Source organism: Mustela lutreola, chromosome 9, assembly GCF_030435805.1.
Source record: "Mustela lutreola isolate mMusLut2 chromosome 9, mMusLut2.pri, whole genome shotgun sequence".
Lineage (NCBI taxonomy): Eukaryota > Metazoa > Chordata > Mammalia > Carnivora > Mustelidae > Mustela > Mustela lutreola.
The window spans coordinates 115,507,423-115,579,220 of record NC_081298.1 but is presented as its reverse complement, the minus strand read 5'-3'; the positions used below and the strand labels follow the sequence as shown (position 1 = coordinate 115,579,220).

General features: G+C 45.3%; 1 protein-coding gene across 4 annotated transcripts; it reads right to left on the bottom strand.

The window, feature by feature from the left end:
* Window positions 1-43,022: 43,022 nt before the first annotated feature.
* On the bottom strand, window positions 43,023-68,924 carry CDC42EP3 (CDC42 effector protein 3). Of its 4 annotated transcripts, none has more exons than XM_059188580.1 (2): window positions 68,668-68,924; window positions 43,023-46,835 (listed from the first exon to the last, which is right to left on the bottom strand). In XM_059188580.1, the coding sequence occupies exon 2, from the start codon at window positions 46,593-46,595 to the stop codon at window positions 45,831-45,833; it is 765 nt and encodes a 254-aa protein (XP_059044563.1). In that variant the 5' UTR covers window positions 46,596-46,835; window positions 68,668-68,924; the 3' UTR covers window positions 43,023-45,830. The 4 variants fall into 4 exon arrangements, with proteins under 4 accessions (XP_059044563.1, XP_059044561.1, XP_059044560.1 ...); XM_059188578.1 differs by lacking the exon at window positions 68,668-68,924 and adding an exon at window positions 67,962-68,344; XM_059188577.1 differs by lacking the exon at window positions 68,668-68,924 and adding an exon at window positions 68,001-68,344.
* Between the last annotated feature and the right edge of the window lie 2,874 nt (window positions 68,925-71,798).

The following is a 71,798-nucleotide window of genomic DNA, read 5'->3' as shown; positions in this document are numbered from 1 at the left end:
AGAGTTTGGTACATAGGTTTGGGCTTCATGGGCGGTTTCCCATGGGAAAGTGGCTTGATTAGATTAAAGATGAAAACTGTCCCGGTCAGCTGTTTGAGGCCATACCCAGAGGAAAGGAAGCAAGGGTGGCTGGGTGAGCACGTTTGTTTTAACACGGAGTCCCGATAATTTCATATGGATTTCCCGCCTTACTGCCGGTGCCGGGCAGGGAGGGGGGCGTGGAAAGAGATCAGAAATCTTAAAGCATCTGTTAGTGCTGATCGTGTAAATCCCAACAGATTACTGCACTGAGGGTGTCCTTACAGGCTTCGGAAGGCTGGCAGAAGAGAGGGACAGAGACAGAAGGGATGCATTCAGTGTTTCTGGTTACCTGAGAACGAAATCTCTGTGGGGCAGAGAAAGAGGATTTGACCGGGTGACTTGCCTTATGTTTCAAGCCAAAGTAGACCGAATCCATACTCTCACTGATTGGTTGCAAATAAATGGGATTTAAGGGAGTGTTGTAGTTTTTAAAAATTAATTTCCTGCCCTTAGAGTCCATTGTTGGAAGGAATCTTCAGAGAGACATTTAATCTTTAAGAGATTTATCTTAGAGAGAGTGGGGGGGCAGGGGAGAGAATCTCAAGCAGGCTCCCTGTTGAGCTCAGAGCCCCACACCAGGCTCCATCTCACGACCCCAAGATCATGACCTGAGCCAAAAATCAAGAGTCAGAGGTTTCACTGACTGAACCACCCCAGGCGCCCCAATCTTTCTTTTTACCTCCAGGTAGGTAACTCCGTCTCAACCACCTGTAGGAAGAAGTGATTTTTACTCTGATCTCCTACATCTTTTTCATTGTACTAATTAGAAGGAAGTTGGATAGATTACTTGAAAAAATTAAAATTCAGATTATAGTGATGGCTTGATTAAATATTGATTGAGGAGTTTGTGGCTCCTTTTACTCCTTTGTATTTATTTTTCCTCGCTTTCTCTTCACCCTGTCCACCCAGTTCAAGGAGTTATGAAAAGAAAGTTATGAAAAGTTACGAAAACATATGCAATAGAAAAGAAGTGAATCCATTCTACTACTTGCCAAGTGATCTGGTAGCTTTGGGAGGTTAAGCAAGGGAGTTGAAAAGGTGAAGGAACGCATCTATATTCATTTGTTTTCTCTTACTAAAATTAGAAGGAGAAAGTTCTGAGTTTGGGGTATTTACCGCCTTCTCCTTCTGCAAGTAAGAACCAACACACACATACATACACACACTCACATTTTCGGTTGGGGCAGACTTTGCCCTAACATCTCAGCATCTTAGCATCTCCTTGGCTTTTCACATTTTCCAGTCATTAGGGATAGTTTGCTGGTTCCAATCTGCTCAGGCTTGGTGTTTCTGTTGGGAAGTAAGTGGCAAAAGAGCACATGATTGTCACGGGCGAACATTGAGGGCCACGGCAGTTGCTTAGAGGGAAGGGCAAGGGCTGGCTGGAAAAACAAGGCGGCGTGTGGAGGAGAGGTTAGGGATGAGGAAAGGGAGAAAAAGCTCTGCTCTTTCTCCATTGCCTCCATTTAGGTCTTCCAGGAAGCAGATGCCAACACAGGACTAAAAATGTAATTCGTTTCTTGGGGGAAGATGCTGGCAAAGGAGAAAGGCCTGGAGGCGATGGGGAGAGCCTCAGATCATTATGCAAGTCTGACATCCATGAAGGGAGAGCAAGAAGGGGGGATGAATTGGGTAGAAAGGGCAGCTCTGGAAAAGTCTTGGCGAGGCTGGTGGGAAGACCCAAAGCAGCAATTCCCACTACAGAACTCCCTCCACGGGGCAGGAATGCCTGTCTACGATCACCCCCACCTCTGCCCCATCCCATGCTCGGTCACTGGCTACGAGCTGCTCTGGAAAAGCATGACTTTGGTGAGAAAGCTGTGGTAGATTCCTCCCAGAGCTTTGCAAGGGCGGGTGAGCACTTGTCACTGAAGGGTCTCTCTTCAAAGGCGACCTGAACAGCATCTTTCCGTGCCCACCACCGCATGGATCACATCAGTATCAGAGCTCAAAACAGGCAAGAATGGGTGAAATTCCATCTCAGATATCTGGTCACCCTACTATGGCGGGGGGAGGGGTGTTGGGGGTTTGCTCCTAACCATAGATGATTACAAGAACCATAAAATTGAGTTACAGGGCCAAGAATTTTCCTTTATCTGCTAAAATCCCAACACACCTTGCAAAAGTGAACTTGACCCAGTTCAGTTCCTTCCAGCTACCAGATGTGGTCCAAAAATCACTTCGAACAATTTGCAGCCTGCTGACTCAACTTGTCAGAGCCGGAAGCCCCTTGGCAGAAACGACAACTATCTCACCTCTCAGATCTGTACAGAAAGGGAAATCGATTCACAAATGTTTCCATTTTTTTTTCTCTTTGTGGTGTTGCTTCTAAGTGCTGGAGGGTGTCGGCTTTTCTGTGACTCAGAAGCCTACATGCTTTTCTAAGGTGAAGGATTGATTTTCAGAGTGGAAGAAAGCTGGCCTCATTTTGCTTTACACTTGGAGAATTGATTACACAGAAGGAATTGATCCAAAATATTACCGTGGAGGAAGAAGACAGGAACATAACCGAATGAGGAGCCAGAAGGCAGCTCCGAACACCAGTCTGTAGGTCAATTCAGCTTTGCAAGGAGCTTTTCGAAACCATGAGGCCACTGAAGTTCAATTGAACCCATCATGAAAATCTGCTTGTTCACTTTGACCAATGTGTTCACGCTCTGTATCCCAGAGTCGGGAATCAAACTCTCTTCATCTGAAAGATACACTGGAGGGGCATGAAATACCACCTTTGGATTAACAATTGGTCTCTCCAGAGTCTCGACTTTTCCAGATGCAAATTCCAGAGATACTCCGCAGTGGACCTCTCCGGCTGTAACCCATGGAGGCACCCAAGGAATGTTCACGATGCAAGGAAGGTGGCCAAGCTTAGGTGAAGAGAGGATGCACGTGGGTGTTGAAGGCTGGAAACCTCTGCGGAGAATGTATTCTAGATGTTAGGCCTCTTGGCACCCCTCTACACTGAGCTTCCTGGGGAAATCACATCGGCAGAAAAGGAGAGCCAGGATTTGCTTAATTTGTTTCAAACCCACTGCTTGATTTTTTCATAGGCTGTTCTACTTTAGGGTTGAGGTATATAGCTCTGTCCTTTGCTTGCTCCGGATTTCGATTTTAATGACAGTATGGTGGAACACAACAGTTTGCAGTGGTTTTCAAAGTTATTTTTTGTAGTAGTGCTCTTGCTTCAAAAGAAATAGAAAATAAAAATCAGGAACAAAGCTCAAGAGCTCTGAGACAGCCCAGCTTCTCCTTTAGGCACTTCCCCAAGCCCCAAAACTCTTTGGGAACATAGTTGGAAATGTCATTGTTAAAGTGGAAAGGGGTGCCTGGGTGGCGCAGTCAGTTAACGTCTGCCTTTGGCTCAGGTCATGATCCCAGGGTCCTGGGATCGAGTCCCATATCCGGCTCCTTCCTCATGTGGGGAGCCTGCTTCTCCCTCTGCCTGACACTACCTCAGCTTGTGCTCTCCCTTTCTTGTTCACTCACTCTCCCAAATGAATTAATAAAATATTAAAGTGGAAAGAGGTTTTTAAGTAAGAGTTTTAGGTCTAGAGTAGAGAAGATTCTAGTTTGGATCCGGTAACTGTTTCCCTTCTGTGACCTTGAGTAAATAACACCAAGCAGTAATGTAGGAAGGGAGCACTCTGTGAATCCCCATTATTACAATTAGAAAAGTTTGTTATTCTAATGATGAATAATAATTATAAAGATCATTTTTATAGGGCCTGTTCCATGTGCCAAGCACTGAGCTCATATTGCATTAGTTCCTTTCAATACAACAAACCCAAGGTTTAGGTAAAACTACTAGGAATAGAGAAGTTGTTTGCCCACAGCTAGATAGCAAGTGATGGGCAGAGAGGGACCACAAACCCAGGTACATTTAGCTTTGGAAGCAGGGCTCCAAGCCCCAGAAATGTTCAGCTTTGCAGACTCAGAGTCCTAATCTGTGAACTATAGAGATTAGATTAAGTGATCGGTAAAATCATTAACATTTCAAAAACAAACCAACAACCCCACAAAACCATTATCTCCATGACAGCTAGGAGCTGAGCTTTAAAAACAACAAAATTGTAACCTCTAGGTATTATAAAAATCTCCTGGGCACTACCTTAGTCTTTTTGCTTCATGGGATGATGGCATGCCTCACCCTCTGTTGCAAAGCCCCCTGCTGTGAAACCTACTATAATTCTCCCCAGTTCATAAATTTTAACCTGCATCCCCAGGAACTTGACTCTCTCATTGACACTCTTGCAGTGTTTCCTTCTCTGCTTTGGCATAGAATTTGGCATTTTCAGAACCCAAGTGAAAGTCATGAGGTCATTATTCACAGAATGTTAGCTCAATGCAAAGGGTGTGTGGCATTGTGGTTATTTCCCCAGCTTTGTGAGCTGGCAGTCTCTAGAACTCATGGCATCCCTCTAGCAATGAAGCCCAGAACTCGATTTAGGTTTCAAAAGACCATTCTCTGCCAAAATGAGTATTTATGACTTTGATATGTGCTGTCGGCTCCTGAGCATGTGGGAAAGGCATTGTGTGACTAGTGGACAGAGGGCACCAGACATGGAGTTTAGCAGTCTGATTTCCTGTCTCTCTAGCTCAGGGAACCTGAGCAAGTCAGATTATTTATGGGTGGGTAAGGGGGTGGAAGGATCGTTTTTGTTTGTTTGTTCGTTTTGTGAAATGAGAGAGTTGAACTTGCTTCTTGGAATCCATTCTCCACTCTGCGGCCAGAGGGATCCTCCTGGAAGATGAACCATATCGCTCTTTTGCTTACACCTGTTCATGGGTCCTCACTGTTGCCAGAATAAAGCCCACCCTCTAACGTGACATGAGATGATCCTGGTCCAGCTTTCTAGGGCCCCATCTCCTCTGCCCTTGTGCTGCTTCTCACAGCTGCTCCTTAATCTGTACCATTGCTCCCCCTTCTCTTTTGTCTGTCGGTCTCTTCCTCATCTGAGCTGGAGGTCACTTCCTCCAGATGCTTTCCTTGAGCCCGTAACTGGATTAAATGCTTCCTCTCTGTGCCTCTGCAGCCTGTGTTCTGCGGTGCAGTCACCTGGGCTGTCCTGGGCTGCCCACCCGGGCCCTAAGCAACTAGAAATTATGCCTTAGTCGTTGCCATATCCGTAGGGCCCAACGCAAGCCCAGCGCCTAGTAATAGACTCCTGTATTTGTTATCTTCTCTGAACCCCATGGGTCTTACAGACTGCCCCGGAGAGGGACGAGGAAATGCTCTGCTGACAGCAATCGCTGCCTTGTGTAGGATGTGATGGGAATTGTTGCCTTCTCTCTGGTAAATTGGAAATGGTTGGAAATGCAAATTTCAAGGGTCCATGCTCATTGGTTGTGTGCTGGGGCTGAGAAGCTGTGACAAAGGCCCTGTGGTCCACAAAGCCTAAAAGGTTTACCCTCCAGACTTGAATAGAAAATGTTTACTAACCTCGACTCTGAGCCTCAAACTTCTGCTGTCCTCTCATTGCCCTACCCCTGCTTTCTGCTTTGATGTCTTACCCTTAAAGATGTGATACTTCCTCATGTATGTAGAGAGAAATTTAATTATTCCCAAATAAATATTAGTATCTACACACAACATGGCAGGGTGTCCCCCCCCCCCAATATTTCATATTTGGGTGTGTATAATGTGGTGAATTTAGGAATAAAAATCATTGGGTTCCCCCCTCCCCAAACCCCACTGCAAACTATCTCATTCCTCAGGTTATTTGTTCTACTCAGATTAGGATCGGAGTTTGAAATTTGTTCAGATGTGTATGATTTTTTTTTCTCTGCATGGGGCTTCCTTTTTATTTTTAAAAAGCAATTAATGGACAGAAAATATAAGCCAGAAGCAGTTCCCACTTGAAAATTAGATTCAGTTACATGGTTGGAAGTAAAAGGAGAGACAGAGACCGAAAGCAGAGAAGAAGTGCACTGGTCATCTAATGGGAAGTCAGACAAGCTAGAAATCCTGTTTGGGAAGCAGGAGTCCAGGGAGACGAAAGGAGGATACCTCAGGAGTCAGCCCGGCTCTGTGAGGACATTTTTGTGGTAGTTAAATTGCTTCCTTGCAGAATCTCCGAAACCCTTTGGCATCCGAGTCTCTCCTGTTCTGTCTCCTGTCTGTGTGGTATAGCCGCGGTTGTACGTGAAAGGGAAAACCTAAAACAGCCTGTTACTCGGAGGAACATGGTGTACCCCCCTTCCAGAAAGGAATCCAGCAACTGCCTGGATTCCAAGCCGCATTCCTGAGCTCCTCCGAGGATGTAGTAAACAAGTTGCCGGGATCCAGAGATTCATAAAGAGAAGCTTCGACATTGTGAAAGATTTCTGACATCCTGGTCGCTCCGTTTAGCACCCCACCATGCTTTGTGAGGAAACAAGTATTTTGACAATGTTGTGGACTGGTTTAACCACTAAACCCACCATCTCCTCCCCGCTCTGTCTTCTAAAATTGCTCCAACAAAATAAAAAAACCCAACTAACACCAGATTCTTGGATGATGGAAAACCAACTCCTCGGGGTTAGAGAGGATGATATAAAAGTTCCTGCGTGAGCTTTCAGGGTGAGCAAGTTCATAACACATGTCATGGGTGTAAATGGACCATCTGAGCCTATAAACTGGACATAGGACATTCTGAGTTGGTTTTGGCAAATTGCAGAACTTACAAGAGCCAATGCCTAGCTACTACGTATTTTTTAACTCTTCAGTTTGGGGGTTTTTACTTAATTTGGGGGATTGGTTTAATTTGCCTGGATAATTCTATTATTATTCCTCTTTTTGGGTAATGCTTTTATTTCTTACGGTGCTATGTTAGTCACCATAAAATACATCGTTAGTTTTCGAGGCAGTGTTCCAAGATTCATTGTTTCTGTACAACACCCAGTGCTCCATGGGTAACGCTTTTGAAGGAATGAGAAACGTGTGCTTCAGTTTGATCTGGGATTGGTATTTCTCTTTATACAGACGTGACAACGTTTTGGTGCCTATAAACATTTTCCTTTTGGGGGAGGGACTGGATTTATGGTGCAGAATCCCATTAACCATGTGACAAAAATATCTCAGAGATGCTTATCATATAGCATACTTGTTCACTGGAAGAATTTCTTTATATTTATGGGCCTAATTACAATGTAGTTTAATAAAATGGCCTTTCTGACATCAACTTTCCAGAACCTACTTTTTTCTTTCTGTAAATATAAACAAAGCAGCATGTACTGGGCTGATTATTAATTGGCAATTTGTGGATATTATTTCTTTTTCCTCCTAAGTTAGGGGAGAGCCACAAGTATTTTGTTTTTTGTTTTTTAATGAAGAACCACAAAACCATGGAGGAAATATCAAATAAGACCTCAAAAATTTTAATGAAAAAAACTATAGTTTATCAATGTAATTTTTCTAATTTAAATATAAAAATGTACAAAAAATACCTGTTTCCTTCCCTGTGATATTTATCTTGTATATTTGAATGCTATTTAAAAAAAGACATTTTATAAAGAATTCGACATTTGAAAAAAGTATAAAAATGATGAAAAAGTCATCCCAGATCCTACCAGCACCCCCAAAATCATTAACATTGGAGATTGTTTTGGAGTATTTTTTTATGTGTATGTGGAGACAGACCAACTAGAAATGTTTATTATGATGAAATCTTATTATAGGAGACACTTTAATGAGAAAACTTAAATTTAGAAGAAAAACAAAGGCTGGCTGAATTTCAAATAAATGTTTCTTTAGACAAGACACATTCCCTAGAAGTTCTCTCTTGGATTAAAAAGAGAAATTTAATAAAACAATCAGAACAATGTTAAAGCATTGTATTATAATTCTAACATTCTCAAACTTTGTTTCCCAAATGTTGTTGGTATTTTCATGTAGTCTAGAAATAGAACATTTAAATTTTTTTCTGTAACTTTAGTTCTCTTAAATTAGTTCCATATTTAGCTCCATGTTTAGGTGGATTTTTCAGATTCTTAAAAATATGGACTATTTCTGTGCTCTTTGATTTGTATTTGAATATTCTTCCCCCTATGCCCTGGAAGGGCTTATGTTGTATTCCCTGAACTCTCATATTTGAAGAAGTAGGCCCACTGGTCTTCAGTTAAAAAGGGTCTGCACTGCGTACTATGTTTTTGGATCACAGCTTTTCTTCAAAACACTGAATATTGCTCCATTGTCTTTGGAATTTGCTGCTGTTACAAAGAAGTCTGATCCCCGCCCCCCACCGCCGCCACCCCAGTGTACATGATTTACTTTCCTGGCTGGTCACTGGAAGGATTATTTATCTTTTAAATTTAATGATATAATTAGGCAATGCTCAGTGTATTATGTATCAAACATTTCTGGAAAACAGAGGTCCCTCTCAGGCTACAGATTTAGGGTTTTTTTTCCCCCCTCTTGGTTTCAAGGAAGTTCTCTCACATTATATATTCAAATTCATTTTCTCTTTGTTGGTTTTGCTACACACCAAGGATAACCATTATCCTTATGTTGGTTCACATTTGTCTGTCTTCCATACATGTTAATTTCTCAATGTTTTGATCTCTATGAACTTTGTTCATCATGAGCAGCTCATCTTTCTTCTATGTCAGTAATTGATCTATAGCTTGAACTACTGTGTTTCTTCCTGTTTCTAAATTATTTGTTAATTCCTTAATGCTGGAAATCTAGTTATTTCCTTGGGTCAATGGTCCTTGTTTTCATCTTGGTAGGGTTATTGTTATTATGAAGTCTGTGAATCCCTCTTTTCTGGACCACATACTGATCAAGTTATTCTATAGTGTGAGACAATTTTCCTTCTGATCCTTGGTGTTTTCTTATTTGTCTTTCCTTTCCTTTTCTTCCTTACCATCAAATACTGAAATAACTGCCATGGCATTTCTTTTTTACCGTACTCATGTTTAGGTCATTCTGTCCAGACATTGTTCTAATGCACTGAAGTTTACATCTTGATCTTTTCCACATCATTTATAACTAATTTGTTTGCTCTTCCCAGCTATAGCTTGATGGCTGAATTTTGTGATCTACATTCTTTTATAACTCAAGGGAATGACAACAGGAGCGAATCCAACTGGGATATTTACAGTCTTTGTCAGATAAAGTAGGCCCTGCTCATTGTGTCAGGATTTTGTTAATGGTCAAGGTCTACTGATGGGTGTGCTCCTCTCCAGTGAGAGTGTAGCCTTGGCCCTTAGACTATACACCATGGAATTTTTTTTTTCCTGTACAGCCATACCCATTCCACTTCCTTTTCTGTCAGAGGCAGGCCCCTGGCCAGGGTGGCCTCCGCCATTAAAAGATGGCACCTGGCGAACTGCCAAGAAAAGTTGCCTCATAAGACTAAGCAGAACGCCCTAAGAAAAAGTGTATAGCATTGGTTGCTGGCGCAGTCATCTTGCTTAGGCTCCCCCTGTGATTCGCCCCCTTCTGTACCCTATGCGCTCATTGGCTGTGTGAGGATATATAAGCATGTCACTGGAAAAATAAAGAGAGGAAAGAGCACAAGACAACAAGGCTGATTGTTGTCTTTGTGGGTCGAGGGCGATACGTTTCCTCTAGTAGCCTCTCCATGCCCAGTACTCAGATTGAAAAGGGTAAAGATAATGATCAAGTTGGTTTCTTTCCCTATTTGACTTGATCAGTTGACTCAGCCATACACAACTTGGAGGAAGAACGGGCCAGGGTAAAGGTATGTTTACCTGTGTGCTACTTCTGTTTCCACTTCATGATCATCTGTATCTTTCCTTATTTACCAGTATTAAAGTCAATAGCATCAGCTTAACCCCCTTTTCTTGCTTTGTGGCAGTAATTTTCTCCATAGCCTTTTTGTTTGTTCTTGCCCTCATTTTATTAGATAATGGGAAGGGAAATACCATGAATCAATCACAATCTATACTCAAAGCTAAAATAAGATTAGAAAAATCATATTCTAGAAACAGAAGATTTAATGTAAATTCCATATTGTGAGTAATTAAGATGGAGGAAGTTGGGAAGAAATATATGATAAGAATTTAGAACTATAGCTGAGGAAATCCAAGAGAGAATAAAAAAGTGAGGTGGAGGAATAAAGAGGGAAATCTGGTTAGTTTTGATGACAGTAAAACAGTGACACTCTGTTGGTGGACAATATTGTTCTTTTTGGAGGGGATTGGGAAGGCATTATTACTGTGCTTTGAAATTTTGGTAGGCTTCTGAAAAATGGTCCTCTCTGTTCTGGGAAATAGCTTAGCTGTTTTTATTTTCAAACTCTAAAGTTTAGGTTTGAAATACAGTCTTCTTTTCCTACGTAACTTTGAAATCTTAATGGATATTGGAAGCAATGACTGGGGTTTTAACATTTACTTTATAACCTGACAACTGTTGACCAATGTGCCAACCATTCTGAGAGCCCCACTCATCTTATGTCACAGACTGTAGCCTTAGAGGGGACTAAAAAGAGAGTCTGAACATTGGGATGGAGAAAAGGTTTATGGCGATAATGGAAGCAGAATCAGGGACAGAAGAGAAGTGGGCCCAGACCCTGGGTGAAGCTGAGGGTGGGGGCAGGGACAAAAAATCCTCCCAAACATCTACTAAGGGATGTTGTAGAAGTTGCATAAAGCCGGAAGTCAAGTGTCCAGGTAAAAGCCCACAACCAGGAGAGCCAGAGAGCAGGAGCAAAGTGGACAGGGAATCCGGGCCCATTAACAAGGAATGGAAGTGGAGGCAATTTTTTCTCAGCCCCTTTATTCAGTCTTGACTGTGGGAGCAGCCCGTTGTGAGACTGGAAACCTGCAATGATGAGAAGTGATAATTCTGACTGAGATGGGGAGAGGGAGAGAGAGAGAATCTTATCCCTTTGACATTGCCAAACTGTCTAGTTGACCTATTTCTCTTTGGATTCTGTAGATCTGCCCCCAGATTGCAATTACTTTGAGTCAACATTTGTCACTTTCTAAAAAATTTTTTTTCCAAATTCAACGTTGGAATGGACTCCAAAACTTGATTGAGGTAAAAATCAACACACAAAAAATGATTCTATTTAAAATATGCAGTTTGATGCATCTCAACAGATGTACCCCTGTGAAACCACCAACATGATCGAGATACTGTACTTTGCTATCAAGATAAGATGGATTTCCATTCCCCTGACAATCCCTCCCTCCACATCCTTAACTCATTTTATTCCGCTTTACTGAGATATAATTGATAAATAACATTTAAAGTGTGCTACACAATGATTTGATATATATATGCCTTGTGGAAGGATTCCTACCAATGAATTAATACTTTCATTATGCCACATATTTATATATTTATCACTTTTTGTCAGTGGACACTTAGGTTGTTTCCATACCTTAGCTATAGGGTTGCATGTATGTAGAAATAGATCTCTTTGATACTTTTTTGAGAGAAAAGCTGGATGAAGGGGAGCAAAAAGAGAAAGAAAAAAAAAAAAGAATAAGCACTCCAAGCCTTAGATCTTCATAAAAAGTGAAGATCTAGGGTTGCCAGATAAAATACAAGCAATATTTAAGATAAACTTATGCTAAAAAATTTATTGTTTACCCAAAATTCAAAAGTGACTGGGTATCCTGTATTTTATTTGCTAAATCCATCAACCGGTTGCTAAGTTGAAAAGGATTAAGGGACTAGAGTATGGAATGTGTCAAGACAGTATCTTTATAGATCTAGATGCAGTTATAAACATGGATATAGATAGGGAAGAGTTTTTTATTTAGGAACTACATTTATAGACCAAATGGGTGCATAGATATGACCAACACTGGGTCTTCCGGGCCTATCTTGTAATTTTGAATTTATGCAGACATCTTGCCATCCCTTTATGAAGTTATACTGTCATCTATTAAAATTTTCCCCAGGTAATCTACAGCAAGTTTATGCTAGAGAAGAGCATCAGTGTGAGTTCAGAAAACATGGTAGTGGGCTGATCTCTACTTGTACAAGCTGATGAGCACAAGTCATTTTTATCAACTCAAGACCCTTTCATGAAGACTAACGAACGGATAACTCGGAACAGAGGTTCCCCAGCAACATCCACGGTTACCTGAGTTGTTCAAGTTGTGCCTATGTCTGTTTTGGTAATGGGAAGTCCAGCAAACAGCTCTAGGATTTCTGACACTCTTATGGCTTACTACAGTGGGTGGTGCAGAAGGAACCAAGGAGCTCCGAGAGAGTTCTGAGCAGGCCTCACAGTGATAGTCAACTCGTGTTTGGAAAGGCACATCTGCCTCTATCAGGGTAGTGGAAGCCATCACCCCTGCAGAGGCTTAGGGGTTACTGCCAATCAGATAACGGTTTTTAGTGCACTTGTAAGAAAACTTTCCTGGAGGTCTTTTGCGAAACAGAATCCTTTTGGAAGGCACACCACTCTAAATTGGGGAGAATACAAAGAGGGAGAATTTCAGTGATCTGCCAACATCAAGTTACCGTCTGCATCAGGAATAGAGTGTAATTGGTCCTTTAGTGAGGGAACCAGCTTGGTTAGGGGGGAAAAAATCGGTGTCCTGGGGGCGCCTGGGTGGCTCAGTGGATTAAGCCTCTGCCTTCAGCTCAGGTCATGATCTCTGGAATCTGGGATCGAGCCACGCATTGGGCTCTCTGCTCAGCAGGGAGCCTGCTTCCCCCACTCTCTCTGCCTGCTTCTCTACCTACTTGTGATCTCTGTCAAATAAAATCTTAAAAGAAAAAATTGGCATCCTGAGTAGAAGGTAGTTTCTGGTATCAGTAACTCATCTCTGTCCTGGGCTAACTTTATCGTCATGTTCAGTGGGGACCAACGGGGAGCCTTGAGGATGCAGACAACTGAGCGTCGGCAAATTGATGGCTCTCTAAGTGACAAGAATTTAGAGCAGGGATTTTCAAACTATTGCTGCACATGGGAATCCCTTGTAGAGTCTTTAAAAACTCAATGCATGATGTGCAGGGATTTTGTTTTTTGTTTTGTTTTTGTTTAAGGTATTTATTGGAGAGAGACAGAACATGCCCATGCGAGTGAGTGGGGGAGGGGCAGAAGGAAAGAGTCTCCAACGGACTCCACACTGAGTGCAGAGCCTGACACAGAACTTGAGCTCATGACCCATGAGATCAGGACCTGAGCTGAAATCAAGAGTTGGGACCTTTAACCAACTTTACCCCCCAGATACCCTCCTCCCCACCCAGGGGCTTTAAAAGCTATACCTATTAATTCAGAATATCTGAGGCTTTGCTCTCACAGTTCTAAGCAACCCCAGGTGATTCGAGGGCCCAGCGCCGGGCAGGTTAACAAGCCCTCAGAGGATTCGAAGGTATGCTGAGGTTTGAGAAGCAGCAGTGCAGGAGATAAGAACCGGTCCCTGGAATGGCCTGCCTGGGTGCCTTGCCTCTTACTTCCAGAGTAACATGGGCAAGTTACCTAACTTTACCACTCCTCAATCTCTTCTGTGGCCCAGTGAGGAAAATAATCTTACTCCCCTCAAAGTGCTGCTATATGGGGTGAGTTGTCTTTGAAGAGTGCCTGTCGCACAGTGAGCTCTGCTTAGTGCTTGCTCAATAAGCAGATTTCTGTGCTGTTCCATAGAGATGGGAGTCTCTGATAATATTCAGGAGGTATTCTCAGTTACTGCAGCAGAAACTGGGAGTCCGCTCCCCCCTGGGATTTCCTTGCCGGTGTCTGAATTCCCCTTCAGCCACTGGACTGGAGAACTCATAGGCAGAAGTTTCTACCAGAAACTTCAGCCTCCCTGCAGGCCAATTTCTGGGAAGATGCTCTTTCATGGGGAAAAATAATACTTAGGTGATTTCACAGTCTGCAGAGCATGTTTACTATTTATAAGAGATTTCTGTTTGTAAGAGTGATACATATTTTTTAAAGATTTGACAGAGGAGAGAGCACAAGTGGGGAAGCAGCCGGCAGAGGGAGGAGCAGACTTCCCGCTGAGCAAGGAGCCTGATGTGGGACTCGACTCCAGGACCTGAGCAGAAGGCAGCTGCTTAACTGGCTGAATCATCCAGGCACCCCATATTTATAAGTGATTTTTAAATGAGAACTCGGGTGGGAATGGCAAGGCCCTAATTCAGGTGACAGAAGCAGATCAGTCTTTGCTGCCTTTCTGAGAAGGTGGAGGGGTACAGCTTTTCTGAGCAGCAGCTGGAGCTCATGGAAGTAGAAGGAGCCACTGCATGCAAGTACGTTCCCAAGGATTCCCTGGAAGAATGTAAGACCAGCTGACTCGCGCTGGATTGTGTCGGGTCCTGGGGGAAATGTAAAAATCTAGCAGCTCTTCTGGAATTAAACCTTCTCAAGGAAGAGTGCATTTGGCTGTGAGGCTACCTCTGTACTCTTAAGGAACACTCCTTGAAAAGACAAAAATCGACCATGCACATTCCACTGTCTTCCAGAAGGCTCCTGTGGATAGAGACTCTTCCTGGAGGCACTCCACTAATCTGTTGAAAGGACTCCCAATCCTCTCTCTCTCACTTCACAAACTGTATTTTCCCCCAAAGCCTACTTGAAATAGGTTTTTTTTTTTTAATTTTTAAAAAGATTTGAGAGAGAGACCATAGCAAGGTGGGTGAGGGAAGGGCAGAGAGATCATGACCTGAGCCAAAGGCAGACGTTTAACTGACTGAGCCCCCCGCCCAGGTGCCCCTGTTTGAAATGAACATGGAACTGATATAGGGAACACATGGAGTTCAAGCTGGCATGATCACCAAGGGATATGTTTTCATGACTGCTCCGGCAAACCTGTTGGGTCCATTCTCCTGACTCCCACCTTTGGGTGGAATCTCACATAGGGGCCATCATCTTTTTGGTTTTTCTTAGATAGTAATGAAAACCTGTCAAACATCTTATTTGTAATACAAGCGTGTCCAGGACCTAGAATAGTCACAGCTGGGGCAGGGGCTCCACCATCCTCTGTCCAGGTGGGCTTTAGCCTGGAAACATGCACGAAATGGGGAGGGGTGGCATGCCTGCCGCTTTCTGCAGAGCATGTCCATGATTCCCCACCCCCACCCCAAGTCACTGGGCTGCCCTGGATGGTAGGGAAGAGGAAGAGGAGAAACAGGGAAAACTTCTTGGTTGGTGGCCCACGTATGATCTGGCACTGGTCTCCTATGCTCTCCTCCAGCCAGTGTTCAAGAGATTCTCTTGTGGGTTCCCCTCTAACTACAGCTTCTAGGTTTTTCCACAGTGGTCACCGTGTCCCTTCCTGAAAGCATGCCTGGGTCAGATTCTTTGAGTGATCCAAACGGACATTCCCACCATGAGTTCCACATTGAGGAATCCTATTCCTGTAGTCTGGGATTTTAATCTGAGGAGGCTTCAGCTAACGTCTTCCAGGTGGTCGCAGAGACACAGTGGCCTCAGTGTGGGAGCAGGGAGTGGGGCTGGCAGGGATTTTGCTGCCAGCGGTTTAGAGGAGGTGGGGTGGGGGTAGAAACCTTGCCCCATTCAGCAGCCTCTCCTCCCTGTCCCTGTTGTCTTGCCATCAGCTCATCACTCTTCCTTTGCTTCTCTTAGGCCATTGCCCTGTCCTTGTAGGGTCTAAGGTCATCAGTTCCCTTTTCATAGAATCTTGGCTTCTTGGTAGCACCAGGCTTCCTGGTCCAACTCCACCTCCCACCGTTCACACTTGCTACGTTCCAAGTGCCTGGGCAACCTTGCAAAGTGGAGCAGAGGTTCTCCAGGCAAAATCTGCATCTGGGGTAATTGACTGGGGCTTTGGAAAGTTCGCCCGAGCCAATCTGCAGACACAATAAGGGGGTCTTCCCGGAGGAGTGAGCAAGGCCAGGAGGCCAGAAGCCACCAGGACGACAGAGGGAGGGAGGCTATGATCTGGGGAAAGGCAGCAGGCCGGCTAGGAGTCCACGGGCTCCAGCCCAGGTGCTGGGAGGAAAGATTGCCTTCAGGTGAGGCAGTTACAGAGGGAGGACCCGGCTACCAGCAAGTTCTAATGCACTAGAAGATTCTGAACAAGAATGCAGGGCTGTGGATACGGGCTCCATACTCCTTCCCTGCCCTGTCACCCGTTTCCACCAACTGCCTGTATGAAGTTTCTAAATTGCTCAGAAAACAGTACCTGCCTGAAATACATTCCATCTTTCCTTATCAGCAGGCCCGTGTTGCCGGCGAAGGTAACACTAGGTTTTCCTCTAAAATTGTGTGAGGTTATAGGTGGTGGCACAGGTGTCTGAGATTTATGGCTGCCCCTGGTCAAGCCCTATTTCTTTTAAAACATCTTTTAGGCACCTTCTAACATGCACAGGTTGCATTTGTTGGAGGCCTCTAACACACACTTAACCCCCTTCCTATCAGCTAGGTGGTTCCAGGAACACTTGGATTTTTATGAAGTCCAGGTCTTTGGTTGGGGCCCAAACTAGGCCAACTGTGCTCATGGGGTGTGTTGGGTCGGGGGTGACCTCCCTCCAAGCCCGCTCTTGTTGTGCCTGTTCGGAACACCCCGTTTCTGGTTAGAAGGCAACGCTGTGCTTTCCCTCTGGTGGGCTGGATTCCTGGAGCTAAGTCAGGTTTGCAGGGCTGAGCTTTACCTCTTCCTCCCCCCCCACCCCCCAAAAGGAAACAAGGACAGGTGGTTGTGTCTGGGCCCTGGGAGTAAATCTTAAGCACCTGTGAAAACTCAATGCCAGTATTTTCTTTAAAGGAGAAGAGGGCACACAGGTGCAGGTCATCTGGCTGTGGGCGCAGCCAAGAGGCCCCGGACAGCAAGGGCTGAGTTCTGCAGCCGCGCTGTGTCCTTAGGGTCACAGAGTGGGGCAATGCCTTTGGCCAACTTGTAACAAGACGTCCCTATATTTCTAACAGAATTGCTAGTCTTCTATTTCCATCTCAAGGAAAACAACGAGGCTATTCCCAACACTTTTTTAAATGTTACCAGCTCCTCCCATTGAGCTAAGTATTTTATACCGCTTATTTTGTTTGACCCTCATGACAGCCCCATGAAAGAACCCCTCTCAATTTCATGCAGAGATAAGAGCACAGGCTTAGAGAGAATTCATCTGCCCAGTCCTATAGTTCGTAATTGATTCAACCTCTGGCTGTTCGGACGCCAACCAAGGTCACCGCGCGCCGTGCCACCCTCATCAGTGGAGTAAAACTCAGCTCCTAAATTTGTTTTCTTTTTCCTTCCTGGGTGTTTCAGTTATTTATCGATAGTTTGTTTGTTTTAAAGATTTGAGAGAGCGCGCGCGCGCTAGCGTGAATGCAGAGAGGAGCAGAGGGACAAGCAGACTCTCTTCTGAGCCTGGGGGACCCGAGGCCATGACCCAAGCCAAGGCAGACATTTAACCAGCTGAGCCCCCAGGGATTCCCGCGATGATTTACTCTTTTCCACAATCCTAAATTCTCTCACTCCTTCTGCTCTCTGTGGCACTGGCCACACTCAGCGGGTGCTCAGCGGGGACACCTCCATTCTGCTCTACATGGTCCCTCCCTGCACGTGGGCCTCTCTCCAGCGGGCCAGCCTAGACTTCTCCTGACTTGGCCTCTAGGATCCCAAGGAGCTTTTCAGGAAAACAAGCCTCAACCTCTAAGTGCTTATCAAGCCTCTTGCGCACGTGTTGAGGCCTCATTGGTCAAATCAAGTCACATGATCAAGCTAGGTTTTTTTGTTTTGGTTTGTTTGTTTGTTTTTCCATATGGGAGGGGGATTTTGCAGGGGGTTGGATGTCCTTTATTGGGAACACCAAAACGTGACTTTCTACCACACCAGTGATAATAGTACTGAACATAACGATGGGCCTTGGAATTTGGAAGGAAAAAAGCAAAGTGCGAGTCAGTGGTCTTCCATGCCTGGTGCTCTCCTGTGGATGGGGCCTTTCTGTCCTCTGACGGCCATTGTACCATTGGCAATCACCCTCTCTCATTCTGGCATTTGGAATGGAGAACACAGTCCGTGAGCAAGAGCGGGTATCATTCGGCTAATCAAAATGTTAAAAAACATAATGCAACTTTTCTTTTCATCAGCCTCTTGTTTTAGTCCTTGGCAAAAAGGGTCTGCCTTTCCTCTGGCTGTGTTTTCCAAAACTTCTCCCCGGAACACTTTGGGAAGCAGAGAGCTGGAGAAAGAATGAGGAGCATAGGGAGCTATGCCCCGTAAGAATGCCGATTTCAAAACGTAGCTTAGATTTTTGGAAAATCCCTTCATGAGCATGAAAAGTGCAACGACTCATGTTCGGTTGCTCCTGCCAGCAGAAAACCACCATGACACTTGACTGTGGCGGCAAATGTTCTTTTCTTCGCCACCAGCGCCCAGGGCCGTGTTCCAGGCGATGAACACAGTGTTTGGCCTGTCTCAGGGCTAAGAGGGTATGAAGCGTGGGCATTGTTGGGGGAGCCTGGTTGGAAGGGCCTTCCTTAAAAGCAAGGGAATCATGTGGAAAGATTAATGGAAACTTATATTAAAATATGATACCTTCAAAAAGTAATTTCTTGCAAGCAGTAAGAATTAATGCATTGTGAAACAAACAGAACTTTCACTATTAACCTCGGGGAAGAAAAAAAAAGGGGGGGGTGGCCAGCTCAGTGGAAAATATCGCCTGTGATTTTTTTTTTTCCTTTTCCATGCTAGATGGCACTAATTGATTGAAGGGCTTGGTTGTTTGGAGGGAGGTGGGGTGCCCTGAGGGGAAGGGATAAAATTAGACCATGTGATTTTTGATATATTGTTGGGAGGGGGTGTCTTTATTTTATTTTCAACCCGAAGTCTTATTAGTTAGCTTTTGTTTTGGTCTTAGGGGTAATTTTTATTTTTTTTAAATTTTTAAAAAAATATTTTATTTATTTATTTGACAGAGATCACAAGTAGGCAGAGAGGCAGGGAGAGAGAGAGGAGGAAGTAGGCTCCCTGCTGAGCAGAGAGCCCCATGCAGGACTCGATCCCAGGACCCTGGGATCATGACCTGAGCCGAAGGCAGAGGCTTTAACCCACTGAGCCACCCAGGCGCCCCATTAGAGGGAATTTTTTAATTTTAAGTAGATTGCTTGGTTTTTCCTGCATGTTGGCACCTGGAGGAAAAGCTGACTAAGGTTCTGCCAAGTCCCTGGGGTGGGTGTTGACAGATCTGACTGACATTTGCATGGCATTTCCTTCTGTCCTCTCCCCACACCCTGCTTCTTAGTGGCAGTACTTCACTGGTACAAAAGTCCTGGAAAATGGCATTTCTTCACCAATTTCTTTCAAAGGGGAGCCCATAGAGAAAGGACTCATTTTATCTGCGCCAATAACAAATTCTTACAGAAGCTTGTAATTGCTATCAATTCTCTCCCTCGAGTCCCCAAAAATAGACCTTGTGGTGTGACATGAGGACAGCAAATGATTCAGATGTCAGTGAGTTTGCAATTCATTTTAGAAATAAAGCTGAGCCCCGTAAAGTACAGTCCAGGAAAAATAGGGAGAATGAATAGCCTTAAGGACGCATCAGATACTTGGGCCAAAATAAAAATATTCAGTATAACTTAAAATAGGTCTGTATTTATTTTTTGAAACATAATGTGCAATTAAAGTTCCCTCTGTCTATTGAGCAACTGCGTAAAAATAGCTTTGAGGCATTGACGTAGTGACTTCCAATTTATGTAAGGGCTGGATACTCTGATCTCCTACGTGGTTCTGTGAAGAAAGGTTTTCACATAATCTTGTTGACAGACAACAAAACAGAAGCTGAGAGATTTTGTCACTCTCCTCAGGTCACTGTGGGTTGTAAGTGATAGAGCCAGGACTTGAACTTGGATACTGTGGCTGTAAATTAAATTGTAAATTAAATTAAATTTCCTATTAAATTGCTCTGAATCATGTTCCATAAGGCTTTGTAGCAACGGCAACCATGGGCCTGCTCACCTGCTATCTGGGGGGTGGAAAGAGTTTTGGACACAGAATTAAGAGCTAGGTTAGAGTCTCACCAGATAGGACTTGGGCTAAGTGACTTGAAGCACATCACTAAAAGTCTTCCAAGGCTCGGTTTGATCATCTGTAAATTGTGGGGAGATCTCTATCTACAGGACTGTGAGAACAAGGATCAAGAATGTAAAAGTTCTTGGAAGATGGTAAAGTGCTCTGCACAGATACACCACTATTATTAATTAGGCACAGACTCTATATCTGATAATGGGCTAGGAGCTATGAGAAATTCAGAAGACTTTTTTGTAGTCTGTCTGACATCTGCTCCTTCCTTACCCCTTTCCCATCCATTCTAGAAGCTCCATGCCCTAGTCAAATCGAGCTTTTTAGGTTTTCACTTGTAACTTATGTTCTGCATGCTTTTGTATGTTTTAATCTTCCATAGCCCTTCCTCTAGGAACTCCTACGCATCCTGCAGAGGCCCTTTCCAACTTCCCTGGGTAGAGTTCATTCTTCCTCTTCTGGGTTCCCATACACTGTGCTCACATCTCTATTAAATCACATCCTGCATCATGTTGTAATCTGTCTGTTTACATACCTGCTTCTGCCCCTTCCTAAGCCATGAGCTCCTCAGGGGCAGGTGCTACCTGGCACATAGGAGACACCCAAAGGCTTGCTTGCTGGATGAATGGTTAGAGACGTAAGAATTACTGCCCTAACCTGCAGATACATTCCAGCCTAACTGAGGGACAAGACAAATACACGAGAAACATGAAGAAAGCAGGCTGGACAATGGATTATACGATATGGTACATACAGCTTAGAGGTGCATAAATCCAGATGAACAGGAAATTATTGAGAGCTAAGGGAAGCAGGGCAAGTTTCAGTAGTGTGCAGAACTAGTTAATGGTATGAAATGAGTGGAGAAACACTAAATGCACCAGAATTCCTGTACGGGGGGAGTTGGTTTAGAAGCCAAGCTATGGTGGACACTAAGGGTCCACCACCATAGGACCCCTAGTCTGGGGACTCAAAGGCTCTGCCTGTGGGCAGAACTGTTCTTCAAGAGGGAAGGGGTTTTCCTGAAGTCCCAGGGAGATCAGGGATGAGGCAGGGATGACAAAGGGAAAGATGGAGGTGAACGGAGGATGACAGCTGAAGACCCCGTGCTAATAAGTCTCAGATTGCCTAAATCCTGGAAAGCTGGAACCGAACAGATGCTTCTTTTCATGGAAGTGATAGGTGGATTTGAACAAGAGACATTCCACATGAATACTAGAACAGGGAGACAGAGAGAAAAGCAAGACATAGGCGTTACTAGAAACCTGCATGACAAGGACGTCTGAGGGTCCGATGATGTAGATTTGGGGTTTGGGCCGGGTTTCACCAAATCTCTAAGGAATGGAGCTGGAGGAAGTGTGCAGAGGGAGGAGAAAGCTGACATCCTGATGACAACATCCAAATGAATTGTTCCTCCAAAGCAAAGAATTGGCCAGGAAGTGTTGTAAGGAATCATGCATGTTAAAGCGAAATGAGACTTCAGTCCTCCTTATAGACATTTCTGTAGCCACGGACCCTTAGACCCATAGTCTGTAAATGTCAGTCTTCCAACCTGGCTGATGATAGAGAAAAAATTTTCACCTGCCTGTCTCTGGCCATGGGAGGAAAAATGGCAATGGGAATGAGTCATTTGTAATACCAAAGTCATTTAATTTCAAGAACCTTTTTTGGGAATCCTGTTCTTGAATATATGTATTTTTTTTGTTATAAATATTCTTTCTTTTATAAATTAGTGGTTATTTTTGGATGTTCTGACATAGTAAAATTAAAATGTGTCAACTTTATGCCCATCTCCTAACTCACTTGGAAAATTCACTGGTAGAGAAAATCCAAAATTGTAGGAACCACCTCTCTTAACATGACTGACTCTTGGTATAATTTTAATTCACTAGTGCGTCGTGACTGAAATGTTCGGAAGGAGACTGATTTTCATTTCCTAATTCCACCATTCCTGGTCTTGGTTGGTGCTGTTTAAGATGATGGCTTTTTGAGTCACAACATCCAGGCACCCTTCAAAGTAAAATGTGTAAGTGGAGGAATTGCCACGAGGCTCCTCTGAAAACTGCCTGATTATGAACAGGGCTTTGTTCTCCAATTAATATGCCATTCAATGAAGTAAATCTCACACCTAGTGCAAACAAGACCTGGCATTGTATTATTACAAAGCAGTGTTTATGTAATGATTACATATTTTTACTCACATAATTATGAAATGCACAACTGTTATTATGCTGCATGGTAATTAACCACAAATGGTACACATTTCATGTACATGGCTGTAATTCATGTGACTTTCAGAACAGGTCCAACTTCATGGGTATGCAGCTTGTACAGTTCCACAGGACCCCTCCTGAGCTGAGTCTTGCTCTTGATTTAATGATCTGAGGGCACTGTCTCAAAATTACTAATAATTTCTGAACAAGGGGCCTCACGTTTTCCCTTTACACTGACATTATAGAGACCTTTGCAAATTATAGAGACCTTTGGCCCCGGCCTCTGCCTTATTCTTGACGCCAAGCTCAGCTGGCTTTAAGTCTTATTGAGTCTATACCTAGTAGAGGGATAGGCACAACAATCCAAATAGTCTGGTTTGTTACAGAAATATTATCATTGCAGAAATATACTATGCCCTAAATATCTCCCTGTGGTCTAAAATTTCATATGATAGAGACCATTGAGGTCAATGCAGACCAATCCCCCTGGAAGAGTTAAGGGGTAGGTGGGGAGCCCTTCTGTGCCTGCTCTGGTGTAACCCTTGTGCTGGAGGTGGGCTCCACTGGGAGAGGAATAGAGAGGGTAATTAACAGCACTCAAGCGACTCCACAAAAGGATTTAGTGGGGTCAGTTGTAGCTGTGGGATATCTAAACTATCTGGGTTCCCCCGATTCTTCTATAACACCTTCAGTAGAGGTGACATTGGCAATTATGGTTTTGTGTTGGTGAATTTCTTTGGAGAACTCAAAAAATGGTCAAGTTCTGAAGACAAGTTGATTCAACATGAAAATTAAGATTGTTCATGTGGGCTCAGGAGCCAGAAGACAGAAAGACAGTAGGCAACTAGCTTCTGGGTGGGTGGCCTCCGTGAGAATTTCAGTTCTGCCATGATCTTCCTGGTGAGGTCATGAGAGTGAGTGTATGTGGCCCTGAATTTGGGGGGGGTAGGAGAACAGAGGGCTTTTTCTGCACTTATGAGCAGAGGGAAACCCAAATGTGAATCTGTTACCTTTGGGGATTAATTGTCTTTGCCTGGGCTCTTCATAAGATTTTTGTGTTCAAAGATAAAATGTTTCATATAACTCATATAGTAGATGCCAGGCATCATTAGAAATAGTTTGTCATTCACTATGTTGCTGCTTTAATTCTTTTTCAATTTCTTTCTTTTATTCTCTATCTCTGTATTCCTCGAAAGTACACTTACAGCTTTACCGTTGCTATGATGTTAACCTAAGATAGAGGACACGTTGCCAGCCACAGGCCAGAACACTGGGCAGAAGTGCAGAAAAGAAATATTTTGGCAGCAATAGGGCTTGGGAAGCCAATATTTTTTACCATAACTTACAGTAAATATTTACAAATTCAGGCTCATGTGGGTGTTCAGAATTTTAGTGAAAAGCAATCTTATGCGCTTATATTTACTTTGAATGTGTTCTCTTCTTTTCAGTAACCATGACTAATTCCCACTTTCCCAGGGAGTAGGAAGTAAGTTAGCTCTCGTTCTAGACACCCCCCCCCAAACAATTTATTATGCACATTCTGGTAGCCAGCACACAGAATTCAGGAGTGAGAAAACAAAGGCAACTCCTAATATCATAGTACCAATCAATAAAGGAGCTGAGGAAGCACTGTTGCTACAGGGGTGAATCACTGTTCTGCTGATTTTTACTTGGCTTTCACTAGGAAAGCAAAGAATCTGTAAACTCTGAGAGTGATGAAGCCAATGAAATAAGTCCAGTAAAGACACTTACTGTGTATTGCTGTTGATGCTCTGAGTGATGTGAGGGAATATGACAAGATCTTTGCATTCAAGGAAACTATATTTGTAAAGAGAACACACCAGTAATGCAAAGTTAGGTGACCCTAAAAGATGTGAATGACACTCAAAGATAACAACCCAAGAGAGACAGGGATGATTACTTTATAAATGGAACGTATGGAGTTGTCCTGGAGAGACAAGAGATTATTCGGGTTTGGCAGGAAAGGAAAGCCTCCATGGAGGAGGAAGATTTGAGCTGAGTATTGAAAAGGGACATTCCAGGCAGCAGAAAGCATGAGCAGAATCACAAAGGTGACAAAAGATCTAGGTCCAGGAGAGTAGGACAAATAAGCCAGTCTGGCTGAAATGGAGTTTCCGATGGTGAGTAATTAGAGCACTGGAAGTAGCCCATGTGTTGGACTGTAGAAGTCCTTGAGGTAGCTGACTTTGAGGTAGGGGACTCACAATGCACCATGAAAGCCTTGCTCTGAAATGGTAACCATCTCTTGGATCCACATTTTCCTTAAGCAATTGGGGCAGGCCTTCTTTCCTTTTCTAGTTTTATATTGAAGCCAAGAGTCTATTCTCATGGGCTAGGCCTGTCCCTCCTGACTCCATTGGTCTGAGTCTGACACAAATCTAGGCATGGCAGGTGAGTGCGGAAGGCCATGTGGGAGCTCCTTAAAACTCATGGCTATTCCAGGGGTGCCTGGGTGGCTCAGTGGGTTAAGCCTCTGCCTTCAGCTCAGGTCATGATCTCAGGGTCCTGGGGTCGAGCCCCACATCAGGCTCTCTAGCAGAGAGCCTGCTTCCCCCACCCCGCCTACTCGTGATCTCTCTCTCTCTGTGTCAAAAAAAACAAAAACAAAAACAAAAACAAAAACAAAAAAACAAAAAACAAAACAAACAAACAAAAAAACCCCACAAACCTCATGACTACTCCAACTTGGACAGGCCTGGTTTAGAAAATGGAGTGAGTATTTTTGGAGCATCAGCAGGTGTGGAAACTTCTTCTGTGTGTGCAGTAGACACAGAGAAGGCTTCTCCTCACTGCCCTTAAAACCCATTCAGATAGCCCTCAACAGAAGAGGCTGAGAAATAGGTGTAAAACTGGGAATTTGCTCAAAGGACAGGTATTGCCTAAAGATTCAGCACAATCCCTGAGCAAGGCTTATGCATGCAGACCTGATAATGCATTACTATAATATAGTGAAAAGCACAGACTTTGTGGAGACGTTTTCAGAGCTAAGTAATTCTAGCGAGTAATTATGAAGCAGGAGAATGATTGTACAAACTGCAGACTAAACATTTAATCCCTGTGTGTGGGGCCAGCTGACAAGCAGACGTAATTAATAGGCAGTTACAATTGTGGAAGATTCCAGAAAATAGAGTTTTGTCATTTGAAATTCACAGTTTCTGACAGAAGAATATTCCTAAGACGAATGTAGTTGGATCAAGTAATCTTGAGAGGAAGGGGACTCTCCAATCCCTTTTGGAAAGAATCCCTGGTGGTGTTGGGTTTCCTCTGTCCCTTTGTGAGAAAGTGTTCTTGAGTATTAGGGTTGGCGAGCAGGCAGCTAAAGGAGATGTCACAAGCAACGGGTACAGCTGTACAAGCAAGCCGCTGGGAGGGTTAGACACTTGTTAGTTTTTATGAAGTTAGGTGTCTGGTCTCTGTTTCTTTGCCTTCCAGAGAGACTTCCTGGCAGAGAGTTACAATCGTGCCTCACAGAAAAGCCCAGACCAGCTGTATCTGCTTTGGAGCTTGGCAGACTCCAGCTGGCCCTGAGCATGGCTTCCTTACTTTCTGGATCAGGAGTCGCAGGGGGACGATGGGCCTCAGCCAAACAGTACCCTCTACCCTCTGCTTCCCTTCTCCTGCCCCAGGTGTATTGATTATTAGAAGGCGTGACAGGGATTCCTGCCTGCATTTGTGCCACAGGAGAAAGGAAGGGAGCATAAGGAGCTTTTGGAAGCCAGGAGCCCGTTCTCTACAGCAGATTTTTAGAAACCCATGAAGCTGACTACTTGTTTTTCTCCTGCATCCTTTTGGGACCCTTTCTTCCTGACCAGCCTATCCTCACTACTGACAGATAATTTGTCCTATTTCCTAAATGTCCAGTTTCATCTTCTTTTGCAACACCATCAAAGTCTTGTCTTTTATTATATACACCTCATCTTCCAAAATGATCCCCAGCCCCATCTCTTCAGAATGTCTATTTCTTCAGGGCTAATCCCAGAGGAAGCAAACAGACTGATTAGTTCACACTAAGATGTGAATGACTGATGCCCTGAGTGGGGCGGGGGGGGGGGGGAATTAAACTAAATTAAAGAGATATTCACAATAGAAGATCTTTTAGGCTCAAGTGGTTAAGAATATTTCATATCTCATCTTATAACCTCAGTTTTATAGAAGGGAAAACTGAGGCTCAAAAATCTCAAGTTACCTAATTAAATATATAGTCTAGGCAAAGCTTGAACCCAGGTCTCTGGCTCCCAAGAGGCCTGTTCAATCCCTCTCATTCTGTTGTCTGTATAATAGATGAAAATATATTTTGATAGTTAATTCTTAACTTTTAAAATGACCAATAGATTAATCTCTAAAAATCAGCGGTCTAAGGGGGCACAATGGGTTGAATTGTATCTCTATTAGATTCATATGTTAAAACCCAACCTCCAGGGGCGCCTGGGTGGCTCAGTGGGTTAAGCTGCTGCCTTCGGCTCAGGTCGTGACCTCAGGGTCCTGGGATCGAGTCCCGCGTCGGGCTCTCTGCTCTGCGGGGAACCTGCTTCTCTCTCTCTCTCTCTCTCTCTCTCTGCCAGCCTCTGCCTACCTGTGATCTCTCTCTGTCAAATAAATAAATAAAATATTAAAAAAAAAAAAAAAAAAAACAAAACCCAACCTCCAAGTGTTGGTACTTAGAGGTGGGACCATCGGGAGATAACCAGTGTAGATGCTGTCATGAGGCTGGGGTGCTTATCACAGGATTAGTGCCCTTTTAGAAAAAGCTATCAGAGAGCTTGGTCTCTTTCTCTTTCCTGGCCATGTGAGAGAACAGTGAGAAGGCAAACCAGGAAGAGAGTCTCATCAGAACCCAAGGTTGCTGGCACCCTGATCTCAAACTTCTAGGCTCCAGAACTATGAAAAATACATTTCTGTTTAAGTCACCTGGTCATTGGTATTTTGATAAGGCTGTCCACACAAACACTGGGACCATTGGGCCAACCAGAAGCCATGTACCCACATCTGCTGTTTGTTTAGCAAATGTCCATGTGAAGAACCCAAGAACCCAGGGAAGAACTAGGAAGAACTAGGAAGAAAACAAAAAGCAAAAAATGAAAAAAACCTGAGAATTCTTTTTTTACTAGGTTTTGTGTTTACTAGTTTTATTGTGTTTTGCTGCAAAACCCTGAGTACAGGCCACTTGTTATAAAATAAGCCATAATTCCTCTTAGCCCAGTGATATGAGCTTGGAGTTTTCCTTTAGAAAAATTTTCCCTAACTGGGCACAGTGTTCTCAATTGTATTAGTTATTTAAAAAAAAATGCAAAAACCATGCCCAGTCATTTAAAGTAATTCTCTTCTTGACCTAGTTGGTTCCATCTGGTCCTCCAGATGAAGGAAGTGCCCTCAAATGAGCTTCATTCTTTGGAAGTTACTTTTGATGATACGAAAGCCACACATCTGGGGAATGGCAGATGGGAAAGTTTCCCTTGGGATAAACCAGATGGGGAGGATTCACATCACCCAAGGGTGATGTCATCACAGTCCAAGATCAGCTGAAACTTGCTTAAGCAAAGGGGGGGGGAATTCATTGTCTCTCATAAACAAATTAGGAGAGGATGGGTTGTGGCTAGGCTTTGGGGGTGACTGGATGAAGACTCAGTCCTTCCAACCCTGGCCTGTGCTATTCACTACTCAGTGATTCCACTCTTTCTGACAAATGTCCTTCGGGCAGCTGGAAATAAGACCAGCAGAAGCAGCTCATTGCTTGGATCCAGAACTGACCTCCAAAACCAGCTGGCACTGATGGTAGCTATTGTAAACCACACGAACAGAACGGAGGGAGGGATCATCTCCCGAAGTTAATGTTCATTAAGGAAGTGCAGGAAGGGGCTGTGTAGATTCCAAATAGATGATCCTATAAATGACCATGGAAATCACAAATAAATGATGATGAAGCGGATTATGCATTCATCACATGTCTGTCTCCCTTCATCCCTTCCTCCATTGACCATTAGTGATTGAACCGGATCTCCTCCCCAGCCCCTGTCTTCTCCCTGGAGATCTGGGTCAGACTGAAAGTTCCAAACTTCTACTCACTTGGTTGTTTCTTCTGACTCCCAGCCTCCATCCTTAGGTGGGATCCCAAAGTCACTTCATTAACATATAAAGACATCTTTATTGCTCTTCCCACTTAAGAAATTACAGGGGTTTAGAAACCCAGAGCCAGGAACCATGGAAAGATCAAATATATAAGAAATATATTTCTTTTTATAATTGTTTGAGAATAATTGACATACAGGGTTACATTAGTTTCATATATATAACAGCTAATACATGATGCTGTGTTCACCATCTGTCACCATATGACATTACTGCAATATCATTAACCATATTCCCTATGCTGTGCCTTTCATTGCTGTGACTTATTTATTCAATAACTGGAAGCCTGTATCTCTAACTCCCCTTCACCCATTTTGTCCAACCCCCACCTCCTCCCATCTGGCAACCATCAGTTTTTTCTCTGTATTTATAGGTCTGATTGTGCTTCTGTTTGTTTATTCATTTTTTTGTGGCTGTTTTAGATTCCACTTGTGCATGAAATCATATGTATTTGTCTTTGATTTGTTTTACCTAGCATAATAGCTTCTAGGTCTATCCATGTTGTCTCAAATGCATGATCTCATCCCCTTTTTGTGGTTGCATAATATTCTATTGTGTGTATATACTACATTTTCCTTATCCACTTGTCTATCAATAGACACTTAGTTTGCTTCCATATCTTGGCTATTATAAATAATGTTGAAAGGAACGTAGGGCTGCCTATATCTTTTTGAATTGGTGTTTTTGTTTTCTTTGAATAAATACCCAATAATGGAATAACTGGATCAATGTATTTCTATTTTTAATTTCTTGAGAAACTTCCATACTGTTTTCCACAGTGGCTTTACCAATTCACATTCCCAATGGTGCACAGGACTTCCTTTTACTCCACATCCTCACCAACACTTGTTATTTTTTTTCTTTTTGATTCTAGTCATTCTAACAGGCATAATGTGATGTCTCATTGTGGTTTCGGTTTGTATTCCCCTGATAACTATTGATGCGGAGCATCTTTTTATATGTCTGTTGGCCAACTGTAGGTCTTCTTTGAAAAAATGTCTATGTGGGTCCTCTGCCCATGTTTTAATTGGATTCTTTATTTATTTAATTTTTTTGGTGTTCAGTTGTAGAAGTTCTTTATATATTTTGGATATTAACCCCTTATCAGATATATCAGATATATTGTTTTTTGATGCATTACATGTGCTTGTAAATTGTAGGTTTCTTTTTTTTTCTTTGCAGAGAGAGAGAAATCATAAATAGGCAGAGAGGCAGGCAGATGTATATATATATACACACAATATGTATACAATATATATACTATATATATACAATATAATTGTAAAATAAGGAGACAAAAAAGTGGCAGGCATACTAGAATCTTAGAGTAACAAGTTTACAATGTATCATTTTGTTGCTATAATAATAAGTTCATATTTATTGAATGTTAATATTAAGTGTGGTAACTTTTATGAAACGTTCACTGGCACCATCTCAATTAATACTCAGAGCAAGTAGTTGACAAAGAAAGCCCTGTGTGGGCCAAAGTCAGCCCCCCATGTTTGTATTGAGTTCTACTGAGACACAGCAACAGTCCATTCACTTATGCATCCACCATGGCTACTTTCATGCTGGAGAACAAGCAGTTTCAAGAGAGACAATATGGACTGCTGAAGGAATTTATAATCTGGTCTTTCACAGACCGGGTTAGCTGATTCTTGCAAAACAATCCTGTGAAGGAAGCCCTATTATCCCCATTCGTCCCCAAGGTCCCATACTGGTATTTTCGTTGTGGCACGTCAAATCCAGGTCTGTCTTAATGTTAAGTCTATAATCTTTTTAGATATTTCTATAGTAAAGAACACAAGTCCTAGAGCCAGACTGTTTGGGTTCAAATGAGACTCCACCACTTAGAAACAATTTATTAGACATTTTGTTTAACTGCCCTGTGTCTTAGATTTTCCCACAACACTTCAGGTTGTTAATAGATGTCACTGGTCATCATTGACATCAGCACAGCCCTCGAATCCCAGCATGTTTGTCCCAGGACCGATACCTGTGGGCCCCTCATGCTCTGGAATGCCTTCATCAACATTTTCAAAGTTCCCTTTAGGTACCTGGGAATAACTGGGATGACTGTATTATCCAGGCAAGATCTTAGGATCAATATCTTTGTGAATTCTGATCCCCATTTCTCCCTTTTGGCATGTTCTTTGATCTTTACTCCCCACACACCATGTGGAATCAACCAGATGCCCCAAAGAGCTCCAGAACTCCTATCTATAAGATCATTCTGGGACCTCTGGCCTGGCCCTGATTCCAAGAGGGTGGCCTGACAAGCAATTGCTACCAGGATAGCCCAGCTTTTCTTCATTGAAATTTCATAAGATTGAGCCACCATACAAGTGCAGACACACTGATTTTGATGACTCTTAGGTAGGAGACACAAGTTCAGGGCTCTGGGGTACCATGGCACACTGCCAACCCTTGAGCAGCCACATGTTGGGACCATGTGCAGCTCTCACTCCTCCACGTTCCTATATATGGCGGCCTCTGGTCTATAGCACCCCAGGACAGTAGATGGGGCAGTTTACATGCGTTATCCTGCTTACCTCTCATCACAGGCAGCAGGATGGTCAAACCCCTCCTTGAGCGGTCCTCCAGAGGTGGCTCTGTCATTCTCTTCTGACAGCTTTCAAGCTATTGCTCTGCAACGGCAGCAGAACTTTCTGATTGGTGCCCTCTCTATGTGCCAATCGACGTGTTGACCAGGAAATCCAGTTTAAGCCATTTTGGTGAGACACAGACATTCCTTGCACCAACGGGACCACGCTTCTTTGTCTACTCACAGCCCCTTCCCTCCCCTTCCCCCCAACCGGAGGTGGAAGGTGGAGGTGCTGTCAGCATTGAAAGAAATCACATTCTAGGAATTCAATGAATACCCAAAAGAGTTCAAGAGAAGACAAGGTTAGAAAAATGCATGCTGTTCTATGTTTTTTCCATACAGTTTCAAACAGTGAATTTCACCTGATGACAAAGTAAATTAACATTCCCGTTTCCCTTTATATTCTGGGTGAGACCACCAGGGTATAGTCCTCACCCACGAAGCCAGAAGGAACTGTTGAGAGTTTCTAGAAACTGGGATTCATGGGTGGCAGGATGAATGGGGTGTCCTGAGTGTGGGTAGATCAGCATGAAACAAAGGGGATGAAGGAAATGCAGAAACAAGAAGACCTAGGCTGTTTCAGTGCATACATATTCTGAAGAACCATGGTGTGTATGATGACAATGTCATTACCCTTTCCTCGGGGAGTGGGAAAGGTGAAATGAGCATATTTAATGATAAAGAACGCAAATAGACACTTCTGGTACCCGGACGGAAAGCACAGGTGCTCAGGCGCTGTGAGTACTCTCCACACACGCTGATGGGACAAGAAGCAAATATTAGTAATAAGCTACCCATTATCCTGAATCTCCAGTGATAAATCCTTATGCCTCACAAAGATCCATCAATTTGTCAATACTTTTTTTTAATTAAAGATTTTTATTTATTTATTTGACAGACAGAGATCACAAGTAGACAAAAAGGCAGGCAGAGAGAGAGGAAGGGAAGAAGGCTCCCCATTGAGCAGAGAACCCGATGCGGGGCTTGATCCCAGGACCCCTGGGATCATGACCTGAACTGAAGGCAGAGGCTTTAGTCCACTGAGCCACCCAGGCGCCCCCAATTTGTCAATATTTTAAAAATCAAATTGTTGGCATAGACAAGAGCCCCACAAAAAAAAAAAAAAAAAAAAAAAAAAAAAAAAAAAAAGTTGCCCGGGGGCACACAGTCTAGGGACAGTCCTGCTTGGGGTCACCTTATTTTCTTTCCAATGAAGTCACTTTTGATTTTCATTTGTAGTTTCTCCTACATCTTTTGTGTTTTCCTGTATGTTTTCTGCTCATTTCAGTTGCTCTTTCTTGTCTCCCTTGCAAAAATCAACTTGGGCTTTGTAATATTACATATCCTTTGACTTCTTTGCAAGCAATTTGCCATCCTTTCTCAGTGTCTCTTTGATCATCTGCCTTAGCCCGTCAGCCATTCTCTCTCTTTCTCTCTCTCTCACACACATACACATGCACGCACTCACACACACTCTACCCGTACACACCACGTCATGTGGGCACACACAATGAATGAACGTAAGGCTTTGATGTGTAGGCAGCATGTTCCTGTGGGATTTGTTCTTGCTTTCAGAACTATGAGACTCATTAAATAAAGGGCTTCTATTTGATACAGGGAAGAGAGTCCAGGGCTACGTTCCCTCATTCTCGGGTCTAGCATTAGGACAGTGAGGTCATATGTAGCATGCCAAGAATGCCAAGATGTCAGGATGGCACAAGTGGGAATTCTTTCTGATGCCCTGTTGTGTGCTCCAGTCTGTGGTTAGAACTCGGCTCTGTAAATCTTTCCTTGCCTGTGGATCAAGTGTCCTGTGACTCGTGACAGCTGCAGCGCTGGGGGAGATAAGGGGTGCTATGTGTAATTCATAGTTGTGTGTCCACCTTTTCATGATAGAAAGCTATTGAACTAAAATCACATTTCATGGCACTTAAAAATACTTGGATAGCCCAAGATCCAATTTTTGCTTTCTACCAGGAGACAATACAATTAATTTTAACATGTTGTTTCTCTTGTTATTATAATTTATTTGTCTTTATTATACATTAGTATAATATTATATTTTATTTATTATATGTTACTATATTAATATTATTTATATTTATTTTACGTTACTATAATTTATATGTCTTTATGCCTGGCACTATCTGGCTGTCCTAGAAACAGCCAATGCCACCAATTAGGAAATAAAATCAGTTGCTGCTGCCTCCCTGTCCTGTTATGTGTTCATGCATCAGCAGGGAAGGGCACTTGAAATGCATTTGCTTCAGCACATTTCGATAATGTGTGGTAAAGGTGACAGCTTTTTTTTTTCTTTTTTGTCAACTTGTGCATTAGTGTCTCTTAAGTGGCAGATTAAAAATTTCATAAAGCACTAACGCTGATTAAAAAGGTTTGTTTAGGCTTGTTCAGGACTGTAAGTGCCCACGGGCTCCAAATCACATTTCTTACCCTTCTTTAAACCAACACCATTTTAAAAGCTTGCTGTAATGGTTCTGTCTTCTTTTAGCAAACAATAATAAATTTCTGTAGGGCTATATTCTTTTATAAGGTAGATAACAAAAACGTGTAAATATGGAAAAACAATCCAGATCCGTGGAAACACTTGCATGTATATATATTCTTTTAAAAGGCTCAGTCCTGTTAGTCGGTATCTCCTTTTAATACATTAGACACGCATCATACCTTGTTCTCTTTTTATCAAAAATTATTTTTCAGAATTTATGGCACGGCTCTCATCTAGCTAAGGCTCCTGAAAAGTCTGAACTTCTTGTGGGTTTTACACCTTACATTTTATTTAAAAAATTCTTTGGTGAGCATGAATTTTTGTTGTCTACTTCTTATCTATTTACTCCCTCTTTCATCTTTTCCTTCATGGAACCACAACTCCCGCGCCTGACTAGGGGTCGGATGTGAGGACAGTGTCATCCTTTTACGAGGAAGGACTCAGCTGTAAAACAGTGGAAACCTTGCAGAAAGAGCCTACGAAAAGTGTGATGGGCCTCTCAGGGAGAGAGCAGTCTCCTGGACATGACCTGGTTCCGGCTTGACTTTCTAAGAGAGGGAAGAAAGATGAGGCTTCTCTATAATCATAAGGAGACCCCAGAGCCATTTATCCCAACAAAAGCTAGGAAGGAAAGAGAAGTGATCTAAATTTTAAGAAAGTTGAACTCTATAAATTTATTTATTTATTTATTTAAGAGAGAAAGAGAGAGCGCACATGAGGGGGAGGGGCAGGGAAAGAATTGCAAGCAGACCCCACGCTGAGCACAGAGCCTGACAGGCGGTTTGATCTTATGACTCTGAGAGCATGACCTGAGCCAAAACCAAAAGTTAGATGCTTAACTGACTGAATCATCCAGGTGTCCCGAGAAAGTTGAACTTTAAAGGAAGAAGTCCTGACTGAGGAAGCCACCCAGAAGCAAGGATGTTTAAGTTCTAAACCTAACCGTTGGCAGCATAGATCCAATTTTTACCCCCTTGGATATTTGGATTAAAGTGTTGTGAAGAGGGCGGTAAGCATTAGCGTAATTTGTTCACAAATCTATGCTTTTTTATGTTCAGGTTCTGCCACTAATATAGTGAGTTCATGGAGGGCCTTATATGCCTGCTTAGGAGTTTGGGTTCTGTGTGGTAAGAAGGAGTCTCTGAAGGTTGTTAACTTAGAACTTCAGGGGTTTAGATATTCATTTGGAGAAGTCTAAAAGATTTGTTTAATATTAAAAAATATTTTGAAAACTCATCCCCAGCAAAATAACACAAAACCATTAGCAGGGCTCAGTATGAAGACAGGGAAATAGGAGCTGTTGCTCTTAACAGAAGCAAGGGATGACGAGGAACTGAACAAAGTTAGTGGCCGTAGGAATGGCAAAAAGAGGTTGGACGTGAGAAATAGGAAGGGAGTGGAAGAAGAGGGTTGTAGGAAGGAGTCAACATCCACATTCTTGTCTTGGGCCTCATACCTGAATACCAACTGAACACTGCACACCTCCACTTGTTTGTCCTGCAGGAGCCCTGAATTTACTGTCTTCCAAACCGAGCTCACCATCACCAACAATATGGTGCCTTCTCCCATGCTGGGAAATGACACCACCAGCCATCCAGCTGCTCAAGACAAGAATGTGCCCAAGAGGTGAGTCTGGGCAGGAGATGCAGACCTGGGAGTCATCAGGAAGTGGCTGGGAGCTGAAGCTATGCCCCAAACAGAGGGATAAAGGGAAGCACAAGGACGGCCCCAGGGCGAACAGTAGTGACAATGTTATCGATCTTTCACAGCCACTAACTCAGGGATGGAATGGTGAGCCCTGGGTGGCCCTGGTACGTATGCCTGCTCCTCCTGGGGAATCCTAAGGGGGCTGGACAAATCAGAAGCACAGCTCCTGGATGGACCCGCCAATGATGTTACCAAACAAACTCAGATAAACTTGTTGCAAGAGAAGCCAATAACACAGGAGATGAAGGTCTGGAGCAGAGAAAGGGAGAGATTTATTTCAGGTGCCAGGAGACCTGGGAGGTGGTAGGTGCAACGTTTAACCACTGACCTCTCCCCCCACAAGATAGACACTAGAATTTTACAGGAGAGATTCAGGGGGGTAATGGCAATAGAGTAGGCTGAGACCGCTCGATGGGTTGGGGGGAGGGATGTCAGGAGATGTTCAACTAATGATCTCGAGCAGACAAAGGGGCATGTGAAGTGTGGGTTTCTAGGCATTCTAGGCATTCTGTCGCTATTGGGGCTTTTCTATCGGGTCAGAATGTTCCAGTCATGGTGTCAATGTCTCAACACAGTGCAATAACAAACAAGCACCCTGGATTTTAGAGCACAAGCAGTCTTGTCTATTTCTGGTTTTGACCGTTGAGATCTGTAGTGGAGCGAGAGGACTGGCTCTGACAACAGAGCAGGTCAAGGAAGAGGGACCAGAAAGGAGTGGAGGGAGAAGGGGAGAAAACAAGCAAGGGACCAGTTGAGTCAAATGCTGCAGAGAAGGAAGGAAGGTGGGATAGGAAACGGCTGTGACTTTAGGAACAGAGATCACTGGTGACGAGGTTGAGGCAGCTTGGGTGGGGCGTGGTGGTGGAAGCCAGAGGACAGTGGCTTCACTGAACCTGAGGTGAGGAATGGGGTCAAGGGTGTAAACTACCATCTTGAGGCTGTGGAAAGGGATCACAGTTTTGAAGTGGTGCCGTTTGGTTTTCAGAGTGAGAACTGAGCATGCTCTCCACCTCATGTTCTCCGGTGGTCAATGACATGGATGAGCTATTTCAGCCATGGGCAGTCATAAGCAGACCCAGGACCGCTTCTTCCATCATCAGATGGAAGGCTTTTTGTTCTTTAGATCTTTTCTTCAACTCACTGGGCTCAACTCCTAAGTTCCCTGTCCTGACTTGGCTCCCCGTTCCCTGTTACAGGTGAAGGATTTGAAGGGTATATCACCACATGGCAGTCAGGGCTTACCTGGCGCCATGTTTGATATCTCTCAAGGGTCACCTTTCTCTTCATCTGCTTGTGCCACACATGGGTCCCAGGTCTTGGAGTCTAATGAACAGCTTGGGGCGGGGGTTGGGGGTTGGGGGTGCATAGTCAGAGGGGCCAGTGAGATGATAACTTCTCTGGGGTGGGACTTCCCACAGTGCCACTGTTGGGTGTCCAGGCATTAACAGGGTGCTGAGGCATTGAACCTGCAGCACCTGTGGTGGTAGGTGGGGCCTGCCTCAGTTGTAATAGTCCTTTGATTCCCCAGGGTGTTCTTCCAATGGTTCCGTTTCCTTTGTGCACCATGTTGTGGGAAGCACTGGCCCAAGGGGCTCCACCTCCAGCACTCAGTCTGGCTCTTTGGCAGTCAGCTTCCTGGGGGGTATCTACAAAGTCCTCACAGCACCCCTGGGTTTCCATTAGTTCTCTGGCCTCTTCCTAGATCTGCCCTCTGCAGACAGGGAAAGCCTATTTGCATTTGCTTGCATTTGTGTGGGACGGAACACATCTTAGGCAAAGAGCTACTGAAGGATATGTTCCTATCAACAACCGAGGGCCCCTCCAAGGTCTTCTCTGCTTCCCTTCTGTTGTTATCTGGATGACAGGGATAATCTGGCCCCTGCCCACATCAAACACTGTCTGGTGCTGGAAACAAACCTCAAAACACGTTTTAAATCCTTTATTTCTCTCCATCTCCATCTCCAAGAACACACTTGACTTAACATCACACGGCAACACTCAATTGGGAGTGACAGTGACCCTCCCGAAGGTAGCCACCATGGCCCCCATGGGCCGAGGCATCACACCTGGGTCTGATTAGACACTGTGTTACCCATCTACACATGAAAGCAGCTTTCTCTCCTGCACTTATAGGGAGATGCTTTCTGGAAATCATAACACAGGACTAAAGTTTTGCTCCTGCTGATTCTCCTGCCTGGAATGTTCTCCCTTGTTCAACACCAGCCAGAGTGCCACTGAATCAGGGTAAAATAATCATCTCATAGTGGAGACTGAGGCCCAGGGAGATGGGGTCATGCTTGTCCTTAACCTCTCAAAGAAGCCCTCTTGAAGGGAGTTTTCTTTGTTAACTCTCCATTGGGCTGCTTGGACCACCACAACAAACACCACACATGGGCGGCTTACACAACAGGGATTAATTTTCTGTTCTGGAGTCTGAAAGTTCAAGATCAGGGTACCGGTCGGACTGTTTTCTCCGAAGGCCTCTCTCCTTGCCTTGCAGATCACTCCCTCTTGTTGAATCTTCACATGGCCTTTGACCTGTGTATGTGAGTGGAGAAGGGTAGTGAGGAGGGTGGAGATCTTTCTCTCCTCCTCTCCTTGTAAATCCACCAATCCTAGCAGGCGAGGGCCCACCCTTATGGTCTCATTTAACCTTAAGTATCTCTAAAAGGCCCTATTTCAGGGCGCCTAGGTGGCTCAGTGGGTTAAGCCTCTGCCTTTAGCTCAGGTCATGATCTCAGGGCCCTGGGATCAAGCCCTGCATGGAGCTCTCTGCTCAGCAGGGAGCCTGATTCCCACCCCCCCTCCTCTCTGCCTGCCTCTCTGCCTACTTCTGAGGTCTCTGTCAAATAAATAAATAAAATATTAAAAAAAAATTAAAGGCCCTGTTTCTAAAATGCAGCCACTTGGGGGTTAAGCCTTCAGCATATGGCATTTAGGGGGAAACCTAGTTCTGTCCACAGCATGCTCTGTGCTTTAATATACCCCATTGTCCTGTCTTCTGTCTAGTGCTTGGGTTATTACATTCACTGCCTATGCTGCTCTAACAAATTATTATCACCTTGGTGGCTTACACAATGGAGACTTATTCTCTCACAGTTCTAAAGACTGGAAGTCTGAAACCAGTATCCCTGGGATGAAGTCAAGCTGTTGACAGGATCACACTCCCTCCAGAAGCTCGAGGCTCTAAGGCGGCTCCGTTCCTTGCTTCTTCCAGCTCTTCCTTGACCTGTGGCCCACCAGCATTCCTTGACCTGTGGCCACATCACCCCAGTCTCTCCCTCTGTAGTCACATTGTTTCCTCCTCTTCTGTGTGTTACATTTTCATCTCCCTCTTGTAAGGACAATTGTGATTGGACTTAGGGACCACCTGGGTAATCCAGGATATCTCCCCCTCTTAAGGCTCTTAACTTCATCATATGGGTAAAGATCCCTTTTCCAGATAATGTAACATTTTCAGGTTCTAGGGATGAGGACCCGATATCTTCGTGGGCCATTCATTATTCAGCCTACCTCATGTATACTGTTCATATACTATCATTTTTTATTTTCAGAGGAGAGTCAGTCTATGAGAGGAGCCCTTGCTGGAAAGGCAAGAAACCCACACATGTCTTTCTTGGGTATGTCTAGGTGAAATCACGCCCTGCAAAGCATCCTCCAAACCATTGGCTCTGTCCTCTCCCATGGCCTTCACATGATCTAAAAGGAGGGCTGGGCACTAGGGGCTGGGCGGGGGGGTGGGGGGTGTCTCCCTGGAGAGGAAACCCTCAGATGATCAGGGGTAGGAAGGAAAGAAGGAAAGTGTCATCTTTGCAACCCCATTTCACCGCTGCTTAGAAGAGGGGGCTATTTCACTTGTATTCTTTTACTTCTGGTTCAAGCAATCTCTGAGACTGGGGTCTCCACGAGGAAGATCCTGGTTCCCCTCCTCTCTGATCTATCAGGACACAATTTCCCCTCTCCATTATCGAAAACACCTGATCAATTTTCAATGTGTTTATGAAGTCTGGAGAGCCAACTGTGTTGAAAATTGGCCATTTTAATAACAGTGAAGCCACCATTTTTTTTTTTTTAATAGAAGGGGGTTACTGTGGAACAAATCTTCACAAACAGTGTTTTATTTGGTCACAGGACCCATGGTCTGCTACCAGGATGGGAGAACTTTATTGGTTGCAATCTAATATCTAAGCTTGTGTTTGTCTGCTCTCCCTACTGGCCATTTATGGTTAAAAAAAAAAAAAATCGGAGGACAGAACACTGTAAATGTTTTCCTTCTTGTGTCTAGTCCTATCCCAATTTCATCTTCATGCGGTGAGAGTAGGGGTTAGAAGATAGTTAGCAATTTTCTTATCCTGCTTTCAACAACGCCTCTGCTTACTTTACAAAGAGATGTTTGGATACTACTGCTTACTCTGATAAATGCAGAGTGTCATTTTAAATATTGTTTCAGGCTTTGCAAAGTTTTGTGTGTTTTGGAGAATTGCGAAGGGTTTACCTCAGAATGCAGGGAAAGTATTGTAAAGGAGACTCTCCTTAAAGAAGCCCTATCACTAAGAGGTCATTGTTTAGGGTCAAGAGGAAGAAAGGCAGAGAGAAGATCCAACAGTGATTCAGAAATATCAACGGTTGGCATGAAGGCCTGAATATCCTATAGCCTGTAGGGTGAGGAGAACCACGCCCATCACTGAGAGCTTCACTTTAGTCTCTTCCTGTGTTAACTGACTGGTGTTGATTCAAAATTAGATTTGATTGCAGTGGTTGCAAAAGGGAGACCAGCCAACTATAACCCTTATTATCTCTTCTGGTGAAGGCTACCCTTGGTGACAGGTAAGTATCCTGGAAAAGCCTGTCTCCCCACCCCCTCTTTTATTGGGTTCCAGGCAAAGTTCTGCGTTAAGTGAACTCACTCTTCACACTTTTCCTGTTGTCTCTTAACTCTGTGTGTCCCTTGCCCCGGTCCATTTGCTAGACGCTTGTGTTCCTAGAGTAGATGTCTGATAAACAAGTTCCCATCCCATTGCTAAAGGCTTTAAGATTTTGATACTCCGGGAGTATTCTAAGGGGACTCCTTGCCTAGCATGCCTCACCCAAAAGAACCATCTCTAATGGTGGGTTTTCTGGCCCTGGGAATAGCTACATAAAGGAGAAATTGTTTTGAGTGGGATTGTCTTTTTGGGGTCACTCAAGTTTTGCCTATTTCACTTACAAACAACTCTGGTCATGGGTGAGAGGACAACACATCCTTTGGGGGGGTTGAATCCACATTTCTTGTGACTCAAAGCTGGAATTTTTTTCCATGGAAATAGTACCTCAAGGGCGTCTTTGTTCAAGACCCCAATGTAATGGAAAGATCTTCCCATTTCTCACTGGTGTTTGTGTTGTAAACGTGGGGGGCTTCGTGCTGTGCTGAGATGTTGGTTTCCTGATGTACCTTGTAGGGGAAGGGCTAATCCAATGGGTGAATGTGGTCTTCCCTGAGGAGTGGGCAGCCCAGAAGTCACTGCTGAGAAAAGGCAAGTACTGACAGGCATCTAGGACTTCTGTCTCTTTCCGGGACTTCGTTCTGTGACTGTGGACGTCAAGGCATTGGCGAGAATGCCAGGGGCTGTTTGTTTCTATTCCATTGGGCTGGTTTTCCTCTCAGCTGAGACTTTTCAACAACATTTAATTTTTTTTTATTTCTTGAGGAGTTTTATCCCTTAATCTTGCAGGAATTGCAACCCAACTGGGAAGAGATGGTTGAGAGGGAGCTTGAAGAAGCAACCTGGAGGTTCTGTTGGCAGGACAATGACCCAAGTAGGTTCAGTCCAGGGACTGTAATAACTTTCATCTTGTGCTGTTTCAAAAGATACTTTGTCCCTCTTGCTTCTTCCATCATCATGAAGGACTTTCCCTGAATGCTAACTGGCCTCACAGTTGAGGTGTCCCTAGATCGACCTTTGGGTCATAGTGTAGGCACTGTTAACTGGACATGCTCATGTCTAGTTTAGTTTCATGTAATGTGCTTATTGCACATAAATTTCTAACTTTGGGAGCCACCTGTCCAGCAATCTCAGGTTCCAGAGTCTTCTTACTCCACTGGGAGACCCTTCACAGGCATGGGCCCAACTCTTCCAGGCTTGAACCTGAGCATTTTCTACTTTGATCCCTGTTCTTGGACTATCTGGATTATAAAGCCTTCTAGGAGGCAGTATATCCTTTTGTTTGCTCATAAGCTTCTTCCTCCTGAATATTCTCCCTCTCCTGAAAAGCAAATCTCACTATTTGGGTCCTCCTCTCCCATGAAGCCATCCAGGACTTTCCCTCCCCAGAACTCAAAGGTCTTTTTTTTCCCTAATGATCTTTTGGCAACAAATCACACATGTCTTATGACTCACTCTAATAATTGTTTTATGGCAAGCACAACACCCACTTTACCAGTTCAGCCTCCCTAATTCCAATGTGTGGCAGGCATCTCTGCACAAGGGGACTCTGGGACATTAACTGTATTTGGCAAAGTGACCCTGAATTGGGTAGATGTTGTTACCTATCTATCCCCAGTGCTGATCTGTTGGAAATTTGCCTGAACTTCAAAGAATAAAGATTATTGACCTCTCTTGGAAGCCAATGGAAGTGAATTCACTATAGATTTTTTCTTTTTAAGTACAAAGGGAGGACAATTAAATGTAGTATATTACAATTGGTCCCCCCCTTATCCACAGGGGATATGTTTCAAGACCCCCAGAGGACACCTAAAACCACAGATAGTACCAAATCCTATGTATATTATGTTCTCCTATACATCCATAAAGTTTAGTTTCTAAATTAAGCCCAGTAAGATTAAAAATAACTAATAATAAAATAGAACAATTATAACAATCGATTGTAATAAAAGTTATGTGAATGTGGTCAGTCTCTCTCAAAATGTCTTATTGTAGTCACCTTTCTTGCGATGTTTGATGATCAAATGCTGGCAGAATGAGATGACGTAAGGCGAGTAGGCATCATGACATAGCGTTAGGCTACTGCTGACCTTTTGGCCATTGGTCAGGGGGATCATCTACTAGGAGTGGATGGCCACGAATAACTGAAATAGCAGATAACGGGGATTACTCAAGTAAGAAATGTTTAGGCCAACCTCTTAATCACGTGCCCTAAGAATAAGGAGAATTCAACATTCTCAGATGGAAGACAGGCTGGATGAAATCTTGGGCTATCTAACCCAACTAAGCATGCACCTCTCCAGGTAACCATCAGATGAAACAAACATGGCCATCAAGCAACCAACCAGGGACAGCATCTTCTTTAAAAATAACTGTATTGCTCAGTCACATATTAAGTTAATGTGGGAATATTGTTTTGGGTATTGTGACATTCTCAAGCCTTATACAGCCAAATAAACCAGAAGGTGACCTACCTGTCTGGGTCAATGCTAGCTTATCATTTAGCATCTGGAAACTTCTCTTATGTTGCTGGATCTGGTCGAAAAGTATGGGTGGTGACACAGGGGGGCAGCCAGTAACCTAATTCTGTATGTGGCTTATTGACTTGTCAAAAAAAAAAAAAAAAAAAAAAAGGGTGCCTGGGTAGCTCAGTGGGTTTAAGTCTCTGCCTTTTGGCTCAGGTCATGATCTCAGGGTCCTGGGATCCAGGCCTGCATTGGGCTCTCTGCTCAGTGGGTAGCCTGTTTCCCCCCCTCTCTCTGCCTGACTCTCTGCCTACTTGTGATCTCTGTCTGTCAAATAAATAAATGAAATCTTAAAAAAAAAATTAAGTCGATCATTCATTTTAGTTTGGTAGACTCATTCTAAAGTCTGAGGACTTTATTAGAACTGCTAAATTAAGAAATAGGTTGGTAACAGTTTCCAAAAAAGAAACTCTTATTGGAGAGAAACCATCATGTCAACTTGCTTTATTGTTTGTATGTTTCACAACAAAATGATTCAGTCTCACCAGGCTTCATATTAGGAGGAGCAAAGCCATCATGGAATGTATACTTTTCTTTTGTCTGTTTAAAAACATTTATCAAGTTAATGGATTCATGACTTTCTCCATTCCATGACTTCAAGCATTTTTGTGCAGAGACTTAAAAAACTCTAAGTAGGAATAACATAATGGAGACCATGACTCTGGAGACCTGGGTTTCTGTTCAATCAGTTTAGTCTTCTGCATTTGTTGCCAGGGGCCTGACTCAATGAAATGTGTTAAGTTATGGCTTTGTATTTGGGAAGAGCTAAGTACCCTGATGTTTTGATTTTTTTTAAGCAAATAATTTGAGGCAGAAGTAATAGAGCACGTCCTCTGTTAGGTCTCATCGCCCAAGGAAAAGATCACCTCCGAGAACCTTGCCTACAACACAGAGTCCCTATTTCACACAAATTGCATGGTGTCTTTTCTGGTTGTTGGGTTACAGGTGGCTCATCATTCTGAGTTTGCAAATAACGTGCATCTTGATACATGAGGTTTAAAGTGGGAGGATGTTCACAGACTGAGAACATCAATTCAGCTCTCAGCAGGTGCTAAGTTCAAAGTGCCTTTTTGCAGAAAGCTACCACCAGCTCTGCACCTGCTCCTTGGAGAAAGAACCAGGTATTAGAAGGGCTGCCACAGAGAAATGACTTAACAAAATCATAAGCAGGATGTGGCTCTGTTTCCTCTGTGACAGGGGCATGTTTGTGCCCTCTCAATTATAGCGAAGTTAATGGGAGCCTGTCTGTGAGAGGGGACAGAGAAAGTGTAATATAGCTAAATACCAGCAAGGATGCATTATTACTTAGATTCTATCAAACAAACCCAAACAGAGGAAATACGCAAACATTACTGTTTCACCTAGTAGTTTATCTTTTCCTTGAGGTCATGCTGCAGATGAAGAGTAAAAGAATAAATGTGACCATGAGTAAAGATGAAGAGTGTTCAAAAGCTCTGGAACAGAAAAAGAATGCTAGAAAATTGTGGAATAGAAATGCAGCTGGGAAGTTAAGGCAGGTACTCTGTGCTCCAGGGAAACTGGTTTCCTCTTCTAGTTGGTGAGTTGTCTTGTGTGTCCCTGCTAAGTTCAGAGGTTGTTTCAGGCCATCAGATGTTAGAACTGCAACAACTCCAAACCAGGTGGGACAATCATTGACGTATTTGAGAGAGGAAGTCATTTCAGGGATATAGTTCTAGGAGAAATGAAAGTTATTATGTGCAAGTGTTGGACTTTGAAGGGACAAGAAGGGTGGTTGACAGCAGGGCAGGAACTGTGTACATTTCCTCTTCCTGTTTCCTTAACTGACATCCTCAGGCATCTCTCCTTATGGGGGGAGGATGTTCTCTACTGCCTTCTTTTTAGCCTCCTTAATCTTGTTTATATGACACCTGCAGCAAGGAAACATCTGTCCAACAGGGATGGGACTGGGGTTACAAGAGCTTGCTACAAAGTGTGTTAATGTAAGGTTAGGAGATTCACAGAAATGAGTCCTAAAAGGCTGGCCTAAGTGTTGACTTAAAAATTCTGATCTCACATGTTCATTTTTCCTAAAACTGAAGGGTCCTGTTTCTGGAATCTCAAACCTTTGGTCAAAAAATCAAAACTGTAGAGTGGATGAAAATTGCCTCTTATTTTAAAGGCTCACATACACTTTAGAGAAGCCATTTTTCTAGCCCTGTTATTACTATAAACAAGCAATTTCATTTTAACATTTACTCTTTATTGTGTCGCATGAAGTACCTACGTAATGCAAGTATGTACTGTACTAAAATACCTATATTTCCAAATAACATTATATGGTGTAGCCCACAGTCTCTGCAGAAGCATCATGAGTAACCTATGCCTTTAAACTTAACAATCCATTGCTGGATGCTGTGAAAAGTACGCTAACAGATGAAGAGAAAGAAATAAACCTAAGTATGAATACACTTTTCCAAACATATACATACGCAGCTTACAATGGAACCCCAATGGAAATAAGTCAAATGACAACATCTGATGTAGGAGCTATAAAATGTAGACTCTGCAATAAAAAGCTGAAGGCACATAAAAATATATTTTAACTTTAAAAATAACTTAGTTACAGTAATACTTCGCTTGTGTCTTACCAACATGTAGCTGACGGTCAAAATTACGCGATATAGATATAATATATCGGATATATAAGAGCTACGAGAAAATCCCCCGAACCCATAGAGTTGTTCAAATGTGAAAACAGAGAACAGTTTTAACACTGAAGAATTCGCTATGATGAGCCCAAATAAGGTAATATAGAAAAGAGTCTAGAAAAAAAGGCTTAGGTATTAAATTTTGACTTCTTCTTGCTCAGAAAATGGAGTATTGTCAAGTTCTTTAATGTGACGTGTGCAGCCCTTCGTAGCTAGTGCCAATCCTGGCCGAGCCAGAGTTCTACGTTTCTGGAAACAAAAAAATGTGAGCTGAACATTAGCAATGCCTGCCGAAAACGGGTTCTGACTGACTCACTTCCTTTCTGCCAGGACGGGTTTTTGTTTGTTTGTTTGTTTGTTTTTGTTTTTGTTTTTGCTAATTGTTTTTGCAAACAGGGCATCACAGGTACAAAAAATATTTTGTAGGAACATGATTTTAGAAAACCCATCACACACAACTGCACACATAGCCAGTGAAGCTCTTCTCTTTGACTGTGGTTAGTTCAGTTTTTATTTTCTGATACCTTTTCCCCCAAAGGACAAGAGTGTCCATTACTTATGGTGTCCATTACTTATTTTTATCCATGACATTCAGCACCTCATCCAAAAAGGAAGGCCCCAGATCGAGCTGCAGGGAGAGGAGGGAACCTGTGAGGTCAGAGAGGGACTCCTCTGACTTCGTCTTCTCCTTGACGAGCTGGCACGAGGCGGGATGATCAAACATGTCCTCGGCCGGCCAGTCAGAGTACTGTTCGGAGAGGCTGGAGGAGTGGCTGTCCCTGCCCTGGCTGGATTGTGATGCAGAGCCGCTGGAGCCCCATGAGACGTCTCCCTGGTGGCCTGTCCCGTTCTCCAGCAGACCGCTCTTCTCTGGGGCCTTCTCCTCCACGACCGGCTCACAGCTGAGCCGGGGCAGCTTGGCTGGCCCAAAGGACTCCTGTTTGGAACTAAATGTCACCGGCGACAGCAAGGGCAACATGAGTGCCTGGGACCCTCCGATGGTCGGGAGGGAGATGGCATTTTTGAGCACCGGGGAGGGTGTGTCTGTGAACACGGAGTCGGAGGTGCTGTTGGCCCGCAGGAACTCGCTGTGCCCGGGGAAGGGGCCCAGGCGCGCTTTCTCCTGGTTCCCTGGGAGCAGCTCATAGTTCCCTTGCAGGAAGGAGATGTCACCGAAGACATCGTGCTGGCCCTCTTTGCCAATGTGAATGGTGTGGCGGAAGTCTCCGAGGGGAGGGCTGATCATATCGGGGGACAAGATGTCCCTCAGTTTAAATTTCTTGCCTTTCTTGTTATTGGCAGCTTTTAGGTAAATCGGTGTCTTGGCTGGCATTTTGGGATCTGAGAATGTCTACTTTGCAAAAGGGAAATGGGCCACTTTCTTCTGCGGATGCTGGGTTTCTGAAAATCCTTCCTGAGAGGATCTGTCACATCATTCTTTTTTTCTCAAGTAGCTTCCAGAAGTGGCTGCAGGATGAGCCAGGGTTTAAGAGGCCTTCCTGAGATTACAGCCAAGTGGGGTGTCCCAGAGAGCGAGGTACATCATCCAATCCCTTCCACGGTGGGGAGAAACCTGGAAAAAGGAAACCAAAGCAGGTTTTAGTTAGCACGTTGCCCTTTGGGGTTCACCAGGGCCCGCCTTTTTCACCAGAGCCTGTGCATAATGGCAGGAACAGTTCTGTCAAGAGCCATACTTGATTTTGTCTTCTCTCTCGATCTTCGGGTTTTCTACTAAGGGTCCACTAACCACAGTCTTCTTTCAGGGGGAGAAAAGGAAAAAAAAAGAAAGAAATCGAAAAACCCCACACCTATGACATCAGCACTTTCCAAACATGGCTATGGACACAATTTTCTACATGTGTCTAAGATTTTAGATTTTTCCTCTGTTCTAAGTACTGCTGTCAGCACATGACCAGAGTGATTTCAGCTTCCGAGATACAAGCAGATTTGCTTTCAAATGTGTTTTCTCTTTTGTTTGGTGTTCACGCTAGCAAGACTGATCGTATTTTGTCGTTGAGCTCCATGTCTAAATAAAATTAATGCAATACAGCGAACAGTCCTATCAGCAAAGGGACTGGAAATATTTACTAAGTGACAGTGGTTATTAGAGGGAGCAAACTGCATTCTTACACATGAGAAAACAGGGATTCAGGAGTCAAAAAAAAAAAAAAATCACCCTTTCTCAGTCACCTTACAGCCAGCTACAGCTGGGATCAGGTCACAGTGCAGAGAACTGGGCTGCCAAGGATTTCAGGACCTGGGGCATTCTGAGATGGAAGGAAAAGATTCAAATGGCTTCTTTTCACAGAAAGAAGCCAGTGTGATCATCTATAACAGGCTGGGTCTTCCCTTGGGAATACTTTTGGAACATTTATTGATACAGCATGTATCCTCTCCCTGGGATGGGCAGAACCCCGAGGAAACCTCCGTGATGTGGCTCCTAGCATTAATGCCTTTGTGGACACAACCTGGGACTTGCTTCTAACCTAAAGAATATGGCAAAGGGGATGGAATGCTCCCCCCTTGGTTAGGTTATATTCATCTTAGCAGACTGAGAAAGTCTCCCTTCACTAGCCTTGAAAGGATAAGCTGCCATGGAGAGGGAGGGCCGACAGAGATGAATTTTGCCAACAACCTGAGGAAACCTGAAGTGGATTCTTTCCCCAGTTGAGCATCTGATGAGACCATAGCCCTGACAACTGGCTCACCGCCTGGTAAGACCCCGAAGCGAAGCCCTGCCTGGACTCCCAACCCACAGAAACTGTGGGACAATCACTAGAGAGTGATGTAAGCCACCAAGCTTGTGGTCACGCATTACCAACGTGGAAGGCTCACACCCCCTCCTTGCACACGCCACTCAGCACAATCAGAAATGCTAAGCTCATCTTACAGAGGAGAAACGGTTCATCTCTTAAAAATAATCTAACTCTTCAGTCACATCAGCTGACATGGGGAAGCTAAAACCTTTCCCACTGTGAGAATTCCTGAAATGGCTCAGCTGAGACCTCTCCCATCGGGCTCCTCTCCCACGGGCAGTGGAACAAATAAATAAATAAATAAATACTTGGAGGGCTGAGTCAGGTGGTGGCTTGAAGAGAGCCAGACACATTTGCTTTGTAGCAGCCAGAGGCCGTCTGTATCCGCTGCGTATGTCTTTCCTTTCGGCGAGAGCTTCACATTCATTTCCCTGTGGCAGGTGGAAAGAACTGTGCCCTGGTACCCATGGGCAAGGGACCAACTAGCTCTGTTTGGGAACTGGCTTGCACCCAAGCTCAACAAGGCAGAGAACGATGAGCGGGAGAGGCCCACCATCCCTGCCTTTGTGTGCGGGGAGGCGGCCCCGGCAGCGCGAGGGGGTCTGAACCCGGAGTTCGCTAACCCAGCTGTCACCTGGGACCACACACTTGCCATCTCTCTTTCTCTTTAGTCCTGACGAAGGCCCTGGCTCCAACCAGCTCCCCGAAGTGCCACTTCCCATTTGAGGTTAGGGTCCCAAGGAAACACTGTGTCACTAACAGAGATGACTGCTACCGAAGAAGGGGACATGCGTGTTTAAGAAGCCAGGCCGGCGGGTCCAGACGTTCTCTGTTTTTCCTCGAATTTGAGTCTAGTGGCTGTCACAAATATTACAAATCCAAAGCCTTGGATCCCAACCTCAGAACTTCCTGGTTAAGCATCTAACAGCCCGAGGCCCCACCACCCCAGGTAGCTGGTATTGCCTCCCGGCGCCTCTGGGCACCGCACAGTGGATGACAGCTCGCAGGGGCTGCTGGGGACACCGAGCCCACAGAAGGTGGGAGGCCATCCCGAAGGACAGCTGCCCACTGGAGTGGTGTCCTCAGCACACACACAGCCAGGAGGGCAGCTGCCATGGAAAGATACAGTGTGTCCACCACAACGCAGGAGCAAGTGAGGGCCGTCCGTGGAGTCAAGGTTATGCGAGGTTAGAAACCAAGGGAGCGTACTTCAAACTATGCAGAAAAGTACCATGGGGATGCAGCCAGTGAATGGTTCTCTTCCCTGCTGACGGGATCCCGTGCCACTGCCCTGCACCTGACCAAGGACTGGGTGAGCTGGGGAGAAGGGGAGAGGAAACACTTGACCCGGAAGGGGCTCAGGGCAGGAACGCACAGCTCTCCCTCCCCTCCTGGCCACGGCCACGACCACGGCCACCGCCATGGGTACCGCAAGCCTTTCATCAGAGCCTGGCTCAGCCTGGTCGAAGCTGGGTTTGAGGTCAGTGGCATGGACACAAAGGTGGGAAGGAAGCCACACAAAGAAAGGAAAGGGTTGGTGAGTGAAGGCCACATACGCAGCGGCCATTGAGAATGGAGGGGCAGAAGAGAGAAGATACTGTAAAAAGCATTTTTCTTTCTATAAACATTTACATAGTGTTTATTGCCTGACAGGGATGTGCCTTCTAGGACTTGGCAAACAATAATTTGTACTGAATTTCTACTATGCGCTGGTGCTATGAGCTCCCAGATACATGGGAGTTTTTTGTTTTGTTTTGTTTTTTTAAGGAATTTTGGACCAAAATGTCAGTTTTACAACTTTAGATGAGTAGCGATTCGCGATGTAAAGCTGGGGAAATGGAGCTCGCCCCCCCGCCGCCCCACCCATCTTACCTGTCCTTCTCCTCCACTCAGGGGCAACCGGGCTCCATCCCACAGATCACAATCTAATAGTGAGCACGTCTTACACTGGCTGCTTCCTCCCCTCCTTTCTGGATATTCTGGGCTCCCGGGCTTCTCAGCCAATGTACATCACTGCCCCCTTTCCCTTCCTGGCCTGACTGTTTTTTCCGCATCTTCTCTGCCATTGCCAGTACAGGAAACTAACGGGCAGTTTCTTCAGTGGCAACAAAGTGGCTGGTCCTGGGCGGGGGCGGAGTAGGGGGGGTTATGCACACACTCACTCCTGGGAACCACCAACCCTGAGTACTACTGCAAGCAGCCCTGTGTTCTGGGCACTGTTCCAACATAGTGGCTCCTACATATGAAACCATGAGGCTGCTGTTACCAGCCCCATTTTACAAATGAGGCACTGAAGGGCAGACGATGAGTCTTGAGTCCCTTTGCCAAGGCTACCTGGCTATAAGGCTCAACGCCAAGTGGCCAGGCTCGAGTTGAAGGTCCCGAGGCTGAACAAGCACACTTGCCAGGAGTTCAGTCAGCTCCCCCGTGAGGAAGGGGGGCACTGCCATGCCTGTTCAAGATACAGATGTGTGATGACACACTGAACTGAGGTGGGGGGGTCAGGCCTTGCATACACCGATGGTGGAAGCCCCAACAGATGCTCCCCGGGTAAGCAGCCGGTTTGGTAGCATCTGTCACAACTGCAAATCCCATGCCTTCGACACCAGGATCCCACTTACAGAGATGTGCCGACTTACATATATGGGAAATAATTCATGTACAAGATTATCAACCCAGGAACTTACAACAGTCTGGAACTGGAAACAGCCTAACTGTCCACTGATGGAAGACTGGTTAAATTGAATTAAGGTGCATCTAATACAAATGTGTACTATACAGGCCTTAAAAAGTATGAAGCAGGTCTTTGTATGCTGATAAAGAGCTCAGAGATATCGGTCTTTGAAGTATACAGATCTACTTGTGCCAAAGTACACAGCCCTCCTTGTCCTAGCTTGTAGGTCTATGAAGTCTCGCTGGAAACACATACAGGAAACTCATAACGGTGCTGCCCACAGGGAGGAGTGGATGGAATACGACAGATGCAGGCAGGCAAGAAACTTCTCACTGTATATCCTTTTAGGGTTTGGGGGTTTTTGAAACATCTGACTGAATGAGCAATTAGCTATTTAAAAAACAAATAAATAGGGATGCCTGGGTGACTCAGTCAGTTAGGCGGCTGCCTTTGGCTCAGGTCATGATCCCAGGGTCCTGGGATTGAGTCCCGCATTAGGCTCCTTGCTTGGTGGGGAGCCTGCTTCTCTCTCTGCCTCTGCCTGCTTGTGTGCGTGCTCTCTCTCTCTGACAAATAAACAAACAAACACTCAAAAAACCAAAATAGGCGGCTTAGGGCTCAGGCTGCAGCTTGGAGTAAATTTTATATAAAGGTCCCAGAAAAACCTACTGAATCTGACTCACAGGATCGTAACACAAACATTTTTGGGGCAACTGTGTTCAAAAGCTGAAACCTAGGGTGGCAGTGTGTGGGTGAGACCTCCCCCCTGCCCCCCCAAGAAAGGGGAGCTTGTCTCACCGGAGTGTGGCCAAGGGACAAAATCACCTCTTCCTGTGGGGACCAGGCAGTCACGTTTAAGAGGCAGAATGAAGATCTCCCAAGAGAAGGGTTTGTGGTCAGAAAGTAATGAGAAGAGGCAAGAGGCAAGAGACTTAAGGATGCAGCAAGTGTCCAGGTGGAAGGAAGCGCGGGCAGGAAGAGGCGCCGGGCTGGGGCAGACGGCTCCCATCCAGACCGCGGCTAGTGACCCAGACGACGCTCTGCGATGGGATGGTCCTAAATGTCCAGCACAAAATCCTGTCCCTGCTCACCATTTTCACAAAAGGAGACCTGGGCTCCAGGAGGCCGCTGGCAGCTGACCAATGTAGCAGTGGACAGAGCAAGGATGAATCCAATCCCAGTGGGGGAGCCTGAGTCAGGCGGACACCTCTGCCCAGAAGGAAGGGGGCTTGCTTGCTGTAGGATGGGGTGGGAGGGAGGAAGGAAGGGCTCACAGGCCAGGTGTGAACTACTCTCCCACAACTGGTGAGCAGGCCCTGCAGGTCCTCCGGCGGTTCCACAGACCAGATGAAGAGAACTGCGGGCCTTTTTCTACCGGGCAGGACTACTGCGACCACTTGGTACAGAAACACCCGCAGGATACTGCCCGCCTACACTGGGGGCTCCCCCAGCTCTCCAGCTTTCTTGTGTTGCCATCATTCCTCTACTCCCACTGTCTTCCTCAGATCCAAAGACAGAAAGTCAGAAAGAAGGAAGGCAGGAAGGCAAGAAAGAAACAGGAAAACAGGAAGAAATCTTCCCATGTGTAGCCCTTCTTCAAAAACCTGCCTTTTGACCCTGAAATTGGAACTCTCCATGATTGCTAATCCCTTTCTCTGTGTTCTTGGATCACTTTCTTTCCCTCTTTCCCCCCTTCGATGATACTTGAGATAATACTCATCTGGGAAGTTAGATCCCTTAGAAAACAAAGGTCCCAGTCCCTGGGCACTGGAAGAGGACAGATTTGCCAACAAAAGGGGTCAACTCCCTGGCCAGTGGTTTGTCACCCTTCATCAAGGTGAGAGAGAACGTCCGGCAGATGTGGGGACCCAGAGTCCAGCTGCAAATGCACAGGCCCCGCTTACAGGAATTTATGAGACATCCAAGGGTTCCAGGATACAAAAGGACCCGAGGGGAAGTGACAGTTTTGATAAGAATGGCAGCGTGTTGGGCTGTCCTTCCAGCACGACGCTAACTCACTCCATTTTCTGGTGACAGAATGAAGCCCAAGTGACAGTGTTTGTTAGCGAGAGAAATCATCACAGCAGGAATAATTCAATGAAAAAAAAAAAAAATCAAAAAACAAAAAACCCTGAAGCAGCCCTTTGATTCACTTCCTTACCATCCTTTTGGCAAATAGAATGATGCCAGAAAGACCAAAGCAGCGTAGTGGCCAGGAGCTGGAGAGAAACGGGATTCGTTAAGAAGTGACACACACAAAAAATCAGTTCCTGCATCACTTAAGAGTTGACTGGACTGGCAACTCATCTGAAAGAAAGAGGTTTAGATTTTAAAAACCCCATTTATGATAGGAATGTTTGGTTGGTCCACTAATTATTTTTAGAGTAACTCTCAGTGGACAGAGGATAAAAAAAGTTCTAACATCTTATGAAACAGGTTGCAATGTTAATTTGAAACACACATGCATAAAAACAGGAGCAGGTTGGGGGGGTGGGTGGAGAAACCATCCCAAGGGACCTTCGGGCTTTTTCCTTTCTTCTACTTTCGGGAAGTGAGTGTGTGCGGACTTCCCCTTGCTTGCCTCGCTGTCACATCCTTCAAGGACATCTTAGCTTCTGATCACTTTTCACTTCGCCTCCCCTCTTTAGCACCCAGACCCAGCACTGCCACACCACCTGGGCCCCAAGCAGAAAAATGAAACGGGTCCTCCTTCAAGTCTGAACCATTAGCCCAGGGATGGATGAAGAACCTCTCTACTCCCAGCCATCTTTGGGGTAGTTCTCTCTGTCGCCAACAGGAAAATAACGCTACTGTGATAAGACCTGGAAAAATGTACTTGGCCCTAGATGTCACAATTTATTGGTTTTTAAAAATATTTATTTGAGAGAGAGAGAGAGAGCCGGGGGAGGGCCAGAGGAAGAGAGGGTCCCAGGCAGACTCTGAGTTAAGCGTGGTGCCCAGCACGGACTTGGAGCTCATGACTAAGATCATGACCTGAGCTGAAATCAAGAGGTGGAAGCTCAGCCGACTGAACCACCCAGGCGCCCCTGGACTCCACACTTCAGAAGGGATAAAGGTTACCTGAAACATGTTCCTACATGTTCTGTGGAGTCCCACAGAAAGACAAAGAACTTGGTCATGACATGTGAGAAGCTGAAGGAGGGGAGCAGCTGAACAAAAACTCAGACTGAGGGAAAACTAATCTTTAGGCATCTGAAGGATTCATTAAACTGTAATAGAAAAGGAATTAACTTGTCCTCTGAGGCCCTAGGATTACTGGGCAGAAGGTCCAAGCACCTAGATTTTGGCTTCTCTCAAAGATGGAGTGGGTGGCTGCCAGGTGTGTGACCGAGGTCTGAGGGACATTACAGGGAGCAGCCCTGATCCCAGGCCTCCTCCATGGTGCATAGCAGGTCCCTGCTCATTCTGTCTCCCACCCAGGAACACTATCATTCATGGCCTCCTGTCACATCTGCCTGTGAAAACGCTCACAGACTTTACCTAGAAGACTTTCTACTTGAAGATGGCCATGTTTTTATTAACATAGGGATGACCAGCGGCTAGCTCAGAAATGCTAAGATGTTACCACAGCGTGGGCTCTCACGTGAGTCCTTCTGCGAACCTCTGTAGGACGGCTTCTCTGCATCAAAAAATTTGAAATTCATGGGGGAAAAAATCATGGTGTTAGATGTTTCACACCGAACTTCAATCAAAATCCAATACAGGAAAAAAAAAAAAAAAAGAACCAGAAGAATGCCCAATAAACATCATCCTGAAGGGATGCTTTTTGTATTTTTAGTCTATTTTACTCCACCCATGAGAAGATAAGAAGATGCCATTTCTATTTTGAGATTCTTATCCTCTCCTGTATCATCCAAGCTGAGCATGGCGTCGCTATATGTGCCAAGACGGTGACACTCAGTGAGCTCCGCCCCTAGCCGCTTAGCCCTCAAGCCCATGAGCTCACAGCCAGACCAAGCGGACTCAATTTTATGGACCCACTCAAACAGTCTGACACAGCTCACCTTCGCTTATTTGTAAATGGATGTCTCATCTATGATTCAGCAACAGCTTGTATTTATTTTTCTTTTACGACCTGCTTTGTAGAAACCCACAAAATACCATATAGGAGACTCACTGCTAATTCATGTACAAGCCTCACCTTTATAGGATCTAATTGTACTAGTTGAAAGGTTTTTTAGAGGCAAAATTGGAAGATGGCACCTCCACCTCGAAAAGTCTGCACTTTTGAAGATGGGCCATTAAACACCCTTTTTCCTTATTAAAATCGGTTATTGGGGAGGACTCAGTATGGACATCGATCCCCGGATGCTGGAGCAAGGCAGGAGGAGGACAGGTTCTCTCAAAATGCCTGACTCATGTTCCACAACTAGCTTTGCATGGGGCACGTTGTCAGGGCTAGAAGGACCAAGGCAGGCACTCTAGCTTAATGCCATTACCATGAACGGCTTGTGGAGCCCACCTGATCTGTGAAGCAGCAATGAAACTATCAATACAGAAAGAGAATTAGACCCCAAAGTTTAGGCCCCTTGATTACTCTTCTTCTCTGTTAGGGAGAAAGGACAGATAATGGGATCCTCCACGTTATTCTCCCAACCTACCCTAGCCCTTGAAAATCATTCATTCTCACCAGATGGGCTGAAACATGGCTTCTCCACCTCATACCAGCACTAGTGATCTTTTGGAGCTGGCAGTGGCCATCCCATTCTCCATCTACTTTCAAGGCAGGCTTCCTTGTGTTATTTGTACGGAAATATCTATGCACAAATACTTATTCAAAAATGAATGAACATCCTCTCAGACCAGGCAAACTAGGCTCTTCTATGGACACAAACTGGATCTTCTCTTTCCCTCCCACTACACAGAGTACACAGTGAACATCAAGTCAAGAAGTTTTTAAACCCGTAACCCCTACTACCCTTCCATCATGAGGGATGAGTTGGTTTGCTCCCCAAGTGCCAATCCCCAGTCCAAGTCTATAGGGGATCTGCAAGGAAGTGGCAAGATTGAAATGCCTGTTTCTCTAAGGAATTTACACTGGTGAACATGAATGACTAACATGTGAGTGTCTGCTATGGGCCAGGCGGGTACTGAATGTACCTGTTAGGAAACAATCTTAGATTAAGCCCATATCTGAGGTCAATCAGCCAAAGCCGTGGAGGAGCTAGGACTTCAGCCACCACTGGACTCCAGAGTCTGTGCTCTTAATTGCTCCTGGTTGGCTAACAGGACAACTGGCACGCAAGTGACTTTAGGATGGAATGGCCACCGCAGATTACCTGCCTCCAGGTCTGACAGGACAAAGAAGCGATACACTATGATCTCAACATCAAAGGGAGGCAGAGATAGTACCTGCACCTTGACAGCAACCAAGAATGAATAAAATGGTCCTAGACACCAACCAAAAGAATTTTGTCAAAAGAAATTTGAGTTGATGTAAAAGAAAAGCCAAAAGATTAAAATTTTGCAGTGACAAAAGCCCCCTGAGGCTTGAAGAGAAAAACAAACATCCTGTTCTAGAAAAGAGCGTTCAGCGCCGTTAATTCTTTTCCCAGAGGAAGCACGTGCACCAGGGGCGCACAACCACCACGCGGCTTTCACTGGGGACAATGGCTCCCTTCCTTCACTGGGGACACTTCACTTCCCTGCAACTTTCTGAAACTAAAAACCCTGTGTTCCTTATGTGGAATGTCCTCCTACCTTCTTACCATCAATCCCTACTCATAACATCCCTCAAGATCCGCTTTAGTCACTTCCTTCCCAGAGAAAATTCTCTAACTCACATCACGTAATCCAGGCTTGGTACTGCACGGACAGGAAGCTTTCTGAGGACTCTTAAAGAGCCTATTATTTGTTATTTTTGTTTTCTGGTTTTGTGATTTTATGTCTGGTATCTTCAGGTAGGTGTTAAGCTCAATAAAAACGAGGAAGGCAAAGGTGCTATGAGTAAGAGCTACTGTTGATAAAAATCTCCTCCTTACAATGGATTCTGACAGAACCTTCTCTGGGCAAAGATCACCAGAGGCCTTCACATGTTACTGAATAAACCCTCATCCATCCCTTAGACCCTGCGTCTGCCAATATAGTCCATGGGCCAAATCCAGACCTTGGCCTGTTTGTGTAAATAAAGTTTTTTTTTTTTTTTGAAGATTTTATTTATTTATTTGTCAGAGACAGAGGGAGAGAGAGTGAGCAAGCACAGGCAGACAGAGAGGCAGGCAGAGGCAGAGGGAGAGGCAGGCTCCCTGCCGAGCAAGGAGCCCGATGTGGGACTCGATCCCAGGACCCTGGGATCATGACCTGAGCCGAAGGCAGCCGCTCACCCAACTGAGCCACCCAGGCGTCCCTGTGTAAATAAAGTTTTATTAGCACACATGTATGCCCATTCATTTATATGTTGTCTGTAGCTCAGTAGTTCTTCGCTGAGGGTGACTCCACACCCCCACCCAGGTGACATTTGGCAATATCCGGAGACATTTTTGATTCTCGTGACTGGGGGTGGTGGTGCTACTGGCATTTAGCAGGTGAGAACAGGGGAGATGCTAAACATTCTTCAATGCACAGGACAGCCCCCCGCAACAAGGTTCCACTTCTCAGTAGTGCTGGGGCTGGGAAACCCCTGGAGAGATGCTTTCACAGGACAAGGTCCGAGTTGAGTAGTCAGTGACAGGCTATGTGGCCCTCTAGGTCTAAACTATGAACTGGCCCCTTTACAGAAAAAGTTTGAGCCCCTGCCCCAGATACGGCATTTCCACAGGGCTGGACAGTTGCTGTCCAACCTCCAACCCTTAACAATCCCTCTGCAGTCACAACCGTGCACGTGGCTTCAACAATCCCCTCTTAATGGTAGCTTCCCAGTTAGAATCTTTAGTTCATATATAACAAGTCTCATTAACTACCAAAGGTAGTTCTGTGGACCAAGGCCCATTGATGACAAGATGAGTAAAGAAATCAAAAGAGAGCTACCAGAAGCTCTTTGACATTGCTGTAACCATCAAGGACAGGATCAGTGATTTTTCTCCTTGGATAGGCTATTGACAAGTTTGGAGCTGGGTGTGGGCCCAAGGTACTCGTTGTGCACACTAGTATCAGTAGCTAGAAATTACAAAACAAACACAAACAAAACACGGCTCCTTCGCAGACAGCACTGGACTTTTCACCCCTGGTCTTTTTAGACTTCATTTGGCTTCCCCAGACCCCCCACCGGGGCACTTCCTGTTCAACTTACTCCACGAATGTGCCATCTTTCCTCCTGCCTCCCTAGCACAAAACACTTTCCCCTCGGTAAATGGCAGGAAGGCACCCAAATCCAAAGCCCAGCTGTCATCCCCAACTTCTTTCCCTGCCTCATTCTCCACTTCAAGGCCCACTGAAGTCTCCCCTCACCAACCCCAGGGCCTCAGCCTTTTCTAGGCCTCCAGACCGCTCTTTGTCACCTCACCTGTCTTCCCACCTCCAGCCTCATCTCCTTGAGTGAGCCAGCCTCAGTGCCCAAGTGACCTTGTCACTCTCCGTCTTCGATGGCCAGCCCACCCTGGACAGAAAACAACTTGTGTGAGGCCCGCTTTAGCAGTCAGGGTCCTGCCCAGCCTTGCAGCCGGTGTTTCCTGCCAGGTCCCCCAAGGCCTCTCAAACCAAGCCTCTACCATACCTACTTGATACCTCAAACCCATCAGCCAGCACACTTTGCTGCTATTACTACTGGGTCTCCCACTAGGCTACCTGCTTCTGGGGAGACACAACTAGATTTAATTCATAGTTGGCACTGAACAAATGTTTGTTGAATGAATAAACAATGAGAAAGTTTGAAAGAGACTGCCTTGACTTCCTCCTTCCCCGCCCATCCTGTTGAAAATCCAAGATGAAATCTTTATAGGACTCCTATGGGGGAGAAAAAAAAATCACTTAACAACAGAGTTGTGGCCTCTTGTGGCAAAGGCTTTCTTCCCTTTATCCATGTGTAAGACATTTTAGCCTTTCTCTATCCACGCAGGGTAAGAATCTTAGAGGCTATCAATGCAAGCTCCAGTAATTCTATAGGCTCTTACAGATCTTCGGGATTAAGGCAGAGAATATTTGTCATCATGCTATTTGAAAGGGAAAGAGCTTCTATCCTTGACTACAATGTACAAATAGCATCTCAGAGAGACAGGCAAGACTCAAGAATAAATTGACAATACATTCCCCTGAATGCAGATTCGCTAGTTATATTTAAGCCAGTCTTAAAGAATGAGGCCCTGGAGAAACAAAGACCTTGCTCTTCTGACCTTTCCTTTCAAAACGAAACGGGTTAAGGGGAAATTTGGATTATCTGGCCCAAGAGGTACAAAGAAACCTCAAGAGACTATAATGGACGTTCTACAGAAAAGGGTTGCTTTGAAGAACAATGTGGGATGAGCACAGAGCAGGTACTTAAGAAAAACACCTACTGAATGAATGAACATATTGGCAAACACAACAGCAGAGAGAGTTCTCACTGTGGTTCTAGGCCTTAGGGGAGAAGGCACCTGGGCTAACCCTTGGAGCCAGGCTTATAGGTTCCTTGTAGAACTCCAGACACACGTGGGGGCCAGTTGCCTTCTGTGTAAATGGAGATCATTACCACAACCCTGCTTCTCTTAAAGGTGTTTATAAGAGCTGAGTGCTGTGCAGACACCCAGCATCATCTTTATATAGAAGGAAAGACCAGAACATCTACTAGATTCAACATGAAGGAGGGGAAGCATTCTATTACCAAAATAATGACCTTCATTTCTTCTCTGAATGTTTTCTTAAAGCAGTCATCAATAAAATGGTTTGTGTCCATCCTGTGAACAGTCTCTACAACTAGAAGGAATTCCCACCTCCAGCTGGCTCAGAGGATAATTCCTTCCTCTGACCTGGGGCGAGATTATCTTCCCCTATAAATGGAAATGGACAAGCATCCTTTCTCTCCAGGTATAATTCTCCCAGCCTTGAGAACCAATGGGACTTCTTGGAGTTGGGCAAATTACAATCAACGGTTACTGGTCACAAAAGAAAAACGTAAGAGCCTCTAGTTATTTTCTTTAAATATGTGGTAAGCTGTCAGGCGAGAGGGAATCTGTATGGTCCCAAGGACAGAACTAGGCATGTGATGAAAGTTCATGGCGAGGCCAGGTGGGGCTGTGTCTCAAGAAGAAATCTAAAACAACTTGAGTTAATCAGCCTGAAGAAAGGGAGAGGCTTTCCCGCTGAGTCCTCCCAAGTCCGGATTCCAGAGGGGAGGGATGGAGGAAGCATTTGTGCCTGGGGAAGTTAGAGTAGACATCCTCTAAGCCACGCTCCTAACTTAAAGGAGCAGTCCCTGTAAGCAGCTGCCTTCGGCTCAGGTCATGATCCCAGCGTCCTGGGATCGAGTCCCACATCGGGCTACTTGCTCCGCAGGGAGCCTGCTTCTCCCTCTGACTCTGCCTTCCACTCTGTCTGCCTGTGCTCGCTCTCACTCTCTCTCTCTCTTACAAATAAATAAATAAAATCTTTAAAAAAAAAAAATCATCTAAAAAAAAAAAGGAGCAGTCCCTGGCAAGTGTCTGCAAGCTACAGACATGCAGAGATGATATAATCACAGATTTGTGTGTAAGATTTATCTGTCCTTAGTATGGCGAAGGACTTTATGACCATGTTCTTCACACCGTGTTCCCTGGAATGCTTAGAGCTCAAGGAAGGCACCTCTGGGTCACTGGTGACGGGAAGGGAGACTGAGAAAAGTAGGGCCAACTTCTCTACCCATTTTTTCCCCCTCTTGCACTAAAAAAAAATTCTAAAATGTGTTAATAGACTGGGTTTATATTAAGATTTTCTTTCTTTGCTTTGGCTAGAAAAAAAAAGTTTGAAAGAGAACTGGGCCAAGAAAAAGGACTCGTTTTCTGTCACTCAACTCTTAGGGCCTTGGTTTTATCTTGTCAGAATGAGAGACAAAGGCTGAAGAAAGGACCCTTCCATCTGTGAAATGTTAGGGTTTGGGATTCTACGTCTGCAGAAACACCTAGTTTTCAGGGAATTTGAAGGAAAAAATAGAGTATTTTTAAATGAAGTTAAGAGCATCCTTAGAATCAAAATACCGCTTACCAGCTTCTAAAATGTTCATCATCTTTTCCCATCTTTCCTGGTACCAAATTAAGGGTACAAAGTAATGCCAGTAATTTTCTCTGAGAGCCTCAGTTTGCTCATCTGCAGAGTGGGGACAGTAGCCATGTCTTCTTAAGCAGAGATAACACATGTCACATGCTTGACGAAGTTCTGTTAGGCAATGAGCTGACAAATCAGTAGAAGAAGCAAGGATTACTAATCATTCCAAGAAACCAGAGCTGGGTAAGGAAGAGGCCAGGCCAGAAGTTCACTGTTTAGATTTTTCTCCAACCTTATTTCTTTTAGATATCGGGACCTAGCCACGTGCATAAACTGATTGTTTTAAATTGTGTGAACCCCCCCCACCTCCCCGGGGGTGTTCTGGTTCCAAGTATAATTCCTCATTCTGAGAAAAAACTGGAGTTGGGAAGAAGTCACCAATTCCCTCACCCCACTGCCCTGGGGACAGGTTGGCAGTGCTCTACCCCACCTGCCCCCTCAGGGCAGCTCGCAGATGGGACAGAACAAAACCCACCCACGAACAGAAACTTATACTAAATTTACAGGAAGCCAAAAAAAAATTAACATCATCACAGAAGACATTTCACTCTGAAGCCATCTGAGAGCAAGAAAACCACTTGGCAGTTTGGTGCTGTGATAGGCACACGGTGGGCCATGTGGCTGCAGCCGATGGGCTCACTGAGAGCTCACCCGGCGCCATCCAGCTCCTGGTTAGTCACTCACATCCACCACCTTCTACCCAGCCGAGAAGGAAGTTCTGGGGCTGGCTTGCTTCTTGGAACACCTTGTGTGACCCTTACCACCAGGACCAAAGGACCAGTGCTGCCTCCCTTCGAACGTGCGAGTGTCGCCTGGGAAAGAGTATGAGGAAACATTATGAGGCCAGGATCTGAGTAAGCTGCTAAGTGAACGTGACTTTGGCCCGACAACACTAAGAGAAGACCGAGCCAGAGGCAGAGTAATGTCACAGACCGGGGTTAGGCTATCTACTTTTCCACTAGGTTTTGTTGTAAAAAAACAAAGAAAGAAAAGAAAAGAAAGAAAGCAAGAAAAAGAAAGAAAAGAAAAGAAAAGAAAAGAAAGAAAGAAAAGAAAGAAAGAAAACGGATATAAATGAGGTTCTTCCCCGTCTTAACTGATATAAATGAGGTTCTTCCCCGTCTTTTGAGGAGCAAGGAGTCTAGCTAGGTCACCATGAGGGGCAATAAATGATCATTTAAATGCAGGAAGTGTTACCAAGTAGAAGACACTGTGGAAATGCCTCGAATACAAGGGGGAGAAAGAGTCAGAGAAAGACAGCAGCCTAGGGCCAGAAAAGAGCCTGGAAAGCATCCATCTGCTTCCCCTGCCCCCCCAACCTTCCCCTTCCACAGCTTCACAGAGGCAGGGGCAGAGCCTGCCCAGAGAAGACCTGAGCTTTGCCTTGTGACACAGCTGGCCAGTCGAGCCCCATCTCCTGCTGTGTTAAAATCAGTGTTATGTGTCTGAACTGACCCTTGGCAAAAAAAAAAAAAAAAAAAAGTCAAGAAAGTTAAAATAAACAAATAAATTAAAAGGGAAAGAAATCAAATACATTCTGAAATGGCAAAGCCACGTTAAACCAAAAATGGCTCGTTTAAAAATGTGTGCAGCCTAAATGATTAGAATGAATTTGAACAGAACAGGTCTTTTTCAACTAAACACACAGTGATTTATCGCTGGCATGATGAGTCCACAAATACGACCTTCAAGTTGTCACCAGAACATGACAGATTCCCGAGTGTGTAAGCTGTCTAAATAGAGGCCTGGCTTTGAAGTTCTCTGCCTTGCACGCTGGCTCGGGGCTCCTCGCTGCAGATCTGCCCTGCTCTGTTTTTAACCCAGGGGTTTACATTATTAGCGGGACCAGAGCTATGCTGATTGGCGTGTGCTCTGGGCTCACTGGAGTCTACAGCTAGAGGTGCTGTAGCACCAAACAGCTTATTGAAAGAGACAGACCTTGAGGTCTGTTACATTGGATCAGGGCTAAGACCGGACCCTGCTGTCTCACGTCCTGTACCTCTGTGATTGTTTCCATCAGTCTTGGCTTATCTTGATCAAACAGCAGAATGACAGGTGTGCTCGCATCATCCGGTGTGTCCCTGTGGCCAGGACTCACCCTGTGGTACTCTAAAAAGTCCTTGGGTTTCTTCAGCTCCGCAGGGCAGACTGCCTGGTGTGGCTTCTGCCTCTGGCTCAGTGGCTCCCAGAGTGTGTTTCCTGCCAGACTAGCCCTGCCAACTGCTCTGTGGGCTAATGATCTGAGACTCTGGACACCATCTCCCTGTGGAGATTCACTGAACACAGTGACAGATTAAATGCTCTACAAAGTCCTGCAGAAAGGGACCTTCATCAGGCTACTTCCCCAAAGAATCCTTTTCTGATGCTATTCCTCTCTCAGGGTCCAAGGTAGGTGGTGGTGTCCTAGCTAACTGCAGATGTGTTATCACTGCAACATAGCTTAACAAAGAACCAAAGGCTAGAAGGCAAATAATGACTTTTTCAAATATGCAAACAAAGCCCAAATCACTGAAAATCAGCTTTTTTAAATTTCAAACTTGAAACTCGAGGATTCTACTATTAATCCATGACTTGGGCGAGCGACAAGGATTCCACAAATACTAATTCAGAAGTCACCAGCTTCCAAATCCATCCGTTTGCTTGGCTCTTCAGAAACAGAGAACTTTTAAAATATCAATATTGCAATTCATATTATTAAACTGTGGTTTCATTTTAAAAATGGCTTTTCCACCAGGGGTACTGTCGAACTCAGCCCATCATCATGAGACACTGGTGAACTTGGCATTGAAGAAATCTATCAAGGCCAAGGAAGGCATTTGTTTTTTTTTTTAAAGGAAAGAAATGTACCCAACTATTGCTGTAAAACTACTTGGCTTCTTATATTATTTATTCTGGTTTGTGGGGTGCTGTTTCTTTTCATAACCTTTAAAAGGGTAGGGCAGGAGAAGGACAGATTCCAAATGGAGGCGGAAAGCTGGAAGGCTACTGCTCCTAGTTTTGAGGCAACCGGAGTTATTTCGAGCCATGCTTTCCAGAACCCCGACTTGGGTCCAAGCAGCCCAGCTCCCCGCCCCCGCTAATCACATTCCCACAAGTCCCAGGCAGCGGAGGCCAGGCCAGCCCCCTGCGGGTTATCCAGGCCACCTCTGGTAGGTTCCCCAGGCCCCCTTCCTCTATCTGTCTCAGCAGACACTTATCTGGCAGGGCCCAGGGCCTGTGTAGAACTTGGAACTGTTAATGAGGCCCGACTTCCTCCAAGGACAGAACCTTCCTGCCCGGCTTACTGGTGGCTCCTGCCTCTTGAGTAGCTCCTCCCAAGGCAGTGTCGGTATGAAACATGTATTAAAGGTCCACTGGGTGCCAGGGGATTGAAGGGCCAGGCACTGTGGGTGTGGTCACCGGCCTGAAGGACGGGACCGTCCACTTTGCTCATGGGACACTGGGACCTCGGCCTCTCAGAACATCAGGGCAACCATGCGGCTCACCCTCACCCCCGCTTATCCTGGGCTCGCTTCTGGATGTTCCAAGTTTTTCTTTCCCCTTTTTGCTTTTGGGTCCACGAGGCACATCTCTTCATTTATGGCATAAATCAGATGCTCAGGTTCACTCTGGCCCTTTGAGGCTGGATCCACTGCAGGAGAAGACTGGTGCCACAGCTGGGACACTAAACTATCTTCGAAAATGAAATCATTCACGTGGTTTTCCCTAAGGCTGGCAGGGACTGCCATCTTCCTTTGAATATGGAGTACTACTAAAGGAGTTCTGGGCCAGAAACCCCAAACCCTCACAGGAGTCAGATTTCACAGCCTCCCTGCCCCTCCTCCCCAGGGGTGGGGATGTGGTATTTAGTACAAGGTCAACTAGACCTGAATTCAAACCTGATTCTGCTACTTACTCAGCTGTGTGACCTTGGCCAAGTTACTAAACCTTTCTGAGGCTGTGTTCTCATCCGGAAAACAAGAAGAATACTGTCTACCTCAAAGAGTAGTTACGGATATTAAACAAGAGAGCCAGCCTTAAAGACCTAAGAAAAAAACTAAAAGCAACAATGAAAGCATCAATCTTTTCCTGCGCTTACTCTGGACTGGGCACTGTTCTGAGTGCATTACTTTTTTTTTTTGACTCATTTCATTCTCAAAGTTAATATTATTATCCCTATTTCATAACTGCTAAGCTGAGGTATGCAGGCTAAGTAATTTGCTCAAAGTCACATAGGTATCAAGTGCCAGAGCCAGGCTCTGATCCCTGGGGAGCCTGACTCAGAGAGGCTTTTTAGCCTTAGGGTTTTCCCCCCATTTCCTTACCCTCAAGAGGTATGACATTCATGCAGGGTTAGCCTCTCTTGCATGCCAAGTAAATTATATAGGCATATTTAGATTTTTTCCTTTTAGTGCAATTTTGGGCAAGTATAAAATAGTTCTGTCCTCAGCTTCCACATCTGTAGCACAGCATGCTTGCTAGAAATAACCAGGTTAAATGGAAGTAAAGGGCTGAGAAGATTGCTTGGCATTCAGGACAGGCTCCACGTAGGAAGTACCTTTCTCACCCAAAGTCCTGAACAGCGTGATGTATTAGCAGAATTCTGGAACTGCAGTCCTTGGTAAAGGAGATTTTGGATCCGGCTGAATCTACTAGGCTCCAGTGACCATCCTTGTTCTCTGGCAAACATACTGCACTTAAAAATTGACTGAGGATCTTATTCAATCAATGAATAATCAGGTACACAGGATACTGGTTAAAAAGAATTAGGCCAGGCCAAAACGAAATCAGACCAAAAATAATTACTTTAATAATTAAAAAGAAAACATTAGAGCAGTCTTTCTGGAGGGTCTCTTCAGGTTATGAATTGTACTTCACCACTGGATAAATGTGATGGCTGCTGGGCACAGAGCTTGGGAAAAAATTATGGCCTGGTAAAAATTTTCGGGTGATATGGTTTAAAACAACATTATCCCCAGTGCTGTTGAATACCATGAATTCTAGAAGCAAAAAAAGGGCAGCTTTTATGAGCATGTTGGACATAAAACAAAACACCATGCTAAAAGGAAAGCTGGACAGCAGAAAGACAAACCAGCACATGCGAGCACTCCTGCGGTAAATTTTAGGGTTTTGTATTTACTCTTCGTGCACATTTTACATTTACAGTGGAAAGCAAAAAAAGAAAAAAGAAAGAAAAGAAAAGAAAAAGTGCAACACTCATTACTTTAGCTGTCTTTATATGTTACGTTAGAAACAGATAGAAAATAGAATTTCCTTGCTAAGATTTGGAGGGAAGGGGGAGCTCATCTGATTTCATGTCTGTAGCTGCTGCCACAGCCACAGCTCCATGTTCCAATCATGGAATCCATAATGTAAATCTCTTGCAGATGATACCACTAGAAAACAGAAACTGCCATGGATCCAGAAACCCTTCCAAATTTCTGTAAAGTTCTTATCTGCGAGCCCAGAGGCTGGTACTCAGTGTTGCATTCAGTGAGTGAGGTCCCCTTAGGAAATCGACATTCTTTGGGAGACTTAATGAAGAACTTTCCACCATTCCTCTACTATACAAATACAGGCAATCCCTGATTCCACCCGTGACAATGCTGAACATTTCACAACCGCCCCAACTTATCTCCTGAGTGTTTAGATCCATTCTGAAAAGGGTTTGTGTCACACACAGAGGGGTCTAGGTGATTCTTTAACTGCCAATCGGAGCTCAGACAAATTACAGGTGGTGTCAATGAGAAGACCTCTAGAACTAACTGTTCAGGAAAAAAGAGAAGCTGCTGGTTGTGAGACGCAAGATCTTTTCTAAGAACGTTTGAGGAGTCTTTTAAAAGGCCTTCGAGATACCCCTGGGGCATGATCACAGCTTCAGGGAGCCTTTTGTCTCCCGGAGACGTGAAGGGAAAAGTCTCCAAGACTGGCCGGCCCTGCTATTCAAATAGGGACATCTGCTGCACTCCTAATTTCTTGTTCTAAAAGGCAGCACCCCCAAGAAACTCTTGAATATTGTGAGGCCTAAAATTTGGGGGTGGGGAGAAAAATCTTTGTCTACCTAACACATTCATCAATTCCCTCCTCCTTCCCAGCACCTCCTTCCCCAGAACCCCCAACACCCCCAGTAAATAGAACCAGTGCCTCCCCCAAATACACCAGAGCTGGAAAGATTCATGATGCAATACCCTCCTGACATTCCTATTCCCGCCTTCATTTTAATTCACTTTTTTTTTTTTAACAAAATGTAATTACTTGACTGTCAGCCTGGGCTGCACTCTGGGGCTTTTACTCTTTTCAACACAGCTGCGCTCCTGGCTTTGATGCTGCTGTCCACACAGCTTGTCCCAGCCACAGCCTGGCTCTCGGTAATTCAACATTCAAGTGCATATTTATTTTTAAACTGACCTCTCCTAGACTGTACAGTATAAAGGAGGTCCTGCCAAAAAATATGCTACTTTCTATTTATAAGATGAAACACATGCCTCCCAAAGTCGAGAGGGGGATGGAGTACAATAATTCATAACGAAAAAAATGACTGACTGCCCAGATCCATTCGTCCTCACATGTCTGATACTCTTCTGTGTCAAGGCAGTTTCAAGGAGAAAAAAAAAAAAAATCTTGAAAACGCTTCAGCTGTTCAGAAACCACCGTCAAAAAAAAAAAATTATAAACTGCCAGACCTGCAGGTTGGAGCTCCAGCCACAATGCTCGCTGTCAAGGCAGGAGTGGGCACCCGGGGGGTAGTGTCACCGCAGATCTGCACGGTGCACCCCTGTGTGGCCCCAGTGCCAGCCTACGATGGGAGGGGAGCGGTAGCCATGTGCGGTTTGTTCTCAGATGGAAAAATGCAATACGCGCCCAGAATGGCTGTCAATAGCTTGGAGGGTGCAGCAGAGGCGTGCAGCCCCACCCTGAAAAGTGGTGGGCACAAATGGTGGAGCTCTGCGTCCCGGTCGTGCCACCCGAACCCCTCCCGGTTTGCTTTTTGGCCCCCTTTGGTCCTTTGGACACCAGCTGGGAAGGCGATGCTCTCCGTATCCCCGCTCCCTGTGCGTTTCCAAGCCTAGCACCCCGCGCACGCCGGAAGCGGCCACGACCGCGGATCGGACAGACTCACAGGCAAAGAGGAAGGAGCCCTGGGCAGGCAGCGACTCACCAGCCACCCCGACGATCCCAGCCGCTGCCCCAGGGCGGGACGCCCCGCACGGACGCCTCCCGAGGGCACACGCAGTCCCGGCCCGTTACCCGCCGATCCAGCCCACTCGGCCCGCGCGGCACCTCACAGCACTGTCCTCTCCGAGTCGGCGTGAAGGTGCCCGAGGCCGCGGGTCTCTAGGCTCTGCCCACGCTCCAAGCCCGCCGCTGGGCTCCTAGACCGCTCGGACCACCGCCGCGAGGGAAGGTGCGAGCCAACTGAGCGCGGGGCGACGGGACGCTGAGCCTGAACCTGTGAAGGGCGGGGCTGCCGGGGCGGGGCCGGCGGCGCAGGGGGCGGGCCGGGGCGGGCCGCAGGGCGCGCGCGGCCCCCAAGACCCACCCCGCCGCGGTACCTGCGCCTTGGCCGGGCGGAGGAGGGGGCGGTCAGCTGCTGCAGCGCCTGCGGGCCCCCGGAGTACAATGGGCACCCATTGTTACCGCCCTGGCGTCACCTTGAGGGATGCGGCTACGCTCCGAGCGGCAGCGTTCAGCTCCCTCGGCACAAAGAGAGGTCGCGGGAGAAGCTCGGTTCAAAGAGGGACCCCGGGGTGCTAGCACCTGGGTGCCCGAGGACAAAGGAATTCCGCCCGCACCCTGGACACCTGCACTAAACCTCTTGTGCCCACCTCTCCTGGTCCCAACAAGCCGATCTTGCCCCGCGCGTCTCGGGCGCCGCGCGCGGGTGACTCTCAAGGAAGGGAGGGCCACCTGACCGCGCCGACTCTGCCCGGCCCCCGGGTGCCCCAGCCACTCGTGGCCCCCGCTCGGGGGAAAGGTCGTGTTTTGTCAGTTTCCAGCTTGTTCCCTTTGGAGCTGCTGCCAAAACCCGGAGAGTGGATTTAGCGCACTGGAGACTCCCGGGTCTGCGGGCTGAGCGAGTGGGCACGCAAACAGCCGACGCTGCAGGTTTTTCCAGTCCAGAGGGAGGTGTTTCCTCTCCCGCGGGATCCCTAAAGAGACTTGCCTGAAGCTGGGGCAGGCGGGTGGCGGCTGTCCCCGATTCGCGACGAGGCGCAAGTGGCGCAGCTGTCGGCCCGGGAGCCTAAAATTCCGCCCTTGGAGGCACCTGCGCCCGCCGGTCATTCCGGCCACCGCCGCAGCACGCCCCGCCCCTCCGCCCGGAGGCCCAGCTTGGACCCAGTTAATTAATTTTCTTAATCCGTCTCCGTCTCTTCCTTCTCGAGTAGTCGGCCTGGGTTAATGAGTAGGCGACAGGAAAGGGCGGCGTTTTCCGGCTGCGAGGTCCTAGCCCGCACGGTCGGCCTGGGTAGGTGGTTGGAACCCGGCGCGGGAGGGGGGTGGGGTAGGGGGTTGCAATCCGGCGCTCTGGGCCTCGGTGGGGCCCAGGAACTCTCGGGTTGGACAGAAATCCTGGCACAAAGCAGATACCCTGCAGAGGACCTTGACTTTGCCGAGCGCCTTGGGCTTCAGGTCCTCACCGCAAAGCCCCCGGGTCTGAAACCTTAGAGGATGCACAACAAGCCGGCGTTGTAAGCCAGGGCTGAGGCGGACGTTAAGGTGAAGTGAAAAGGAAAAAGGAAACGCACCCAACAGCTCTGGAGAGCAAAAGACTTGGGTGGAGTGGTAAAACCCTCAAAGAAAATAATAGTTGGCAGGCAGGTCAAATGGCCGTCAGGCTGGAAGTCAAGTACAAAACTCAGCCGAAGAGACCTTAGAAATCTGACCAGCAAAACAGTCCGGGAAGATAAAGAGACCCGGCGTTGTTTCTTTTCTTCAAATGACAACTGCTCCAAAGTTTCCTTTGGCAGATACCTGGATTTTACTCCAGATTCCTCAGAGTTTTACTTGAGGTTCATATTTCAAAATATATGTTCCATTTGGCACGAACGTATATATTTTATGTACGGATTTATTGAAAAATATTAAATGTTACTGGCCTACTTAGATAAAGGGATTTTTATAAATATTTATGCATAGCTTTCATTGCATGTGGTATTTTTATAAGTACAAATAATATCTGTATATATTTATTAAATACCACATGAAAAATTCCTTTTGCTCACACAAAGACATTCTTTACACATATGTCTTACGTGTAAATTTTTTTTCATTTGCTCTATAGTTAGCCGCTGTTAAAAACACTTTTTTTTTTTTCCACATTAAGTAAATTGCTTCTTTTACAGCTTGTGCAAATATAGAGTGGCAGCTTGCTTGGGGTAGCTATTTTATTCCCAAACCCCATTTTCACTTTTCTACACCATTCCTCATCTTCTAGAAACTTTCCATCTCTGTGCTTTGTAAGACTTCTCTTCTGGGCTCAAGACAGTTTGTCCAGAACCTGTCCCTTCTAGGCCTGGTGGTACCAGTTTGCTGAATCCTGGTCTTGTTGCTACACATTATCGATTCGTACTGCCATCTTCTTGATACTGATCAACCTCAGTGACCGGGAGCGCCCTCCTAGAGACCGTGCATTATCCTTCCAAATGAGTACATTTTAGTCTTTTAGGCTTGGTGGATTTTTATTTCATTTATGGGGAGAGAAAAGGGTTGCATGAGGAACTGTTAAGGGGTTCTGGGATTCTGCTCTGAATTACGGAGAAGTTTAGCCTTGAACACTTGGGGGAACTTTAGAAGCCTAAGTGAGACTAAAAAAGTGGACATAGAAAAGATGTTCTAATCAGGCTCAATTAGCACACTCACATTGGTAGGGCAAGCATCTGGCAGATTCCACAGTGGGTCTATTAGTCCCAACTGTGGGACAAGAGCCAAGAAGTGTCAGCGGTTCCCTTGCTGTCCAGAAACCTGCAGTCTACTTACAGGGCAGAGCAACATGCCAGTGTCTGCAAGCAAGTGCTGGCTAGAAGTATTCTAGCTTTTTGCCACCCAGTGTGGGCAAGGGGCTATGAGACCCAGCAGCACCAAGCCTCACGCCAGGGCTACCGAATTTTAGTCTTCATCTTAATGAAACGTCGATGGTTTGTGTGCCCATTTGATGTTGGAGAAGCACTGGCAAGAGTAGTGGTTCTCAATCTTTTTTTTTTTTTTTTTTTTAGATTTTTTATTTATGTATTTGAGAATGAGAGAGAGAGAGAGAGCAAGAGAGGGGGAAGGTCAGAGGGAGAAGCAAACTCCCCACTGGGTAGGAAACCTGATGTGGGGACTCGATCCATCCGCTCCAGGATCATGACATCAACTAAGCCATGCAGGTGCCCAGTTCTCACTCTTTTTAAATCAGAAATTCGTTTTAAAATCTCATGGGACTGAGGAACTCACACAGGGAACTACCCACCAACGTTTCCGCCTTCAGCTTCCGAGGTGCCCTGAACACCAGTCTATGTATGAACGGTGAGGTAGTCCCCAGTAAAAGCCTCCAGTTGCCAAGCCAAAAGAGCCACTCATGGTCAGCCCCAACACCCCCAGGGAGGGGAGCATCCTTCAGGAGGCAGAGCTTAAATGATCTTTGGAATAGGGGAGAAATTAAATAGGGAGAGGAGTCATGAAGGGCTTTTCAGGAGGGAGAAATGCAGAGATAAGGGGGCCCAGGAGATGAGACACCAAACCTCCATTTTTACAGGCCATAGGGGAAACTTAAGGAGGAGACTGCATTTTTGGTAGCAGGTTCGCCTTGTTATTGATCATCATCGTTTAGAAGCTCCAGAAAATGGAACTGGGTTCGGTGGCCCTTTCACTCTGGAGACACCAGGAGCCCTACCTAGGACATACGGTTTCTTGTAAGACCTCATTTCCGATTACGAGTAATCCCTGTCTCTCACTCCACATGGCCTCTAGGCTTTTC

Coding starts and splice junctions, on each gene's coding strand:
- CDC42EP3 (XM_059188580.1), bottom strand. CDS start 46,595: ATGCCAGCCAAGACACCGATTTACCTAAAAGCTGCCAATAACAAGAAA.